This window comes from Symsagittifera roscoffensis, chromosome 8, assembly GCF_963678635.1.
Source record: "Symsagittifera roscoffensis chromosome 8, txSymRosc1.1, whole genome shotgun sequence".
In the NCBI taxonomy this organism is placed as follows: Eukaryota; Metazoa; Xenacoelomorpha; order Acoela; family Convolutidae; genus Symsagittifera; species Symsagittifera roscoffensis.
The window spans coordinates 21262583-21323530 of NC_087069.1; the positions used below are offsets into that span (position 1 = coordinate 21262583).

The following is a 60948-nucleotide window of genomic DNA, read 5'->3' on the forward strand; positions in this document are numbered from 1 at the left end:
CTGGTAAAATTGAGGAAAAAATGCCAACTCATCCGACAAAATTTCTGAATTTGCTAAAATACTTGGATGCTCTACCAATTAGGCAACAGGTTTGAACTAGAGGTACATTTTTGATACTTTTTGAACATCTTGCATGGATGCCAGATGAGACTCGAAATTTAAAAAAGTCAAACAAAATCTGGTGTTTCTCTTATAAAAAAATGCACTTGAATTTTTTGAAGTATTTAGTGGTTTCCTAAAGTAAGGTCCTTTTTGAATGAACTGCGTGGCTTCACAGCCCAAGTACGGAGGTTTTAAGAAATCTGATCCCTTATATAATTCCTTGATACTAGGTTCGGGTGGTCGGTTTTTGAAAAAATAAGTGTTAAAAATACGTTCAAAAAATCAAAATTTTGATTGTTCTGAAGGCCATAATTTTTCCATGAGAAAGAGTGCAATAAGCCAACTATACAAGGGAGCTTTTCTCAACCTTTTCTTTTGGTTAAACAGTCTCACATTTAGGAGCGTAGTTTTTGAGACAGGTCAAACAGTTTAAAAAAAAAACGGTCAACAATTAAATATTTGATTACGAGGCTCTTATATTTGAGTGAAAACTTTTGATGGTAACGGCTTCTGCAGAGCAGCTTCACATAATTTGTACTTTCGATGGAAATCAAAATTTCAGACAACGGAATAAGTTATAAAAAACAGCGGAAAAATCACCAATGACTTTTTCGAGGACAATTAATTTTTTGTTATTTTTTGGGAGTAGCCGCTAATGCAGGGTAGCTTCCCGCAACCACGTTTTCTACATTGAAGTCAGAAGCTGAGATTTGAGTGGACAGTTTTCAGGAAAAAAATAAACGTTTTAATAAGCAGTCAAAAAATTGGTATTCTGAAGGCCATAATCATTTGTGAAAAAAATATGGACATAACCGCTCAGGCAGGGGAGCCTAACACAAACTGCATATTCAATTGAAACCAAAATTTAAGATTTGGGACGGTGGTTTTTGAGCAAAATCAAACAAGTTCAAAAAAACTTTAAAGAAGCGTAGTTTTTACCGAATATGATGAATATTTGTTTATAAAACTTAATGTGAATGTAGCCGCTCAGTCAACGGAAGTTCCCACACCCTGTTCTGTTCACTGAACTTAAAATCTTAGATTTCGGAAACTCGTTTTTGAGAAAAAGAAAAAAACCGGAACTATGGGTCAAACATTCCCCTCAACGAATTTCGAAGGCTGTAGAAAGTGGGGTACTGTATAAAGAGACTAAGCGTATATACAAGAACACAGAATTAAGCGAGAAATTCGGGAAATTCAATATGCACACAAACACAATTTTTCAAGTAATAATTTAAAGGCAACACACGAGTTTTGCATTTAATAAAATGGAAAGTCAATCCAAACTGTGTAAAAGAAATGCATTTCAAAATCTTCGCAAATTGATATCATAATGACAATGCAGTCTTTTGGTTTAAAACTGCCATCAAAAGTAGCATTCTTATTTGCGACTTTCGCTGGAAAATAACTTGCATCGCGAATATTTTTCATCGTTCTATCATATTAGGCTCTGCATGAGTAATTGATAGAGATTCGAACTACAGGTCTTTAGCCTGTCTAGACAATGCCAAATATCTGCTGCATCATGTTTGGTATTCTGAAGGCCATAATCATTTGTGAAAAAAATATGGACATAACCGCTCAGGCAGGGGAGCCTAACACAAACTGCATATTCAATTGAAACCAAAATTTAAGATTTGGGACGGTGGTTTTTGAGCAAAATCAAACAAGTTCAAAAAAACTTTAAAGAAGCGTAGTTTTTACCGAATATGATGAATATTTGTTTATAAAACTTAATGTGAATGTAGCCGCTCAGTCAACGGAAGTTCCCACACCCTGTTCTGTTCACTGAACTTAAAATCTTAGATTTCGGAAACTCGTTTTTGAGAAAAAGAAAAAAACCGGAACTATGGGTCAAACATTCCCCTCAACGAATTTCGAAGGCTGTAGAAAGTGGGGTACTGTATAAAGAGACTAAGCGTATATACAAGAACACAGAATTAAGCGAGAAATTGGCGAAAATTCGGGAAATTCAATATGCACACAAACACAATTTTTCAAGTAATAATTTAAAGGCAACACACGAGTTTTGCATTTAATAAAATGGAAAGTCAATCCAAACTGTGTAAAAGAAATGCATTTCAAAATCTTCGCAAATTGATATCATAATGACAATGCAGTCTTTTGGTTTAAAACTGCCATCAAAAGTAGCATTCTTATTTGCGACTTTCGCTGGAAAATAACTTGCATCGCGAATATTTTTCATCGTTCTATCATATTAGGCTCTGCATGAGTAATTGATAGAGATTCGAACTACAGGTCTTTAGCCTGTCTAGACAATGCCAAATATCTGCTGCATCATGTTTGTCAATACTTTCGCATTTTTTCCCAAATTTTTTTTTGTAATTTTCTGCTCCTTTTTTCATTTTAAGAGGTTCTCAATTCCGTAGTTCATTCGATACAGCAGACCAAGCCTGGAAACCAAAATTGGTTCGTTAATTGTGCCCTCATTGTTTCTGGCGTTTCATTTTTTGTCTTTGCATATTTACTATTAACAAACAGAAAAAATTCTTCTTCTAAGGGATATTTCAGGTCTTTTTGGACAGCTCAGATCTTTAAATGTTCTCATCTGTCAAAAATAGGATTTATTGGAAAAACCGCGCTAAAAGCCTAGATCTGACACTGATCTAATGCATATATTTCATGAAACTCATTGACACCAATTAACCTCACGTCAAAAACCAAATAGTTGACTAACAACGTCCTTCACTTGATATATATACAAACTATATTTCTAGTTTAGAATTAAACAGCAAGTTCTGTTTTTATTCTCGATTTCTTCAATAAATTATATCATTGCATCGTATGGGAACATTCAAGCTACAGCTGATTGCTTCTCTTCGTTTCTTGGCAATGCTTCAGATACCCGACCATGGTAGATTGTGTTCGAAGGTGATTTGTAGACCGGTGCGTTGATTGGCGGAAGAGGTTGTTTTCCAGCTATCGTATCTGACAACTTCTCGGCAGCCATGATTGTGGCGGCATTCAAGTTTCCACTCACCTACAATACGCCAGTCGGTTATTGTTCGGCTGAGGATGTTTGGCCTCGTAATGATCTTTTTGGGAATGGGATGCTCATAAAAAACATAGCTTCTTTGAGCCTGTTGGAGTACAAATCTCTTCCAGTTTCATCATTTTGTGCGTCGTCCAAAATGCATACCTTTAAATTTCATCCTTCTCTTTCAGAAAGATTTTTTATTTTATTTTTAGAGCTCTTAACGCCGAGTAGTGCACTAAAATAAAACCCAAAAACACTTACATACTTTCTGATCCACACTGCCGTATCAAATTTATCCTCTAAACTGCCAAATAGCAATCAATCAAATCATCCGCAAAAAAATAGCAAGCATTCAACAAGTTATGGCCTATGGCTCTTTCAAACGTAAATTATTATTAACATGCTCAATTAGGATACAAGAGAAATTTGAAGTTGCTAGGATCAGGAGACAATATGACTTCAAGCTCAGAAGTTCGCATAAAATAAAACAAGCACGGATAACTTAGATACTTGATAACACTTTCATCTTCTGGATTCAAGAAAGTGCCCTCTGAAATGTGAAAATGAAAAATCGAAACAATTCGATGACTATTGCTAAAACACAGCATGAAACACATATCACCCTGAAAAACAAATTATATGATTAAATCCTGCCTCTAACTCTTGAAACGCTTTCAACACTGGTTGCACAAAAATATGTCAACTTAACATATGCAGAGCGTTTTAGCGTGGCATATTTTGACTCATTGTACTAATTTGCCAATTTATCATCGGGGGTGATAGTTCAATTTGTTAGGTTAGGGGAAAATTTGTTCACATGGGCCCGTTAATTTATATTTGAGACCATTTGAATCAATTTGAGAGACAAGAAACCACACGTTACTCACAAAAGTTTATCTGAATATGCTCGGCTCATGGGTGAAAGAATTTAATAGAGTATAGAACTAACTGGGAAAATAAAAACAAGTAATGCGATTCATACCATGCTGGGGAATATGCTGGAATCGACCACTCTCAGTCCCTGCACTCCCCACACCTTCCCCTCCCCACTCACTACAGCTGCCTCGTGGGGGGACATATCAGCCCCCTCCCCCACAGCAGTGTGTTCCGGTCCCATTCTACATGTGCACGAGTGGTGGTAGGCTGTGTCACTCTTCTGCCGGATGAACTGTTCCAGTTGGTCACGTGATTGGTACTCGGAGCCAGGCGACATTTCATCACCTACCATTTCAACAAAAAAGGTCAACTTCGAGGTTTATGAAACCTTTGCTTTTAGGCCAAAACAACCTACTCCAGGATAAGTAGTAGGAAGAAAAAGTTTTTGTGACAAAAAAATCTGCTAAATTTGCTGAAAACTGAACATAGCTAATCGAAGATTGGAAAAGATTAATGAACGCAAGTAAGCATAAAAAACACTGACTTTCTTGAAAAATCTCAACTTTCGATTTTCAAAGAAAAAAATAGATGCCCTTTAAGCTCTTTGAATTTCTAGAACAATTTATGATTGGCGCTTTTTTGATAACATGAACATGAACTGGATCAAAAGGTAAAGTTCTTATTCCGCTGGAAAATCTTTAAAATAAATTCCACTTTCGAAACTAGAAATCGTTCATGTTTTTTTTTCGCGCCATTTCTACATTGATTCAAATCAACCGGATAAAATAAACAACACTCGAATTTTCAAACCTTTTCTCAAATTGTCTTAAGATAAGACAAAAAATGAAGAGAACAAAAGTTGCTTAAAATTTCACCAGGGCTCTTTTCCAGTTTCCCCCTTTCAAAATACCAAGTTTTAAGTTTGTCTTACGTGTTATTACGGCTAAATGCGTGATGTTACCTTGTAATGTATGAAGAACAAATCTGTTCAGAATTGTCGATTTGTTCTCCACGCCAAATTTCATTGCATTATGACAACGTTAAAAAAGTTTTTCAAAGTTGAATTTAAAAGGGGGGAACTGGAAAAGAGCCTTCACCAGAATTAATATGGTGCAATTTTTTCTCCAAAATTCTCAACCAAAATTTTACCCCAAAAAAGGTCATTTTTGCTTTTTTCAATTAATCAAGAATTACGCTGAAATTACTTTGTTAATTGATGAGAAATATATATCGCAAGAAGCCTCCTACACAGCCCAACAAAGTTCTAGAAGGGTTAAAACTACAAAAACCTGTATAAGAGAAAATATTTTTGCCTTATAGTCAAGAAGCATGATTTTTACTGTATAAAACCCAAAATCTTTGCTTAAAAACAAATTTTAAACAATTTACTCAAATTTTTGGAGATTCAACCTTTGTGGAACTTTGTTGGGCTGTGTAAGAGGCCTCTTGCGATATATATTTCCAATCAATTAACAAAAAAATTTCAGCGTAATTCTTGATTAAATGAAAAAAGCCAAAATGACCCATTTTTGGGTAACATTTTGGCTGAGATTTTTGGAGAAAAAAATTGCACCATATTAATTCTGATGAAATTCTAAGCAATTTTTATTCTCTTCGTTTTTTGTCTAATCTCACCCCAATTTGAGAAAAATGCGTTTGAAAATTCGAGTGTTGTTTATTTTGTCCGGTTAATTTAAGTCAGCACTGTATTTACGTCACTTTCAACAAATGAATTTCAATTGAACTCAAAAAGTGCATTATACCTCAGTGCATCAATATTTTAAGACTTTTTCCTGAAAAAAAAAAACAAAAATCAGCAAGACCTATATAAAAGTCTGCACTACGTTCATTACTCTTAATAAAAGTCTGTGTTAACATCCTTAGCATTGCCTGTACTTAATATCATTGGCTGTACTTAATTACAATTTAACATATCAGACGTTATTAGTAGGCTGCGTTGATTTTGAAGCTTAACATTCTGGCTGAAATTTTTTGACGGTACCGTTCATGCAATCTTAACGTTCAGTGAATTTTTCGATATAGATTTACTCAAATTGCTGTTCATTACCAAATAATTTGAATTACAGAACTATAGGATTAATTAAGCGAACTCAATTGACCTCTGTAAGGGTCAAATGCCGGCTGTCTGAATATCTCCCTGGTGATCTCAATAGCATCTATGAACTCCTCCATGTCCTCCCTCTCTGAGAAGTAGTTGGGATCTATCTGGGGGGAGTCTCTGGGATTGGAAGAGGATAGTTTGAGGGTTCCTCGGCTCTTCGGACGCAGGGTGCCTACATGGGCCTGTAAAGGAAGATGAAACACTTAATATTTCGACATTACAAACATGAGCTTTTTTATTTATCAGTTGAACCAGTTAATACTTAAACACAGCCAACAGATAGCTGGAAAAGTGTAGACGAACAGAGAATCCGAAAACAAATTGATATATTTTTTCTAATTTTGCGACTTTCCAGTTTCGAATCAAAAAAATCAATCATGTTAAAGCTTTTTGAATGTCAAGCAACGTTTATGATTGCCACTTTTTCACTAAGTCTATTGATTAACATTCATTGGAGTTGAAATTTTTCTCAAAGCAGTGACTGGCAATCAGTTTTTACTCAATGTTTTAAGGTTTTGAATAACCTTAATCTAGAATTTGGCAAAACAGTAACAAAATTACTATAGAGTATCTTCTTTGATAGATATTCTGCAGTTAGAGTGGACAAAATTGTATTAAACTGATTGCAGTATTTAATCGTCTAATGAAATCCTTCACCCCCCCCCCCTTTTAAAGACACCTGGTGTAACCTGGAAGCACTCGTATGGTGGTGGCACCCTGCCATGTTCAATGACGGAGGAGGGCAGGAAGTGGTACTGGACATTGGGGTGTGGAATGGAAGTGTTGGTCCTGATGAATCCACCAGACTCCATGTGACTACTAGCACACTGACCTGGAGGGCAACATGCTGCTAGGTGACACATATTTAGAAAAAATTATCAGATAATAATTCAAGCCATATTTTTTGTTCGTACGTTAGAGAGTCAATTAAGACGCTTTAACCTAAATGGAAAGGACCAACAAATGATCTCTTTTCGGCTCATTACGGAGAACCGCTGCGTTACAGTGTTTGCAATTTTTGGTTATTTTTCTGGGCTGGGTAATGTTACCTCACTGCGTAATGTCATTAAATGTAACAAGTTCAAAACAACATATATAAGACATTACTTGGCGAAATTTTAAGACGCAATTTTAATCTCAAGGTCACCTGCAAATTCAAATTTTTCTTACCAATTTATTGAAAATTGGCAGATGGCTCTTTAGATTTTATAGTCTGTGCAATATTTTTCTGAAATCTTATTAAATTTGTGAATCACAACTATGCATAGAATGGGAAAAAGTACCTTTCTGAAACAAGAACCACTGTGCGCCGACTAGTGCCTTGTTTGGATATCTCTGCACTCCGTAGAGAGAGATGTGCTGAGTGCACTTGTGTTGCAAGTAGATCTCCAGATGGTCTTGCAAATTCATTCCCACGCCTACAACGAGTTTAAAAACTAATCAATCCACATCCGCATAGACATTTCAGCCAGTGCACAAGCTTATTAGACACCCCATAATTGTACGAAAGTAATTACATGCCTGAGACAGTTTTTTTTGCAGAAACTTGTAGATAGATCAAGAACAAGTATCTAACGCAAAAATATTGATGTGAAGCTTAAGCTTAGCATTTTTGTGCGGTTATCAGATTCCAATGCAACTTCTAGATATTAATCGAACTACTATCTCTTTAAAGGTCAACAAGGTCGATTACTTCGAAAAATCTTCTACGTGTCATCAAAATGAGGAAATATTGGAGTTAAATTGATAATATTTAACCAGGAAGATGTTGTTTCACTTCGATTCCATGTTGCTCCAAGTCCGTCTTGTTGCCAATGCCAGACAACATCAGAATGTGAGGTGACCCTATTGAACCCGCAGACAAAATAACCTCCTTGTGTGCTCTGATCTGAAACAAATTGCATTTTGGGTCGAATTGGATTTCCAAATGGTCATGAGTGAAAAAAAGCAGCAACAAAAACAACACATAGACGAGGGACGGTGAAGTGGTTGAGAGATCTGCCCGTGGGTCGGGAGATCTGTGGTTCGAGGCCCGCTTTGATGCGTTCTTGTTGCCTGAGTATGAGTGAACAGTTGTCAAATCCAAGGAACACAAGCAAAAAATGCATAAAGTTCAAAAGAACAAAGCGAACAACCGCGGTTCTCCTTGATGATCTGAAAAACTCGAATGCTTAAAATCTCCTAGTGGATAAATGGTCTAAACAGAAATTAATTTGCCAGAGATGAAAGGCTCGTTATTTAGGCTGAATCCAAAGTGCCGTCAATCAATAGAAGTTCTGGTACAGGTTAAGTTTAACCTTTTTTCGCCATTTCCGGCGTATAATTTACCATCAGGAGCCCGCTGTCGGATGAGGAAAAAAACAAACCGCATAAAAAAGATGTGGTTGTAAAAGGGTCCAACAAAATGAGAAAAAAATGGAAACTGACCTTGATTGGTTCTTTGCCCACAGGTTGTTCCACCTCCAAACCTACAGCCTTGTTGTTCTCGAACAGCACTTTGTTCACTGCCACTTTCGAAAGCGTCTCTGAAACGCATCGGGCAAAACTATCTGTTATAATAATCGACCTAAGAATAAGAAAGAATAATTATCGACCTAGCTATGAGTTGGTAGAGCAAACGAAAAATTAAGGAACCTACAAAATATGCCTCGCAAGTAAAACTGAACTTCAAAAAACAAACAAAAGTTACTTGATTTAGTTTGCATTGTTGCTTTTAAGGAAGATTAAATGGAAGATTAAATTAGTTTTTTAAAGTTAAAATCAGCTGACTAACTTAGCTTCGGTCGAGTCAATGCAGGTCTCAAGTAGGCATTAGCAGTGCTCCATCTGATTCCATTCTTGATAGTCATGTCCATCCAGCCCACCCCCTCCTGCTGGAACCCATTCTGGTCATCTGTGAAGGCGAAACCGGCCTCCACTCCCGCGTCAATCCACACTTGGTGTAGAGGGTTGCCGGATATCTGCCGGGAAACATGGAGGGGACCACTGTCACCTAAACGGGAAAAGTAATTCTAAATTATCAAAGTACCTTTTGTTAATTACTCAGTAATTCTCTCTTCGCTAGTTAAAGTTTGGCAACACTAAATTGTAATTGTTTTTATGCACATTGACGAACGGATTCAAATATAAGCGTGAAAGATTATCGACGAGGAAGTTACCGGGACCCTAATGGTGCTAAGTCAAAGACCTCTCCTTGCTCAGTTTCGTCAAAAAATGCGCGCGACCAAGAAGATTGTGCCGCCGAAAATCAAGCATGATCTTATATAAATTTTCTTATATCCATGACAATATGGAATTGTAAAAGTGAATATTCGAGCAAAAAAGTAAAAACAAGCTTTTGAAATTGGGTTTCAGTTCTCTGCTGAGAACTGGAAACTTCTTTGAGCTTGTTCACTTACTGCAGCCGCATGTGCTCAGCTGGGTCTCCATTATCCAAAAAAGCCTCCAACCAACTCTATTGGTGTTATGGAGTCTATTGAGAGCATGTCACAGTTAGAAAAAGAAGCAATATAAAAGCGAACAAATTCAAGAAATTTGTTAAAACCGTAATAAGGGGCCTACGATTAGCGAGTTTTAGGACCCAAAATAAAAACATTAGCTTTAACCTGATAAAAAGCAAATTTGTTGGTCTTAACTGAAAAATATCCTTCCGCATTGGTTCCCCCGTTCACTTAACTCAATCGAGATTGTTACACTAAATCACCAATTGTAAGTAATGTTCAATAATTAGGATTCTCTTTGTAATACGAATTTTCGATCTTATTTTTTATTAATGTGATTTATTATTTTAAACCTTGGCGATAACAAAATTTATTATTCTGGCAACTTGGAGCAGCATTTTAAGACCATATAGGGTCCATTTGCTGTCCTCTCGGGGTTAACTTACAGTGAATATTGTGTAAATACATGTTGAATTTTGGGGTGTAAACACATTGGGCGTTAAAACTGTCGTTTGTTTGTGACGAATTTGAGATGGCTTTGTGGTATGTTGAGGTATTATCGAAAGCTATCAAACAAAGTCGGAAATCACAAATCTGCCCCTGAGCGACACAATGATTGACTCTGCTGCAATGGAAGACGCAGTACGTGTTTTTGAAACCAATATTTATATGCTAACAATTAATTGGTTGTTTGAAGATGAATTTATATTACACCTTAATTTCACAATATTTTTATTAGGAAACTGACTAGGCGGAGCTGATTAATGCTGCGCAAAGTTTCCCCGCAGGTGGTTGGATAAAACCTACCCTCAACGAAAATGGAGTTAAAACCCAAATTTTTGTTGCATGTTTGCACTTTGAAGTCGGACACTCCTCTTACCAGAGCACAATGTGCAGAAATTTATGACGGAAAAAACAAAAACAGTTCACCAATTAATGCCATCGAGTTTGCTGATAGCAATGAATAAATATGTAAATAATTACATATTTGGAACAGAAAAATAAAAATAATGAACATTCTGAAAATTTTAATGAACTTGTTTGAACTAGTACTTGTTTTAACTAGTAAGAAACAAATTCTTTATTTAAGCAGGAAACTACGCTTTTCCAAAGAATGCGTTTTTTTAAGTAGGGTAGCGCAATACGGTTACTAATCAAAGCAAAACAAATAATCTTTATGAAATATTCGAAAAAAAGGTGTTCATTCATTTATCAAAATAATTTTAAACGGGTCAAGTTGAATACCACGGTTTGGTTGTCGAGCAAGAAAATTTGCGAATGAGCCAATTAAACAGAAAATAATAAAATTCTCAGCCTTTTCAATATTTTTCTGAAAAACATCAGGCTGTAGTTCCTTGAAGAAAAATTGTTATTGCTTTTAAATTTAAAGCAATATAAGGATTACAATTGAAATCATGAATTTTCGTACATGCGTTTCTTGAAAAACTTCTGAGAAAGAAACAAATTGTGTATTACAGTTCTATTATCAAATCGAAACCTTCCTGTGTGTCTTTTTACTCAACAAGGCCTCAATCGTTCCACTAAAGAATTTTCTGTTAAAAAACAGGTTGTATTTGTTCATGAATAATCTTAAACGAATTTCCCGCATTTGTGTGTAACTATCGTGTTCATGATTAAACAACCTAATCTGGATATCCCGCATTATGTGTAATTAGCATATTTTGACTATTTGTGAATCATTGATATGACACATGAGTGAAATTAAGTTGAACTTTTTGTAGAAAAAATATTGCTTCGATACTTTGATATACTTTCTTCTGGACGAGAGAAATCTTTAAAGTTTGTATTTTTTCAGGCGTTTTTAAAAATCATTCTATAGAAACAGGATGCGTATCACAAACAGGATGCGTATCACAAACAGGATGTGTATCACAAGGTATCACGAACATACCACGGCTTTTTAGCTCTCAAAGGCATCACTGAGAAGTTCATCACGCCTGCGGCCCCACACAATGGTGTCTCATGGGAGCGTCTCGTCAGGTCTTGTTGAAAAGTGTTCAACGCTAATCTTGATAATATAATATTATCGCGGTACCAGCATTACTTCGCTTTGGTTTAAAGAATTATTCGATCATCAAAAACCTTATGCTCGCTCGCAGAGTTATGCGTGTTGAAGCCTAAAAAAGACATCTCAGCTTTCTACTTGAACTAAATCTACGATTGAACTTATTTACTTATTTAAAACCGCATTTAACAAAAATCAATTGACTTCTATCTATAACTCATGAAATAATTTACACTCTTTGCGAATCACTAGTTTTATTCAGTCGGATTGGTGATTTTTCGTTTCCCAACTTTTGCTGCACAACATTTTTGGTGCAACGCGACTCACGAACGAACCAAAGATTAGAAAAAAAGAGGAAAGTTAAAAATGTCATCACCTGCTAGTGACATGAGCAACGTGACGCTTACTCTTCCTGCTTTGAAGCGATCAAGAAGTGCTAACATCGGTGTCATTACCCGATCGGAAAATGCCGTCTCAGCAATCTTCAACAAAGAGGCATCTGTTCTAACCTACAAGGAAATTGGAACTCTCAAGGCCAATCTCACGATGTGCGAACGAAAGAAAAAGGAACTGAAAGAGCTTAATCAGCAAATTTCAAATGTTCTAAACGATGATGAAGATGCACTTGAAGTTGAATTGGAAGAAGCTGAGAAAATCTACCTTCAAGTAGATTGTTTGATGGAAATGATCACAACTATGTTAGATGACCGAGGAAAACATTCAGCTGAATCGGTCAAAGATGACGACTGCGCAAGCGGAACAGGATCCTACAAATCCACTTCCCAACGTGGTGCTGGCCGAAACCAAGATACTTGCCTGAAGTTGCCGAAACTGAATTCGCCAACATTTAGCGGAAGGTATGATCAATGGCTACCTTTCTTAGATTCCTTTGATGGAGCAGTTCACTCAAATGCATCGCTGTCTGATGTTCAGCAACTGCAATACCTAAAGGGTGCCCTCAAGGATGAACCGTTTCGTTTGCTATCCCACTTGCCTACTACAAACGCGAACTACTCAGTCGCAAGGGAACTTCTAAAGGATCGATATGCTGATGTCAAGATGATCTCACACGCTCACTTGGAAGCAATTTTTGAATTCACTCCAATGAAGCATGAGTCATCCGCTGCAATACGTCGCTTGATTAACACCTACACGGAAAACACGATGGCACTGACAGGACTTGGACTAAAAATTGATCAATGCGATTTGATCTGGGTTCACGTTTTGGCCAAGAAATTAGATCCTGAAACTAGAAGACAATGGGAACTTTCCTGCGCGGGAAGTGACGTGCCAAAAATCAAACAGATGAAGAAGTTCTTGGAGGAACGATCTCGCGCCCTAGAAGCTATGAAGGACCTTCAGTTACCTCCAATTCATAGAAAAAATCATCAACGAAATTCAGACCAATCTGGAAACTCCAAAAAAGATGAAAAGGTACAGACATACCACACGAACTCCGCTAAGACGATCATCTGCCCATGCTGCAGTGGTGATCACCGAGTGTATCAATGCACAAAATTTCAGGAAATGTCTATTTCCAATAGAAGACAAGCAGCCAAATCAAAGCGATTATGCTTCAATTGCCTGTCCCTTGGACACCAAAATCATGAGTGCAGGCGGAGGAGTGCAGGCGGAGGAGCAAAAACTGTGAAATCTGGTTCTGTCAATCTGGAAACAAAGGATTCTCAGAATCAATCTCTACATATTGAAGCCTTCACTCTTCAAAAACTTTCTGGCAACCTGCCGAGAGAACGGGTGAATATACCGAACAGTTTGGATATCACACGTCTTAAGCTCTCGGACCCAGACTTTGTGTAACCAAAGGAAATCGATATAATCCTAGGCTGTGATGTCTACAACGACATTGTTGGCTGCGGAAAGATTAAGCTTACAGACAAGCTTTATGCACATGACACTCTATTTGGTTGGATGATTAGCGGCAGAACACCCGGTCCTCCAACAACCTTCTTCAAGTCATTTCATGTGTCTATTGACGATAGTCTAAGGAAATTTTGGGAATTAGAAGAAATTCCTGATTTAAAAAAACAACAACAGAAGAAGATCGATGTGAATCTCACTTTAAGGAAACAACCATACTACAAAATGGACGATTCACCGTGCAGCTGCCTTTCAAGCCCAATAGTCAACTTGGCGACAGTTTAGCACAAGCAAAACGCAGATTCAATTATCTCGAGCGACGACTGGAACATAATCCAGAACTAAAAGATCGCTATACCGCATTCATAGACGAATTTTTCGATATGGGGCATATGGAGTACATACCGCCTGGAGAAATCGAAAAGCCAGTTGATAGCGTATATTATCTGCCACATCACTGCGTTTTCAAGGAAGATTCTACTACCACAAAGCTACGTGTAGTTTTCGACGGATCTGCAACAACATCAACCGGACAATCACTCAACGACACTTTGATGGTTGGTCCCACGGTACAAGACGACCTCTACTCGATAATCATGCGCTTCAGGTTCTACCCAATTGCTTTATCAGCAGATATCGCAAAAATGTACCGACAAGTTGTTCTAGAGGTCAAATCGAAGGATTTCCATCGCATACTTTGGAGATCAAATAAATCGGATGAAATCAAGCATCTCAGGATGACACGTGTTACATATGGAATAGCTTCGTCAGCTTTCCACTCAACAAGATGCCTCAATGAAGTAGCAGATCAATCTAAGAACCCAATGATCAAAGAAAGTCTCAAAAATTGTTTCTATGTAGACGACTTTCTTGGTGGCGCTAATGATGAGCATGAAGCAGAAAGACTTATCTCTGATTCATGCGAAGAGCTGAACTCTCATGAATTCCCTCTACGAAAATGGACTTCAAGCAATGCTAAAATAATTGAAGGATTGCCAGAACATCTCCGCGAAAAATCGGATGTGCTGGAACTTTTCTCTGACGAATACAAAATCAAGGCGCTAGGAGTCAGTTGGAAGCCCAATAAGGACATCTTTTGTTTTTCAACTGCCTTACCAGAGCTGAAACTGCTTACAAAGAGGACTCTTCTGTCCTTAATTTCAAAATTGTTTGATCCGATGGTATGGCTAGCTCCATTCATCATCAATTTCAAATGTCTCATGCAACAGCTATGGGTCCAAGGTTTTGATTGGGATTCTGAAGTCAATCAGAAAACCAAGGAAAAATGGTATGAGCTCACCGGAACATTGCCTCAACTACTGGAACTACAGATAATAAGATCTATGAGCTCACATCCAATAAAGGAGGTTCAACTTCACGTATTCTTTGATGCTTCCGAAAAAGCATAGGCAGCCGCAATCTATGGAAGAATTACCAATGATGATGGCAAAACTTTTGCGTATCTACTGACCTCCAAAACAAAGGTTGCTCCGGTCAAAGCAATCTCTGTTCCCAAATTAGAGCTCTGCGGTGCAAGTTTGGCTACCAAACTTCTTAAATCAGTTCATTCAATTTTGAGGAAAACAAATCTCAAGATAACTTCACACGCCTGGACTGATTTAACAATTGTTATGCAATGGCTTGCTCAACTTTCAAGAACGTGGAACACTTTTGTTGCAAACAGAGTTTCACAAATACAAGAGACCCTACCCAGAAGTGATTGGAAACACTGCCAACAGCAGTAAATCCAGCTGATTTAGCCTCTCGTGGTGTATTAGCTGACACATTAATATCTTCCTCACTCTGGTGGAATGGACCAGATTGGCTGACCAAGGATGAACGGCACTGGCCCAACCTACAACCATCTCTAGTTGAAGCACCTGAAAAACGAACCGTCAAAGCCAAGACTAATGCAGAAAGTGAACAAATTCGAACTGTTCTCGCAAATCATGCTCAAAACGAAGAAATGACGGATGAAATTTTTCGTTTAAAGGACTACAGCACTTGGAACAAGACAGTACGCATCGCATGCTATGTACTATCATTTGTTCAACATCTTAAGCATAGAATATCGACAAACTATCGGAAGCGGCTCAGATCTAAGCGGACATCTGATGTACAACTTGAAGAAGATTGTCTTAGTCCTAAAAATAGAATCATGGCAAAAATGCTAAGTCTTCGTTTAGACCAAGAAATAAACTTCAAATCAGAGCTAAATTATCTGAAGGTGAAAAGGGAGCTGAGTAAAACATCGAAACTACTCAATCTCAGTCCGTTTTTCGACAAGGATTACGATCTACTAAGAGTTGGAGGCAGACTTTCACAACCGAACTACCCAACAGACAAGAAGTTTCCAATACTCGTTTTAAAAAAATCTGATTTAGTATCCCTACTTATGCGCAAATATCATGAAGATACTCTCCATGGCGGGGGGCATTTAGTACTGAACACAATGAGAGAGGAAATTTGGATAATCGGAGGCCGTGATCTAGTTCGACAGTTCATTAGAAGATGCATGAGATGTGTCCGATTTAGTCAGCAACCTACTTCTGAATTCATGGCTGATCTTCCTACAGAAAGAATAACACCCGCAAAACCATTTGCTCAATGTGGAATAGACTTTGCTGGTCCCTTTGAAAGTAAGGAAGCAGAGGTCTCAAAAATTTATGTTGCCGTCTTTGTTTGTCTCGCGACAAAAGCTATTCATTTGGAAATGGTTACTCGTCTAACCAAAGAAGCATGCATCCTTTCATTGAAACGATTTACTGCACGCCGTGGCAAACCTGAGAAGATCTTTAGTGACAATGGAAGCAATTTTATCGGGGCTCGAAATGATCTGATCAAAATCAAGGAACTGCTCGACAAAAATGGAACGGACAAATCAGTTGTTAGTTTCGTCAATAGCCAAGGAACTGAAAGGGTTAACATCCCTCCTCGTGCTCCTGACTTCGGAAGACTCTGGGAAGCAGCTGTAAAAAGTATGAAGAGACATATGCGAAAATTTATAGGACTGCAACGTCTCAGTTTTGAAGAATTTCTTACAATTCTTTATCAAATTGAAGCTGTCTTAAACTCACGACCACTGTATCCAATGTCAAGTGATCCTAACGACCCAACTCCGCTGACACCCGCTCATTTTCTGATAGGGGAATCATTGCTAACTCTTCCTCTCCTTCGTCTCATACACTGTAAATGGGTAGTCATATCCAGACATAACGATCTGAAAATTGAAGACACTTCAAGGGAGGCGGAAAGTTGAAGCCTAAAAAAAACATCTCAGCTTTCTACTTGAACTAAATCTACGATTGAACTGATTTACTTATTTAAAACCGCATTTAACAAAAGTCAATTGACTTCTATCTATAACTCATGAAATAATTTACACTCTTTGCGAATCACTAGTTTTATTCAGTCGGATTGGTGAGGTTTCGTTTCCCAACTTTTGCTGCACAACAATGCGAACGCAATTTGGCTCATTGGTCGGATAATTATGACCCCACTCTCAAGAAACCTGCTAAGTGGCATTCGAGCTACAAGTTACTCTTAAGACAGACGACTTAGTCTGAGTACTAGATGAGCGAAGCCCTAGAGGACACTGCACTTCAGCACGAGTTAATTCCTTGAGTCACTGCAAAGACCGAACTGCACGCTCCGCAACCGCAACGCAAATACTGCTGATTGGAGCAATTTGTACCAATTTGTAAGCAGTAAACCACACTTTTCCAAAGAATGCGTTTATTTTGGAGTAGGGGAACGAAATACGGTTAGTAATCAAAGCAAAATAAAGAATCTTTATGAAGTATTCGAAAACATAGGTGTTCATTCATTTGATAAAATAATTTTAAACGGGTCAACTTGTATACCACAGTTTGGTTGTCGAGCAAGTTAATGTGCGAATGAGCCAACCCGCACTCAGTAAAAAGAGAAAATAATCGATTATATTACAATTATAATTGTACTTTTATCGAAATTCTAATTAAATATAAGCGGAAAAAATAGACGTTTAAACTATTTATAATCCATTATAATGGTGAAATTTTTCGTGACATTATTAGACATTATAATAAATTATAATCAATGATAAATGATTATAGTTTTCCTAAAATCTCTTATAATTTCTTATTATCTCCAAAAATCTATTATAATAGATTATAACCCTTTTTTCTGTCAAAAATCTCTAAGAGTGAGATGCCATGTCACTCTTTGGTTCACCTGAACACTAAGTTTTACCACATAACAAAAAAGTTTCATAGGGATCCTTTCCTATTAGTTGAAAGAATCCCGCGGAAATATAACTCTTCTATATAAATCATGAAACTAAAGCAGTGTGCTGATGTTTTGAAGGTCAAAAAAGTTTAAATGTGCATAATGAAACAACCAAAATCAAGAATAAATAAAAAAAAACTTATAATTCTGAATTGATTTGAAAACTGTTTGAACAATTTTTGCCATTTTTCACATAAACCAACGTCTACGAAAAGCATAAAATATAAGCAATTCAGGTGGAAGGTTGAAGACAAAATGGGCAAACAAAATGGATTATAACCGATTATAATCGATTATAATGGATTTTTTCTGCAAAACAGATAAGTTAGAAATTTGGATTAAAATAATCGATTATAATATATTATAACTGATTATATTTGATTTCAAAAAGAAAGATTATAATCGATTATTAATTGATTAAAATCATTTTTTTTCTCAATTTTTGTAAGACTGGTACTAAAATCATATTATAATCAATTATTAACACTTAAAACTGGATGCGGGAACTAAACAGAAAATAATAAAGTAGCCTCTGACAAACATGGTGTCACAAAGATTGCGACACCTTAAAACACAATTTTTGATGTAACTGAAACTGATAACGGCTTTGTACTTGTGTTTGAACTACAAAAAAAACATCATTGGTTAAACAATGCAAACCTGGCGTTCTCATTGGTCAAACAAATGCAAATTTAGCTGACGAATTGATGAAAAGAAATTCAACAAAAAAGAATTGAAATATATTGACCAGTTTTCAGCCTTGGGCAACGGGATTTTTCTTCTGAGGTTTCATGAGTAGAGAAGAATGAATTCTTTCATACAGAAAATGAATGGGCGTCAAAATTGTCGTTTGTTTGTGACGAATTTGAGATGGCTTTGTGGTATGTTGAGGTATTATCGAAAGCTATCAAACAAAGTCGGAAATCACAAATCTGCGCCTGAGCGACACAATGATTGACTCTACTGCAATGGAAGATGCAGTACGTGTTTTTGAAACCAATATTTATATGCTAACAATTAATTGGTTGTTTAAAGATGAATTTATATTACACCTTAATTTCACAATACTTTTATTAGGAAACTGACTAGGCGGAGCTGATTAATGCTGCGCAAAGTTTCCCCGCAGGTGGTTGGATAAAACCTACCCTCAACGAAAATGGAGTTAAAACCCTAATTTTTGTTGCATGTTTGCACTTTGAAGTCGGACACTCCTCTTACCAGAGCACAATGTGCAGAAATTTATGACGGAAAAAAACAAAAACAGTTCACCAATTAATGCCATCGAGTTTGCTGATACCAATGAATAAATATGTAAATAATTACATATTTGGATACAAGAACAGAAAAAGAAAAATAATGAACATTGTGAAAATTTTAATGAACTTGTTTGAACTAGTACTTGTTTTAACTAGTAAGAAAAAAATTCTTTATTTAAGCAATAACCCAGGCTTTTCCAAAGAATGCGTTTTTTTTGGAGTAGGGGAACGAAATACGGTTACTAATCAAAGCAAAAGAAATAATCTCTATGAAATATTCGAAAAAAAGGTGTTCATTCATTTATCAAAATAATTTTAAACGGGTCAAGTTGTATACCACGGTTTGGTTGTCGAGCAAGAAAAATTGGGAATGAGCCAATTAAACAGAAAATAATAAAATTCTCAACCTTTTCAATGTTTTTCTGAAAAACATCAGGCTGTAGTTCCTTGAACAAAAAATGTTATTGCTTTTAAATTTAAAATAATATAAAGATTACAATTGAAATCATGAATTTTCGTACATGCGTTTCTTGAAAAACTTCTGAGAAAGAAACAAATTGTGTATTACAGTTCTATTATCAAATCGAAACCTTTCTGTGTGTCTTTTTACTCAACAAGGCCTCAATCGTTCCACTAAAGAATTTTCTGTTAAAAAACAGGCTGTATTTGTTCATGAATAATCTTGAACGAATTTCCCGTATTTGTGTGTAACTATCGTGTTCATGATTAAACAACCTAATCTGGATATCCCGCATTGTGTAATTAATGGGCGTTAAAATTGTCGTTTGTTTGTGACGAATTTGAGATGGCTTTGAGGTATGTTGAGGTATTATCGAAAGCTATCAAACAATGTCGGAAATCACAAATCTGCGCCTGAGCGACACAATGATTGACTCTACTGCAATGGAAGATGCAGTACGTGTTTTTGAAACCAATATTTATATGCTAACAATTAATTGGTTGTTCAAAGATGAATTTATATTACACCTTAATTTCACAATATTTTTATTAGGAAACTGACTAGGCGGAGCTGATTAATGCTGCGCAAAGTTTCCCCGCAGTTGGTTGGATAAAACCTACCCTCAACGAAAATGGAGTTAAAACCCTAATTTTTGTTGCATGTTTGCACTTTGAAGTCGGACACTCCTCTTACCTGAGCACAATGTGCAGAAATTTATGACGGAAAAAAAACAAAAACAGTTCACCAATTAATGCCATCGAGTTTGCTGATAGCAATGAATAAATATGTAAATAATCAATATTTTGATACAAGAACAGAAAAAGAAAAATAATGAACATTGAGAAAATTTTAATGAACTTGTTTGAACTAGTACTTGTTTTAACTAGTAAGAAACAAATTCTTTATTTAAGCAATCACCCAGGCTTTTCCAAAGAATGCGTTTTTTTTGGAGTAGGGGAACGAAATACGGTTACTAATCAAAGCAAAAGAAATAATCTTTATGAAATATTCGAAAAAAAGGTGTTCATTCATTTATCAAAATAATTTTAAACGGGTCAAGTTGTATAACACGGTTTGGTTGTCGAGCAAGAAAAATTGCGAATGAGCCAATTAAACAGAAAATAATAAAATTCTCAACCTTTTCAATGTTTTTCTGAAAAACATCAGGCTGTAGTCCCTTGAACAAAAATTGTTATTGCTTTTAAATTTAAAGCAATATAAGGATTACAATTGAAATCATGAATTTTCGTACATGCGTTTCTTGAAAAACTTCTGAGAAAGAAACAAATTGTGTATAAAAGTTCTATTATCAAATCGAAACCTTTCTGTGTGTCTTTTTACTCAACAAGGCCTCAATCGTTCCAGTAAAGAATTTTGTGTTAAAAAACAGGCTGTATTTGTTCATGAATAATCTTAAACGAATTTCCCGCATTTGTGAGTAACTATCGTGTTCATGATTAAACAACCTAATCTGGATATCCCGCATTGTGTAATTAATGGGCGTTAAAATTGTCGTTTGTTTGTGACGAATTTGAGATGGCTTTGTGGTATGTTGAGGTATTATCGAAAGCTATCAAACAAAGTCGGAAATCACAAATCTGCCCCTGAGCGACACAATGATTGACTCTACTGCAATGGAAGATGCAGTACGTGTTTTTGAAACCAATATTTATATGCTAACAATAAATTGGTTGTTTAAAGATGAATTTATATTACACCTTAATTTCACAATATTTTTATTAGGAAACTGACTAGGCGGAGCTGATTAATGCTGCGCAAAGTTTCCCCGCAGGTGGTTGGATAAAACCTACCCTCAACGAAAATGGAGTTAAAACCCTAATTTTTGTTGCATGTTTGCACTTTGAAGTCGGACACTCCTCTTACCAGAGCACAATGTGCAGAAATTTATGACGGAAGAAACAAAAACAGTTCACCAATTAATGCCATCGAGTTTGCTGATAGCAATGAATAAACATGTAAATAATTACATATTTGGATACAAGAACAGAAAAATAAAAATAATGAACATTGTGAAAATTTTAATGAACTTGTTTGAACTAGTACTTAGTTTAACTAGTAAGAAACAAATTCTTTATTTAAGCAGCAAGCCACGCTTTTCCAAAAAATGCGTTTTTTTTTGGAGTAGGGGAACGAAATACGGTTACTAATCAAAGCAAAATAAATAATCTTTATGAAATATTCGAAAAAAGGTGTTCATTCATTTATCAAAATAATTTTAAACGGGTCAAGTTGTATACCACGGTTTGGTTGTCAAGCAAGAAAATTTGCGAATGAGCCAATTAAACAGAAAATAATAAAATTCTCAACCTTTTCAAAGTTTTTCTGAAAAACATCAGGCTGTAGTTCCTTGAACAAAAATTGTTATTGCTCTTAAATTTAAAGCAATCGAAGGATTACAACTGAAATCATGAATTTTCGTACATGCATTTCTTGAAAACTTCTGAGAAAGAAACAAATTGTGTATTACAGTTCTATTATCAAATCGAAACCTTTCTGTGTGTCTTTTTACTCAACAAGGCCTCAATCGTTCTGTTAGAATTTTCTGTTAAAAAACAGGTTGTATTTGTTCATGAATAATCTCAAACGAATTTCACGCATTTGTGTGTAACTATCGTGTTCATGATTAAACAACCTAATCTGGATATCCCCCATTGTGTAATTAGCATATTTTGACTATTTGTGAATCATTGATATGACACATGAGTGAAATTAAGTTGAACTTTTTCTGTTGAAAAAATATTGCTTCGATATTTTGATATACTTTCTTCTGGACGAGAGAAATCTTTAAAGTTTAAGTATTTTTTCAGGCGTTTTTAAAAATTATTCTATAGAAACAGGATGCGTATCACAAACAGGATGCGTATCACAAACAGGATGCGTATCACAAAAAGGATGCGTATCACAAACAGGATGTGTATCACAAGGTATCACGAACATACCCCGGCTTTTTAGCTCTCAAAGGCATCACTGAGAAGTTCATCAAGCCTGCGTCCCCATACAATGATGTCTCATGGGAGCGTCTCGTCAGGTCTTAGTGAAAAGTGTTCAACGCTAATCTTGATAATATAATATTATCGCGGTACCAGCATTACTTCGCTTTGGTTTAAAGAAATATTCGATCATCAAAAACCTTATGCTCGCTCGCAGAGTTATGCGAACGCAATTTGGCTCATTGGTCGGATAATTAGCCCACTCTCAAGAAACGTGCTAAGTGGCATTCGAGCTACAAGTTACTCTTAAGACAGACGACTTAGTCTGAGTACTAGATGAGCGAAGCCCTAGAGGACACTGCAATTCAGCACTAGTTAATTCCTTGATTCACTGCAAAGACCGAACTGCACGCTCCGCAACCGCAACCCAAATACTGCTGATTGAGACAATTTGTACCGAGAGTGATTACCGTTTCGGCTTTTTATTATCAAAAAGCAATAAGTCTGAATTTAAATTTTAGCCGAGTGTTACCGACCCGCGTGGACTAGCAGCTCAGAATAACAATACAGCAATAGCAAACGGAATGTTTTCACATTGGAAAAAAATATGCCAAGAAAGTCGCCAGGATTCATATACGAATTCAAAGGTAACCCATAAAGAAGAACACAATTTCCGCTGGCTGATTAATAGTGAGGCACTAACTTTCCAAACATTGATAGGCGATACCTTTCCTAAACTTGCAACAGCACAATCTCACGGGGAAAACAAATACTGTGGCTAAAATTGCAGATTTACGTAATAATTAGTCGGATTAAGTACCAACGAGATCGTTGGAAACAAAACAGCAACTTGCGATTCAGTATGCAATTTAGAAAGTTTTATCAAAAAAATCTATTCCGGCAGAGCTATTTTTTGAAACTTTCAAGTCCCCTCCAAATAGCCTTGATGGAAAAAATGAACATACAAATATATACTTATATTTTGAACAGTTCACCAATAAACGCCATCGAGTTTGCTGATAGAAAGGAATAAATATGTAAATAATTACATATTTGGATGCAAGAACAGAAAAATAAAAACTTAATTGATCTAGTACTTGTTCTAACTATAAAGAAACAAATTCTATCTTTATTTAAGCAGTAAACCACACTTTTCCAAAGAATGCGTTTATTTTGGAGTAGGGGAACGAAATACGGTTAGTAATCAAAGCAAAATAAAGAATCTTTATGAAGTATTCGAAAACATAGGTGTTCATTCATTTATTAAAATATTTTTAGACGGGTCAACTTGTATACCACAGTTTGGTTGTCGAGCAAGTTAATGTGCGAATGAGCCAACCCGCACTCAGTAAAAAGAGAAAATAATCGATTATATTACAATTATAATTGTACTTTTATCGAAATTCTAATTAAATATAAGCGCCAAAAATAGACGTTTAAACTATTTATAATCCATTGTAATGATGAAATTTTCATGACATTATAATAAATTATAATCAATGATAAATGATTATAGTTTTCCTAAATCTCTTAAAATCTCTTATAATTTCTTATTATCTCCAAAAATCTATCATAATAGATTATAACCCTTTTTTCTGTCAAAAATCTCTAAGAGTGAGATGCCATGTCACTCTTTGGTTCACCTGAACACTAAGTTTTACCACATAACAAAAAAGTTTCATAGAGATCCTTTCCTATTAGTTGAAAGAATCCCGCGGAAATATAACTCTTCTATATAAATCATGAAACTAAAGCAGTGTGCTGATGTTTTGAAGGCCAAAAAAGTTTAAATGTGCATAATGAAACAACCAAAATCAAGAATAAATAAAAAAAACCTTATAATTCTGAATTGATTTGAAAACTGTTTGAACAATTTTTGCCATTTTCACATTAACCAACGTCTACGAAAAGCATAAAATATAAGCAATTCAGGTGGAAGGTTGAAGACAAAATGAGCAAACAAAATGGATTATAACCAATTATAATCGATTATAATGGATTTTTTCTGCAAAACAGATAAGTTAGAAATTTGGATTAAAATAATCGATTATTATATATTATAACTGATTATATTTGATTTCAAAAAGAAAGATTATAATCGATTATTAATTGATTAAAATCATTTTTTTCTCAATTTTTGTAAGACTGGTACTAAAATCATATTATAATCAATTATTAACACTTAAAACTGGATGCGGGAACTAAACAGAAAATAATAAAGTAGCCTCTGACAAACATGGTGTCACAAAGATTGCAACACCTTAAAACACACAATTTTTGATGTAACTGAAACTGATAACGGCTTTGTACTTGTGTTTGTAAGTTTGAGCTACAAAAAAAAACATCATTGGTTAAACAATGCAAACTTGGCGTTCTCATTGGTCAAACAAATGCAAATTTAGCTGACGAATTGATGAAACGAAATTCAACAAAAAAGAATTGAAATACATTGACCAGTTTGCAGCCTTGGGCAACGGGATTTTTCTTCTGAGGTTTCATGAGTAGAGAAGAATGAATTCTTTCATACAGAAAATGGAAAACATATAATCAAAGCAATGAGTGCTACCATGAATGACTACTTAATGCCTTGAAGCGTGCACCTGGGAACTGAGAGATATGGATATGAAACAAATAGTTTGTGGATCGATTGCGAATATTACTTGAATGATCAGACCTGAAATCAGCGGTGTTGTCTGGAGACAATTGTTGGTTCGGTCAGTCGAAAAATGTTACCGTGTCCATTCAGGTCTAAAAGCTGAAATCTTAAGTGAAGACCATCTGATTGGAATTATGCAACGGCAGCTTGATCTTACTAAAAGTAGGATCGGCGGGAATGATGTGTTACTTTATGACAAAAAGCACTTTCTTAAAATAAAATCAATAAAAAACATATCATTGCAAAATTTAGTTCCGTCTTAGTCTTTTGAAAAGACAGAATCCGACATGATGGCCGGCGTGATACAACAAAAATCAGGGGTTGCTGCAATTGATCAATTGCATGAAACACTGTACTTATCGCTAGATAACATGATAGATTTTTGCAGGCAGATACACAAAATTATTAGTTACGCCGGCCATAAGTAATCAAAGTATCCGAGACTAAATTTAGATGAAATGTCATATCGTCAAGTGTTCCAAAAAAATCATCAGCGTGTTTCAAGTAAGATTTCAATCTATCTAGTATTTGATCAAAAGTAAATATATCAAGGTAGTTTTTAAAAAATAACTGCTTCCTATCCAGGTCTAAAAGCTGAAAAAAATTGGCCAAACTTTTGGAAGTGTGCATACATCACTCCAATTCACAAGAAGGAATCAAAGGCGTTAATTAAAAACTACCGTCCCATTTCGTTGTTGCCAAGATTATCTCTCATTGTTGACTCGACTAGCTATACTAAAGTCTAGATCACGGTGAAAAATCGGAATCGTGTATCTCGATTTTAGCAAAGCCATCGACTTAGTAGAGCATTCCATTCTTATTGAGAAACTGATAACTTTCAGATTTGACAATGATTTTATTGACTGATTATCATCTTATTTAGCTAATCGCTACCAACGAGTGAATATTGATGGAACTCTTTCTAGTTTTTTGCCAGTGACTAGTGATGTACCCCAAGGAAGCGTTTTGGTGCCGTTATTATTCCTAATTTTTGTCGAGGACATGCTTGAACCACCCTCCTTATCCTGTTGTTACTGTTGCGCTGATGATACAAAACTAGTAGCTCAAGGAGAATCCCTCAACAGATTTCTTCAAGATGATTTAGATTCTTCGAAGTTGTGGGTCATGGGATAATTAGCTGTCTTTCAATTCCGTCAAATGCTGTTATCTTCATATCAATAGCTCAAACGATTTTAAACTGTTTCTTGGTAACGCTGATATTGTAAAGCATAGCTCTGTAGCTGATCTTGGAATCCAAATAAATTCAAACATGAAGTGAAACGCAATTATCTCAGCGAAAATACTAAAAGCGCGGCGAATATTCACTTATCTTCGACATACTATTCCCCAAAATGTGTCGTCAGGTGTGAAGTTCAATTTATTTATAACGTGTCTTATCAGTAGTTCTTTACGGTTACCCCTCCTGGTTTCCGAGTCTTTGTTCATTGCGAAAGCTGAAGCAGCTGAATCAACAAGGTTTTCAGTGATCTTTGTTCAGTCTTTTACATTACACAGAGCTACTAAAGAAATCAACTCTATGCCGATCTCTTATCAGCTTATTGAAAAAGATCTACGATTTTTCACGGCGATCAATATCATTTTAAATTTCATACCATTTGAGTTAGGTCTGAAAAAAACCTACGAAAACAACGCTAAGCTAGCCTTAACCTTAAAAATGATCCCAGCTTTAAGCTTTGTTCCGCTCTCAGATGTCGAATCTGCGTTTACTCTTGTCATAGACAAAATTTGCCAAACTGCTGATCAGTTTGACATTCCAACTGATATCTTCGAGAAAATTGACAAGCTCGCATCATATTTCCAGAAGACTTATATAAAAAAAAGAAACAATTGGTCGACAACAGTGTGATCCTTTGTTCCCCCCAGCTCTATGGAATCATTACGACAACGCGGCGGCCGGTCTCATTTTTGTGCTTTATAGCCATCGTAGAGGTACCATTTTTTGAGAGGTGATAAAGGCCACTATGACAAAAATTTTGCCTTTTCCCTCGCCACGCCCTCCTATACCGGTTACCTAGTACAGGGGGGATTTAGGGGTTTTGGGGACAATTTTTATCGACTTCGAATTAAAACGGTTGATCCGCCGTGAATCGATCGTTTGATCTTTTGACCGAGAGTCATATTCTTTAACCATAATGCCAAGTGAGCTTAGAAAGTCATATCTTTATGCTTTGATAGTTCAAAAGATTGGTAGAATTAAAACGTGCATTGAAATTTTCACGCTTCGAACTGAATTTGATTTCACGCGCTTTTTCAAACGTTAGCATTGCTTTGATCGGTTTGTTCAATTTCGGCATCTTGGTTTCAATTCCTTTGATTATTCTATTGCGATATTTTAATTGTTTCGATTCCTCAGATGGGATATTTCAATTAGCGTGGGCTACATCGTCCTGGGCTATTTTTACTTCTGGGATATTTTTGACTGGGATAACTTCGCCTGGGATAAAAACATCATCGACACATATTGACCAACAGTGACATATTGACTTCACACATTGACCAACAGTGACATTATCTTCTTCGGAATAACAACTGATAATACAAGCAATGTGTTCAAATTGTCAACAATTTAATGAAATTACGACAGGAAAGAGCCTTAACATATTTCCGTGCATCAAAACGCAATCAATTGTCAACGCAGTTATCAATTACCAGATGAAGGGCCTATTTTCATCAGCATACCGACTTTTTTACATCAGAAGCAGCACAGACTTTCAATAGCAACATAAGAAAGCCTCTTCCAAAACCAAAAAAAGACGACTTAGAAAACTTCGCATACAAGATAACCAAATGGAATGGAATCAATCGAAACATAATCGACCACCATTTTAACCGTAGTACTGCAACAAGAGTGTCAAATAAGTAGTAAGCCTCTGGAAACTCAACACCCTGCAAAACGAAAACAGATCGGAACAACAGAATTATCTTAAATCCAAATCAAAGGCAAACGCCTTTCATCGAAAATTTACCTCAAGCAAGCGGTTTCAAAAACAGATCTAGATAAAGCTGAGCTATTCAATTACTATTTTCCTCTTCTCCAAAAACTAGTACATAGTCCAAAATATACCATCATACGGAGCAACAACAATCCTTATTTTAAAAATGAGTAAGACTAAAACCCCGCCTACATCAGCAACGCTCTCTTCAAAAATCTAGCCGATTCGCTACCAAAGTCAATGCACGTGATTTTCAATCTAAGCGCAAACAGCTGTATTTCCAATTAAATAGAAAATTAGTGTTAAAAACACAATTTTTAGTGAAGGTGACACACAAGACGTGTCAAACTACAGACCAATAAGTCTAATATGTGTGATCTCCAAGTTGTTATGAATTGACTGTCTTCTATGTCGAGTTTCAAAAAATTTTCAACAAAAAGTAACCTCAACTTCTTCTGGAAAAACTCTCAAATTTTTAAACTGGTCACAATTTCTTCAATCTCGAATGGAGGTACTTAGGAAACCGAAAACAAGCGGTCAGAATCAGTGAACAAATATCAAGTGAACTATCTGTATAAAGTCGAAAACTACAGGTACCGCTACTGGTGCCCCTCTTCTCCTGGTGTAAATGAACGATTTACCTGAGAACATCATGTCACCAGACTTGGGCTATGTGAACGATTTCAAAATCAACGGCAGCAACCCTATTACACTGAACATAGACTTGAGAAGATTACAAAGACTAGCGGCCCTTTGCAGCTAAAGCTCATCCTGAAAAACGACAGCATTTACCAATGACTAGATAAAACAATGGATGACTGGGCAAAAAGGTGGATGCATATTTGACTGAACTGATGGTTGGACTAATGGATGGGTAGATGGATTAACCGATTCATTGCTGGATATACGAATGGATGAACAGAGGGTTAGATAGATGGCTGGTTGCATTGACAAAAGATGGGTGGCTAGATGTATAGTGGCCGCATGGATTGCTAGTTGCATGGATAGATGATATCGCCTTAATAAGATATGGTTGGGTTGATAGACAGTGGATTCATGGCTGGGATCGAGATAAAGCAGGGATCGACAAAAAGCAGGCTGGTTGGATGGATGGACTGACGATGTATGGCTAGAGAGTTTGATGGCTTGGTGGATGGACAGACGGCTGAATGTAAGAACTGATTGCTCGAAGGTTGAATGCATGGCTTGGTGGATTGCTGTTTGGTTGGAAGAACTGATGAAGGGGATGGATAGAATAATGAATGGATGGACGGGTAGAAGAGTATCTGGGTACCAGATAAGATGGATGGCTGGACAGATAATGGAGGGATGGACGATTGGTGGAGGATGAATGGTGTAATGTATTGAGGATGAATGGCGTAATGTATGCGAGGTTGGGTGAATATATGGCCTACGGGCTAGCTGGAGGATAGATTGCTGGAGGAATGGATACATCGCTTGATAGAAGACTGGTCTGATTGATAGACGATGGTTGGCTTGAGCGATTGCTTGCATCAATTATGAATGGCTAGATAGCTTGATACATAGACGGATGGCTGGATGAATAATTGGAAAAATGGAAAGATTGTTAGAGGGATGGATGATTGTATGGATGACATGATATATTGCTGGTTGGATAGATGAACAGAAGATGATGGCTAGATAGATGGATGGATGGCTGGAAGAACTGACAAATAAGGTTTGTGTAGATGGCAGACTCGATGGTTGATGGATGCATTGTATGCATGATTAAATAAATAGAAAGATGGCTGAATAGTTGGAAGAACAGATACATGGTTAATGGAAAAGATGGTTGGATGTATTGCTAGATTTATTGCTGATTGGATTGATGATTGGATGTTAAATGGCTAGATAGGCAAATGGCTTGATATGTTGCTGGTTGGATGAATGAATGGATGATGGTGGATGAGGATGATGGACGTGCCCCTCCTCATCCTAGTCCTGCCCTGTCATGCACTCCCTACCCTGCCTTGCCTTTCTTAGCTCTATTCTCCCTTGCGCTGCCATAAGCTGCCTTGCCCCTACTCGACCTGCCCTGGATTGTCCTTCTCGTCCTACCCTGCGCGCCCTACCTTGCCTTGACGCGCCTCGCCATGCCTTGCCCATCCTCGCCCTGCTTGGCCTTGCCTTGTACTTGAATGTTTCTTAAGCACTGCAAAATACGATACAGCTTGAACGTGCAAAATTTCGTTCCTTTCTGAAATCATAACCATGAGATATATGGTTATCTTCAACATGGGGAGATAGATAGTCGCATTTAAATAGATAATAGATCGATAGATGGTGCGCAGACAATTTCATGATTTATTTTGTAATAAGTGTTGTCGCAGCATTCGGTACCATTTGCACAGCAACTGGCGATCCCTCTTACAATTGCATTTATTACACCTGTATGAATCGTCATTCTCACCTCGGTACATAGATGGTCCGTTTGGATGTGTCTGTGCCCGTTTGAAGTAGGGCAGACAGTGGAAGTAGTCCCACTCTGTTCCCAGTTTCCCCTCATGTCCCGCCCACCTGTCGTAGTCTGCCGCGTGTCCTCTCACATAGGCCATGCCGTTGATAGACGAGGAGCCACCCCAGCCTATAAACATCATAAAAAGATAATAGTGACGATTCAACTGCCAATTAGGTTACAGATGGCAAGGCAGCTTGCGTTTCATTAAAAGCTCCCATATCATTGTGAACAAATTAACTATTGTGAACAGACTTGTTCTTCTTCATATCGTACATCTAACACCACGCGTTTAGCCATAATCACAAGTAAAACAACTAAGAAAACTGAAAACTTGAAACTTGGGGGTAAAAAGGAAAAGAGCCTCAAATGTTTGATGTTCAAAGTTTGATGCTAATTATTAGGATCTCTTTAACTACCCCCTTTTGGAGAAAAGTGGGGATTCGTTACTATAAACAAAATTCGCAAATGATTAACCGTTGAATTATTTCGTTAAAAGGGGTAGAAATAGTTAACCAGATCCAGTTTTGATAGTTTCCTATCAAAATATGAGTGCGTACCTTTTCCCCTGGGACAGTAAATTGTTCTGTTGTTCATGTGTTTCTGTGGGACTGAGTTGAAATTCCAGTTGAACTTGGTCGAACCCTCTCCCAGATTATACATGAGTGCCACTGGCATGTGCACTGTCCACGACCAGTCTCTAGGACCTGCCTCTGGATAAATAAAGATAAGTTTGGCAATAATAAGACAAGCACAGTTGACTCTTACTAAAGATTTGCTCCACGATCGCTTGTAATTTTACTAACATTAGCCACAAATAAAGCAGCTACAGGTGCTATCAAATTGCCAATGCTAAGCTGCAACAATTCGGCTAGGTAAAAAATAAAACTAATTCAATTGTTTCAAATTTGACTCTCCGACCTGTGGACTAGGAGTCTCACAACCTCGCATCTGCACCACGGTCGCTTGGAAGTAAACTAGTGTTCCAGCTAATACAGAATGCTCCTGTTTCACAAAGAGGCGAAGTGAAAATTCGCACCACTTCCGATACAACATTAAAATAGCAGTACAAGCAACACTGGTGGACAAAAATAAACGCAAATTCACGTTTTTATTCTCTTAACAGCCTATCTTTACAGACCATTTTGGACAACTTCACTTCAAATTTAACCACAACTTCTACATCGACCGTCAGCAAATGACCTGAACTACCCTCTCTGAAAGCCTCAATTTTTATTTTGAAGCACTTACCAGTTTTTTCCGGGTGTAAAAATGCCAGCTGTTATCATGCGCACTAAATTTTTCCCAAAAGGCGTGAAACTGTAAATAATAGCCGAGTTTAGTAAAGTTGTCACATTTATTTTTTTTTCAATTTTTTCGCTATCTTTCACATCGCATGAACAACTTTTTTACTCCGCTTATTCGAGAAAGAGTCCACTGGGTTGCAAATCTAGAGCAGACGGTAGAAACTGTCATTACAGACCCGGAAATAACTGGTCTTGAGGTTAAGTATTTTAAAATTAAACACCTAAATTTGCGCTCAATTTTGTCCATTCGTGTATTAGACACGAAAAGAAAGCCACTAAATCCCAAAAAAAAACTTAAAAACTCAAAATGTTATCTGGAATCATGTTCATTTTGCGGAACACACCTCCAAAAACAAAATCGACAACAATTAAGGAAAATTCAAAAAAATCAACAAGTGGCAACTGAGCCGACGAAACTTAAATTATTTCCCGTAGAACCGAAAACATAAATGTTGTCATGAAAATATCTTGAACCATAAAATCTATTCTAAGAATTTTAGCATTCTGTGCGATGATACAACTCATGCTTCTTGTGGCTTTGAAATGGCCCCAAAATAGATCACTAAGCCGATAAAACATAAGCCGAAATCAATTAAACCAAATAGAGTTTTAAGGCAAAATAAAACCAGCAAAAACATACGAAGTCAAGGCTAGTAACAATAAAAATTGCAGAAGTAATTCAAAACTCTGAAAGCAACAACATTGAAAATTGCGTACTAAAAATCAATTTTACGATGTGTCAGATTCGAACCCACGACCTTGCCTTTCCAGGGGTGTTCTTCAGCTCCAGGTTAATTACTGGACACGTATAGAAGTTTGAATTCACTATGAACCAAGATACAAGTGATTCTGTTAAACAAGTTGTTAACCAGAAAAAGTCTATATTCGGGTTTAATAACGCTTGCTAATATATTGTACTGATATCAAAATGCGTAATTTTCAAAAAAAAAAACGGGACATTACTGAACACCATATTTATTCCGTAGATTAAGAGGGGGATTAGCCGCTTATTTATGAGATAAATACTTGAACTTCCAATTGAAATCTTTATCTCAGGTTTAGCTGCGCCGAAAAAAGTGAAAAAGTTGGTAAACAACAATCAAAATTCCAGAAATTTGACTTTTCTTAAACCGATAAACTTATCTCTAAGTACCAAATTTTGGCACCATGTTTGAATCAACCATCAACCTTAGAATGATTCGGTTAGTTTCTGAGGAAAGGAAAATTTTTTCAAAACGGGCAAAATTTCAAAAACTGAACGTTTTCTATAGCCATATATTTTCCAAAATCTATAGTACAGCCGCTTGCGCAAGAAAAAAAATGCATAACTAAATTTTTGTGGTCCCTAATCTCAGATTTGACCGTGTAATTTTTTCAAAAATTAATCAGAATGTCAAAAAATGGGCTTTTTTCAGGCCATACTTTTTTCTACCAAACTTAGGGAGTAGTCACTTATGAAGGGGAATTTTTCATAATTTGGCCTTTTGATTGAAATCTTAGTCTATTATTTGTGCTGGTAATATCTGACACAACGAAAAAACTCAAAACAAACAGGTCAAAAGTCCCCCTGCTGAAACACAGTAATTTTTGAGAACTGAAAATTCCGCGAAAAATGCAAAATTTTCAAACGCGTCGCAAAAAAAAAAAACAATAAAAAAATCCTATACATTTTCATAACACCTGTTTTTTTTCAAACATGAACTAACATTAGCCAAAAATACAGCAGCAACATATGCTATTAAATTACCTATGCAAAATCTCAGCACGTTTATTTGCGACTTGGGTTGGAAAAAAAACATTCTTCATAGTAATTCAATACGCTTCGTTTGTGTAATTCTCTGCATTAGGTTTGCCCACATAGTCAATTCTTTCTCAAATCAACGAAGTAAAATTTTGCTCATACGATTAAAAATCGATATTCGGCTCCTCATAAGTTGACGCCTTTGTGAAACTTAATGCAGATGGTGAAAACAGGCGTTTCTAGAACCGAAAAGCTATCAAGTTTTGAAACCAAACATTGATACTTTAAACTAATGCTCTCGAAAATAGTCCGTAAAATAGACTTTACAAACCATGGAGCTGCAAAACAGAAAAAGAGTGTTTACCAAGAAGGAGTACTGAATTGTCCGTGTATTCCGTCAGTCTGTTCGCTAGCACGCACCCTGCCGACCCCGCCCCCACTATGACGTAATCAGCTTCATATTTCCACGAATTGTCGAACAACCGTGGGTTTTGTGATCGTGTAGTGGTAGTTTTGGTTGGTGCTTCAGTTTTAGTTGGTTCTGATTTTTTGGTTCCGGGTGTTCCAGATGAGGATGATAAACTTCTAAACAAGTGGTTTCCATCTTTTGATCGTTCACTCTAGCCAAGACGATTTTTTAATGTTTATAATCAGTGCCAATTTGTCGTTTTTAAGAATGTTTGTACTTTTTAACAGCTTTATTCGTGCAAGAGATACCGTATATTGCGATAAGACCTTAATTTTGCTTTACAATGTGGGCATGTGAACAAAATTAAGTCTGAATGAAATCACGCTCAAAGTCAGAAAATCAAACTAACAGCAAAGAAAACATTTGATATCAAAAACATCAGAGATTTATTGTCAACCAAAAAGAAAAGAGAAAATATCAATTCAAGCAGCAAATTAAATCAGCAAAAAAAATTTATTAGACATTGTTGCAATTTCACCTTTTTTTAGGTCGACCAAATTGATTTTCTGAGATCTCCCAAATCACTTTAAGACCATATTTTGACACAAATTTCTGCGCAGCAGACAGATTTTTGAAAAAACAGGCCGAGGCGTTTTTAGGCACTTTTAAAAAAATTTTGACCAAAAAATTGCGTTTTTCCCTTCAGCGCTTTCCCCCCTCAAAATTAGTATATTTTGCCACCGAAGGCGCCTTTGGAAAAATTTTAGGGCCAGTCAGCCGATAATGGATTTCTCAATATCTCAAAACTTTACAAAGGGGGGATCCTTTGGGTCGGCATGGAGTCAAACTCCTGAGAGGGGCACCTCCCCCCCCCCCCACCCCAACTTAATCCGCTGATGGGTTTGAGGACGTACAAAAGCCAAAAGCACACATGAAGTAGTTACTATCTGGCAAATTTTCGAAAAAAATCTACCTTTTTCTGATTTGACTAATATTGTGTATTGACTCCAGATATCTCCTTGGAGGTGCTCCACTGGAATGTGACAGTGTGTGGAATAATCTGGACTCTGATCCAAACATGGATTTACCCACTATCTTTCCAGCTTGCAGCAGTTCATCTCTAAGAGCGGCCATGGAGCTAGCATGCTTTAAAGCCGTATTTCTAAAACATCGAACACAATTTCAAGGTGAAGCGAAACTTCGAACTTCGAATTATTATGGATCAATAGTTATCAAATAGGGATGATTAATTATACAAAATTTTGTGGCTTTTTTACCCTTGCCTCAACGTTTCAATTTTTCCGTTTTCATAGTAATTTTACATGTGAGAAACATGGGTTTAAAAAATTTATTTTTTTTCACCATGCACATTTTCATTACATTATGGTTACGCTAAAAACAGTTTTTCACCATGAAAAGTCGGAAGGGGAGTGGTATAGAGCAACTTATTTAGTCAACTTCATTAAATAATTGGGGGACACTGAAAAGGAGGCACAGGACTCTTGCAATAGGAGTGGCATTGCGAGGCCTAGGAGTGTCATTTTTGCACAGCAACTTTTGTGCTTAAAGGTATACGGATTCTGTTGAAAATCTTTATTACATATAGTAAGCGTCGATTTTACGTGCATCTTCAATTGACTGTTGTCATTGCTACTGCTTCCCTTTACACTTTTATTTACAGCTTTACATTACATGCAAAAGCTTTATTACATGGGATAGGGTGGGGAGGATCCTCATTCTGACCTGGACATGTCGTCAGTGTGTAGTCTTCCGGGGAGTACAATATCTAACACATCGTGTATGTCATCCACCACGTAGTCACTCTCCTTCAACAGAGTCCCAGTGTCACACACGCCACTCTGCACACCTAGAAAAACAACAGAGCCAGAATTTTCTCAATGCCACAAAAAAGTTTTCAAAAGTGGATCTTTATAGTGTTTTGGGAGAGTAAAGGAAGGATCTGCATGAGCACTTTTCATACAAGATCAAAGGTAAAGGTGTAACATGAACACTTGCAAGAGGATTCAGAGAGTGGCCTGATTCGAGCCCATCTACCAAGCACAGGCAATGAGCAAGGAAGATGGAAAAGGAACAACAAGCATAAAGATAAAGCAGAACCCTGGAATGCGGCCTCTCATGGAGTGGGATCAAAAGGCTAGAGGATCAAAAAGTTCGTAATCAAAGAAATGCTATACGCTGACGATACAAGCTTAATGAGCGATTTGGAAGCGTTAAAACAAGGCAAAGAAGTTGTGAAGGAAGCTCTGGCAGAACGAATAAAAAAGTTAGCAGGGAGCAGAAGAGAATAAAGAATTTGATACGGAAAAACAGAAAATAGCCACGCGGATAGGAAAGAAGTGAAAGTCAGACCACAGAGAGGATAAAACGCTCGGAGTAAGATCTCGAAGGTTTTGGCGACTAAAATTGAGCAGGAGAACAAAAGCAATAGTAGCACAAGTAGTTATCGAGTTTTCATTAACCTTTGACTGTACCGTAACACCATGAAGCCAGAGGGATGTCAAGTTAACAAAAAGCATGGTCGATAAATGTGACCACTCGTCTGGATCAATGGAAAAGGACTCCTCCTAGTATCACCGCAGGTAGAGGGGTTAAATCTTGCGGTCTTCGAAGAGAGCTCCATGTCCCAGAACCCGAGGTTTGAAACAGAAACGAGAACAATGTAGGATATCTAATGAAAGAGTTGTGAACGTCAAACCAAAAAGAGCTGTAAAAAGAGTGTGGTGTTAGGACACTGGAACGAGGAGGTAACAGCGGAAGGTAAACTGAAGGAAGGACAATGGTTTAGTGGAGGCGATTTGTCTGACAGGCCGGAGAAGATGATACCAACCTAGAAAAGGCGAACAAAATTAAGAAATTGTCCATCAAGAGAACAGTCAGATTATTCAAATATTGGGAAGAGAAGATGAGTCTCATAAGAAAGAGCGACACGGATCCCATTAGAATACAGACATCTAAAGTTGATAAGACAAACTTTAGGTGTAGATGAGAAGGCTAGGAGAGGCTTTTTAGGACGGCCACAGGAAGGTAACAGCATGAGATGACAGTCCATGAGGTCTCCGACATGAAGTTCGCATACATAAAGTGTCAGAACGGCTTCAGAGAACAGATTCAGTTGACAAACCACGAGACAGCTTGTTCAAGACAGAAACCTAAAGTGGACTGCCCCATATGTAGCAAAAACATACTAAAGACCAGCCTAAAGAAACACCAAGACAATAACTGCCACGGAACAGTAGAAATAAGAGAAAAACCAGTTGAAAAAAAAACACCCAAGAGAACGCCGCCCAATATGCCACCTATGGAGATAGATGACCAAAATTTTAAGGCACCGAAGACGTGTACACAAAGAATTCGAAACAGCCAAGCCCGACAGGGCGTAAAGGCACGAACAAAAGAAAACTGGCCATCAATGTAACAACTCTAATTGAAATCATAAATAATTAAAATATTTTCCATGGGCTCCTTCTTTCAAAACGGGAAAAGCGAAGGTATCAAAAGGCAGCACCAACAAGGGGAGACTGGGCTCGGTAGTATGATTAGCCTAGGCAATACTGTCGGATCAGCCACTTGCGTTTAATTTTGTCCTTCAGTGTAGGAGGAATATCATGATTGATACAAACATGTTCCTGGTCCCTTGACCTTTAAAGTTCGATGTAATCGCACTCGCGTTAAGTAGACTCACCAATCACAGTTCCCAGCCCAGCAGATTTTCCCATCCCCGTATCTGACGGCGTATCCCCAACAACTGCGATCTTCTCAGCCGGACAGTTGAACAACTTCCCCAAGTAGTGAGCATTATGAGGGTCTAGGAAACAGAAAAAATATCATGAGTTCATCGCAGACTTAAGCCACAATCCAGCTTAAAATCATCTTAATTGGTTTGTTAAACAGCTTTGATTCGTTCTCCTTTATGGTATTAAACTGAGTTCGGATTCCGTATGCATTCTCATCGCGCCGTGTTTTTTTTGTCATTTTCATCATCAGGTACTCTTCTGTTGAAGTCTTCCACTTAAAAACATTATTGATATGTACTACCATATAAAGTTTTATATTACATTTATCAACGATTATCGACTGAAACTTCAAATAGAAATTTAAAATATGAAGACCTGGTTTGGGTTTCGAGAATGCGTCATCTCCACATACCAGTGCCTCGACATCCGGCAGAAGTCCCATGTCTTGCAGTGCCTGAGTAGTGCACTCTCTGTTATCTGCAGTACACACAGCTATCTAAAAACACTATTTTCATCTCTTTGGTCAATGCGTGATCTCAGGACACTTCTTGCGTTTCTTGGCCTTTTAAACAGTCATTTTTTGCTTAAAATTAGCCCAATATGAGATAAACGGGTTGTAAGTTTTATATTTTATTAGTTTTGCCCGGATAATTTGATTCAGCAATCTTTTTGTTTACGAAACCTTGAATTAACCAATCAGGAACGACCTTTCAGTTTTCATCAAATCATTTAGTTTTTTCGCCATGGATTTTTTCTCAGTCATTTCTGTCCTACAACAAGCTGTTCGAATTCAAATATTTTAATTATATTCATTGGCGGAACAGGAAATAGACACGCACTTTGATGTTGAACTTCTTGAGCAGCTTGAACAGAAGAAGTACATCTCCAATTGGAGAGACGCTGGAGGATGAGGCCCCATCATGTACTTTCATTCCACCCACCCAGTTGTCGATTACAATCTAGAAACACAAACAAACGAAAATAAGTCAAGGGTAACCAGTTGCAATGCTAGTTCAACAAAAATAGCTGATCATCTGTAGGTCTGTAATCGTGCTACTCGCTATGTACTGTTTTTGCTGCTGACTGGAGCAAAAATGGATCTATAAAATTGTCCCATTATTTCTAGGTGAACGATTTAAAGCTAACTGAATAATTGAAAAAAATGATGATTATTTTATTCCTGATTTTGCGTAAAAAGTGAACACTGTGAGATTTCCCTCAGTTTGAGTAGGGAAAAAGATGTTATAAAATCCAGATATTGAATTAGATATGATAAATAAATAGATAGAATAAAGTAACGAATAAATGATTATCGAATCCAGAATTGAATGTATAGTTTTAAAGGTATAATGTTTTCTGACTTGAATTCACACTTAAGGCTCTCGCAAGTGACCGCTTCCAAAACTCAAGTGACAAACGAATTGGCTGGTGAGATTTGTCCTTGAATCAATTTACTGCACTATAAGTAAATAAATAAGATATAGTTGGATAAGACAATACATAAGTAAATAGAATATAATGAGGTACCGAAGGTCGCCTCATGACACTTCCCCCTCTAGAAAAAAATTTATCTTAGTATAAATTTTGGATCAGGCAGGAAGATGAGAGAAAAATAAGCACCGGAATGGGTAAGAGATAACCTAATCAATAGGCTAGTATGGCAGAGTTTACAAAGTTTTTAAAGTTTATCATGCTCTTCGGTTCTCGTTTTCTTAAACGGAGTAGTTTGCTCCTTAGTCCTAGGAAACGGCACTTTCCGAACAATGGGGGTGAATGGCGTAGTAACTTGGTTGGCGAGTGGCGTAGCAGTTTGATCAGCGTTGTGTCGTTGTGACGAAAGCTCCGCAGGGTCCGATTCAGTTACACTCTTAACTGAATGGCGAAGAGGATCTCCGTAAAACCTCGTTGGTTTCTTAGACCGATTAGATGACCGAAACTGGCTTGAAGATTGAGAGGTATGATTGTCAACCTCCGTGTTGCCAGTATTTGCAGAATCCTCTGTCGCAGTCTGAGGGACCTTGTCTGAAGTCTGTGGCAGATCCTGGGGTGGTGTTACCGCCCCTGAAGTAGATGTTAAGCCAGGGTGAGTTGAAGGATCGACAATCGGAGTGGTTGAAGTAGCGATCACGGGAGCCAATCCTTGAGGCGTTGAAACCGGTGCCTCCACTAATTCGAGCTGGGGGCCAGTGATCAATGAGTCCTCGCTCGACGACTCTGCTGTTAAGTCAATCACCTTACCCTTCGAAGGTTCAATTGACTGCCTTGTAGCTGAAGTGGTAGCTGGTTGAGATTGAGGCCGAGGAGCAATTCGTCGTTGCAAACGTTCTCCCACTGTGCCAGGCGTAGCTGAAATCTTAGGGAGATTAAAATTATGTCTTAGGCTTATGTGATTTTTTCGATAAACTTTTCCTTTGTCGGTAATGTAAGTATGATCCGTAACACGAGTAATCTTGATTTTTGCTAATTTGAACAGAGGCTTTCCCGAATTTCGATCAAGGACTTTCCGAAAGATTTTGACTCTTAGAGGATCTTGTAAAACTAATTTTTCTAATTTACGTGTTTTTGAGAGTCTTTTAGGCCTCGAAGAGGACGACACGTTCAATCTCTGTGAATGCGAGAGTGCTGGAGCTGACGTATCACGGGCGTTGTCGTAGAAGCGTAGGGTTCCCTTTGTGATCCCTGTCTTGAGCGAGTTTGCGAGGTCGCTATTACGAGCCGCCAATTCACGGAGAAGATTCTGGCCTTGCTGTGGGGGCACATTTCGTTTCCACTGCTTCCAGGTGTTAGCTGCTTTTGCAAGGTTCTCCAGGGCTTTATACGGTTGACTATCCGCGATACGCTCACCCACGCCAAAGAGTGGCTTGAACTTAAACGGGATTTCTGGGCTGTGTGAGGATCCTCTGGGTACCACTTTAGCCCTATCGCGGCTGTAATCCTGGCTTGACCGTTGCTCCGGAGTTAGGAGGTTCCTTTCAAGTCCTTGCGCTGAAGTAGGAGAATGAACAACATTATCACGTGCTAATGAAAACTCAGTATTAGGTTTCCTCCCAAAGTGTAACTCAAACGGAGATACTTTTAACGTAGAATGCTTAGTTTTTCGAATATCGTCGATAATTTGTTGTAAAGTTGACTTCAGATTAGTAAAATTAGGATCTAAATTTTCTGTTCCTAACTTCCGTTTTATGGTCTGGATCGATCTCTCCACCAGCCCACAACTCCGATGATCCCCCACCGCTGTGAGGATGTGTTTAATACCTCTCATTTTGCAAAATTCTTTAACGACGTCAGAATGAAAACCAGATCCGTGATCCGTCCTAATGCTTTCTGGTATGCCATGATTACGAATATATGATCGCAAAAATTTGACAATTTTTTTCGCACTGGTTGATTTAGTTAACATCACCAAGGGAAATTTAGAAAAACGATCTATAGCGACTAAAATGTAGATTTTCCCCTTCTTATCATCTACCAACGGACCCGCGAAATCAAGTTGCAATTCTTGATTTGGAGCTGACAAAGTTGGTAACGGCTTAGCTGAGTTATAGGTCGCAGAAGTTTTGATGTTCTTACCAAAAAGAGTACACTCCGGGCACTTTTCGCAAACGTTGACAATTTGGCGGTTAAGAAATGGCCACCAAATATATTCCGAGGCGTCCATCATGGCTGCTTGGCCTGGGTGCGATCGATGCAGTCGGGTCAGGATAGCACTACGTAACTGTTCGGGAATGGCTAGTTTGTTGTCTATCAGTACACAGTTGTTCACTACCGCCGCTTTTGTCCAGAATTGGGCCATGTAGGTCCCCAGTTTGTTAAAGGATTGTACATCCTTATTAATGATTGCAGTCCTCATCGGTCCGAGGAACGGGTCTTCCCCTGTCAGCTCTCCCAGCAGATCCACATCAAATAGTCCTGGCAATCCGACCACCTTCTTCTTGTCCTGAGTAACTAGCGGTTTGTGGTTGTTGATAGCATTAACCCCCATTCGAAGTACATCTCCTCTTCTGGCCCGCCTTGTCAACCGCTGCCTCTTATCCAGGAACTGAGTGAGGGCCTTTTGCGTAGTCTGTCCTCTAGTGACCACGAATCGTTCTCGAGAATGTCTCTGTCGGGCAATGTTCCGGGAACGTATTTGATCAATACGGCTCGGGCGATCCAGAGGGCGAATTGTAGACATCTTAGGTCTTATTTGACTGGAGGTGCGAAAATTAGGGGAACTTGTAGAAAAGTTCTCGACAAAATTAAGGAGATTTGTTTGTTCGATCGTAGTATTTACAAAGTCAACAGTATTAGTAGAGTTATTTAGAGTAGAGTTAAGAGTAGTATTTTGAGAGAGATTATTTGAAGTATCCATATCGTAACTGATTTCTAAGTTGTAAGGTCGGGGACAATGAGTTTGAGCCAAAACTTTTGGTTTAGCGTATCTCATTTGCATACTGTGCTGTGATTGGTCGAGAGTACCAGAGCATGAAACGTCGACCTCTCGCGGCGATGTTAAATGCTCACGTTTTTGCATACGAGCATATGATTGGCTGGTTGACTGAGAGCATGAACTGACGCCCTCTAGTGGCGAGAAGTAACGATGATTAATTTGCATATCCTTTTGGGATTGGTTGACAGATTGAGTACAGTTTGTGACGCCCTCGTGCGGCGACGAACTGAACTGTTTGCAACAGTATGATTGGTCAGATGAATCGAACGTTGATTGGTCTGTTGTATGAGTTAAGAGGTAGCTAATGTTGCCTCCAATTTCACCAAGCGATCTGATTGGTCGGAACTCGTTATACTGTGAAATATGCCCCACCGGCACTATTTGAGGTTTAGACCGAGTACTAATCGAATTTAAAGCATTATGAAAAGCTTGAATAGATTTAATGACGAATAATTCGTCATGCGACGATGGCAACGGTGCTTCAAAAGTCGGGTATCTAGACAAATAGTCGACGATGCCTAGAGAAGAACCGGGTATATGTTCAATGTGATAATCGAACGGAATGAGGCGGTCCGCCCAGCGAGAGAGTCGTGACTGATAAGATTTTTTACCATACGTTTCATTAAGGGCGGAAATGATGGCCTTATGATCGGTCAGAATAACAAATCGTGTACCAAGTAAATAGGTACGGAAATGCTCGCACGACCATACAATAGCCAGAAGCTCTAACTCATTGGTACTATACTTGATTTCCGCGGAGTTTAGAAACCTAGAAGCAAACGCAATCGGGGCCCAAACATTTGGCTCGACTTCTTGTTCCAAACAGGCCCCCAGCCCGCTATGACTGGCATCGCATTTAACACGCGAAGCTTTCGAAGCATCGTAGTGAAACAAGTTAGGGATGTTTGCGATGAGGTTTAAGATCTTTTGAAACGCAATAGTTTGCTCTTCCCCCCACAGAAAGGATTTCTTATTCTCCGCTTTTAGCGAAGCTCTAAATGCGACTGTGTATTTGTGCAAATCCGGGATGAAGCGTTGGAGATGATTGAGTGTACCCATAAACGATCTTAACTGTTTAAGAGTTTTGGGTGGCAACACGGATTTGATTGCCTCTATTTTTGAGAATTTCGGGGCGTAACCGTTTTCATCGATTTCGTACCCTAACCAGACTAGTTTATTAACTGAAAACTCACATTTACTAAGTTTCAACGCCCATCCTTCTTCATCCAATCGACTCATGACTCTTTCGACTAGTACATTATGGTCTTCAACTCTTCCTTTAGTGACAACCAGTATATCATCAAGGTAACATATGACACCCTCTAATCCTTGTAACGTACAGTCCATCGCTTTCTGAAATTCCGTAGGCATGTCCGTCAGTCCGTAGAAACCAGTCTTGAATCGATATGTGCCTGTTGCCTCTCCGCACAAAATACTAAAGTTACAATGACTACTGGTTAGTTCCGATAAAGGTAATTGACTGAAAGCGTATTTAAGGTCAAGAGAAGTAAACCACACCTCCCCAGGTGTGTCTTTAGTTATAATTTGAGCCGCCGAGTCAATCAATTCATGCATATTAGGCATTTGATATTTGTTTTGCCAGATTTGGGCATTCATAGGTTTAGCATTCAGTGCGAGTTTTATAGACCCATCTTTCTTTGCTGTTAGGACTATGGGTGCAATGAAATGATCCGTTGTACACTTTTCTAACTTTTCAATGTGCTTGTCTTTAATCAACTTTTTGATCTCAGCCGTGACCCGATCTTGCAAATGTATAGGGACTTTTCGGCCTTTAACTTGTCTGGGCACCAACGGGTCTTTAAAATTTGTGAATACTTTATGGTTTTTAGACCTCCCCAGTCTGCTGAATACATTAGGGTACCTGTTGACAAAGTGGTTCCTCCAGAATTTTGAGGTCGGATCCAATTCCTCATCTTCCTCGGCGTAGCTAACTTCTGCCGGTCTGCGTTGCACCGTTTCAATTCCTAACTTCTCATGAAGGTTCAAACCAAGTAAGTTTCGGGTACGATTTTCGGAAACCAAGAAACACGCCTTATCAATCTTCCATCCCTTCGATGCAATAGGGATTTCCAGAGAACCAAACAGTTTAATTGGTTTCTTGTTATAATCGACATAAGTAACGTCTAAAGGATGTCTCGCGATGTCCTTAAATTTAATGTTGGGGATCCGCTTCATGAGTATATCCGCCGTTTTCTTGTTTAAAAAGGATACGGGACTTCCAGTGTCCACCGTGGAATAGAAAAAGGAGTTGCCGGATCGTAACTGAATGCTGAGGCTCCTTGGTTGTCCTCCCGCTGTCTTTAGAAGCTCCACATTGTTAATCTGCACAACGTCTACTGCCATGACCCCATATTCCGGCTCGCTGTCACCGTTTACGTCAATTAGATTACACTCTTGATCTGTAGGCGTCTCGTCTTTTTGTATCATGTTAACGCGTCGTCTCGTAGTGTTACACACCTTAGCAAAATGACCCTTCTTTTTGCAAGCATTACAAGTAGCTTCTCGAGCCGGGCATGACCGGCGATGTTCCAAAGAAAACGGGTTGCCACAAAAATAGCATGGTTTGTTTTGATTTTGTCGTTGGTTAGGACGAGATACACCACCTCCCCGGCTGCTATTTCCTTGATTCTTAAATTGTTGTACTGACGAAGTTGGTTCCTGTTTGACTCGAATAGAGTTTGTAGAATTGAAAGTAGCGTTATTATGCGGGAGCAATTTCTGAAATTGTTCTGATGTTTTAGCCCCTTTCTCGTTTTCCAAAGCCAGTTGTAGAGTATCATCAAGATTAGCTTTTGCTCTGATTAGTTGCCTCTGAACTTCCACATCGCGAATGCGGCCAATGAACAAATCTTTCAATGTTGCTCTTTCCTGATCGATCGGCCAGTTACATAACGCGGTTTGAGCGCTAAGTCGGGCATAGAATGACGAGAATGAGTCATTATCCTGCATGAATATAGTATTGTATAGCTTAATCCTTTCGACTGTGTAGTCACGCTCTGCCTTGAAGACATCCTCACAACACTTATGAAAATCTCTGAACGAGCTAGTATTGAGTTCCAAATGAGGGTAGGAATCCAAAAATCGTTCTTCCCCTCGTTTCCCAGAGCAAAGAAAAGTCGCGATTTCAACCGCGCCTCTGCCTCATGGTAACACCAGTTATTTCCAATGCGAGGTCCTTTTCGTCTCCTGTCTTGATTGTACTCGTCGATTCTTCTATTAGCTGCTGCAATTCGGAGGTTCCTATTGGCCAACTCTGCGGCATTTTCATCTGCACTCGGTGCTTCGGGCTTTGGGTAAGGTTCATCCACTAACTCTGCTGGGGCAACTAGTAACTCCCCCGGTGAGATGTTGTCTTTGAAACTCACCGCCAAAAAAAATTGTCCCACCCACGTCTCCCAAATGAAAGGTGGGTTAACCGATGTTCTTGCCCAAAAGGGTGGTATTCCGAGTAGGTTAGTCCTGTCTTCATTCACAGGAACTGCTGGCTGCGCCATGAGATTTCCCTCAGTTTGAGTAGGGAAAAAGATGTTATAAAATCCAGATATTGAATTAGATATGATAAATATATAGATAGAATAAAGTAACGAATAAATGATTATCGAATCCAGAATTGAATGTATAGTTTTAAAGGTATAATGTTTTCTGACTTGAATTCACACTTAAGGCTCTCGCAAGTGACCGCTTCCAAAACTCAAGTGACAAACGAATTGGCTGGTGAGATTTGTCCTTGAATCAATTTACAGCACTATAAGTAAATAAATAAGATATAGTTAGATAAGACAATACATAAGTAAATAGAATATAATGAGGTACCGAAGGTCGCCTCATGACACACTGGCAAAAGCAGTTGCAAAAGTGTCAATGAATGCACAGAAGCCCAAAAATGATTGACTTTTACTTAGCCAAAAATGCTTATACAAAATCTGAAGAAGAAAATTTTGACATAATTTGAAAATATTAAAAAGCTGCAAAAGATTTCGGAACTCAATTACTTGTAAATAACCGGAATAAACTGAAAAATTTTTCAAACTAAGCAAAAAATGCTTAAGCCATAGGTACATTCTGTGCTGTGTCAAGGTCTAAAATTGTGCTTCGTAAGTTGTTCTAAGTTTTTGAAACTGTTATTTTCTTGCGTTGAAATGTGTAAGAATTTAGTCTCTGACTTGAATTTTTCGACAACTGAAATTAAGGAGGAGCTTTATTTTCCGGTTTGTTTCTTCAAGCGTCAAGGAACATAGTGAAGACACTTATATAGGTCGAAATGATTTTTTAAGTTTTTTCAGGAAAAAGTTGTTCGGGCCAAATTTGATATTTGAATTTTTTTTTTCAAAAATTCAATTCAAATTCATTTTAAAAATTCTGTGCTGTATTTTTTCAAAAATCAAATCAAAGATCAAATTTGGCGTGAACAACTTTTTCCTGAAAAAAATTAACTCAAAATTAAATCATTTCGACCTATATAAGTGTCTTCACTATGTTCCTTGACACTTGAAGAAACAAACAGGAAGATAAAGCTCCTCCTTAATTTCAGTTGTCGAAAAATTCAAGTCAGAAACTGAATTTTTACACATTTCAACGCAAGAAAACAATTCCACAAAACTTAAAACAACCTACGAAGCACAATTTTGGACAGATCAAGGATCTCAAAGTATACCAGCATTTTGACATTAACTCAAATAGTCACTAACCTCATGCGCTTCAGTCTCACTGTATGCATACTGGGTCACTAACATCCTCTCCAATGCACGCTTGCACATAGTCATTGTATCTTCAGCTGAAGCACAACAAACAACATGTTATTTAGAGGCCAAGAAAGGTCATCATCGGTACCGCGTAGCGTGCCAGGGGGGGGGGGGGTGAGCTCCCATCTCTCTTCAATTCTGATAGCCAAATTCTCCCATAGCGTCCTTAATTTGATAGCATTTTAAAATCCTCATTTCTGTCTGACTGACCAACCCTCAAATTTGGCGCCCTATATATATACTTTTTTGCGGCTGGACTTCGCGTCAAAAAAACGCTCAAAAATGCTAAGACAAGATTTCTGATCAAAAATTAGCAAATTGCTTGACATTCTAAAGTTAATGCAGAGCTCGAATGGCTGAGACCAAAATTTTTCAAAAAAAAAACCATCAAAAAAACTCCTGCGCATGCCAATGGCCGCCATATTAAAAACAATTATTACATGCAACATAATTTTATCTTTACCACGCTATTTTAGAACCCATACTGGCAATTTATACTGAAAATTATAGATTAAAGTACTTACATTAATGCAAATGAAAAAAAAAAACAAGGCTCTTGGAACAGTGGACTGAAAAACCGAGTCAAAGAAATAGCTCAACCATAAATCATTGTTTGTTTACACGGCGGGGTGGGCAGTAATGATGAATGCGCACGCAATTCCATAAATTTCCTTTTCGTTCAAGCAAAAAAATTAGCGATGGAATACTTGTGAGACTTGTAGTTGGGAACAACATGTGACAGTTATTAATTTGAAATCTGCAGATGTCAAAACTGTTAATTGATAATAACTAACTTAAATTGAATCTGATAGCCACAGTGATATCCAAATAAAAACAATTGTTTTTACAAAAAACGGTTTGTTAAAATGATTTAACTCAGAATTAACTACCCAACTAGGTTACAGACAGGCGTTATTTAACCAATAAATCTCGGTTCATTAAAAGCTTTGTAGCAAATTGTTGAGTAAAACCAAGCAATCATGGAAAGGATTTTTCTCACTCAGCCAAGTTCACAGACCCTACATTACCGTAGACTAACGCAACCGAAATAAAACTCCATAACATGCTTCATTTAGAAATTATCCAAGATTTGATAATTGCAATCATCGTTGTTCAAGACCAAAATCGGTTAAAGTAGATGATTGGTTTTAAGCATTTTAATTGTTTAAAGGTTAAAAAAATGGCTGATTTTTTTTAAGCAGACATCACTGATACAAACACAACTCAGCCATAAACTGTTCCAGGTTCAAAAACAGGTGAGGTTAGATACAACTAATCCTTTAAGAGAGGAAAGAACTTTTGTCTTTGATGAAGAAAAAAAAAGTTACCACAAAAATCAAATAACAAAGCTCCTCTGTTCATTAAAAAACGTCATTTCACAGGAGTTCAATTAAGTCTAAAAATATTTTTATAAAAATCTTTATGCTTCGGTTGATACACAAGGTTAAAATCATTCAATATTTTCGTAACAAGCAAACTTGGAGTTTTATAGAACGATTTATAACAATTGACATTTTTGTATGAATGTGAGAACCCATTTTGAGATTTGAGAACCCATTATGAATGTGAGGACCCATTTTGAGATTTAAACTTTTCTATCGACTACAAACTCTAAACACAGAGTGGAGGCAGAGCTACAATATGCGGAAACAAAAGCCAATTCGATTTTTTTGAAATATCGAGAAAAGCTGGATTTACGTTAAAATGCGTACAAAAATTTAAAGACAAATTTGCATCGAAACCAAAGTAACTAAGCAAAAACAAAGCGTACAACTATTGAGCAGACCCCCTTCAGCCAAAAAAAATCCTAGAATTACACCCTCAAGGAACAAAAATTACACTTTTAAACCGATCAGGTATAACCAGTAAAACTTTTAAGCCTAGTAAGCTAAAAAAGGAAAAAAAGGAAATTATACAGGACCGGACCAATGCCGGATAATCGCGAGCGTGATATTCGTATGCTTCACACGAGCGTAATATTCGCATACATCACACATTGAACAGAACGGTTGCAAACACTAACGAGAACAGGAAAAAAGCAGCTCTATAAAGTGCAATAAAAAAGTATAAAAAGCCTAGAATTATTTTAAAAAATCGGCTATGTCCCAGATTTGATCTGGGACCTTATGTTACAGAATTGCAAACACTAACGAAAACACAAAAAAAGAAGCTCTATAAAGTGCAATAACAAAAAGTAGAAAGAGCCTCGAATTAGTAAAAATTCGGCTATGTCCCAAACTCGATCTGGGACCTAATGTGACCTAAAGATAATGAGTCTCACACACTAACCAGTAAGCCACAGACGCTAAATGAATCACAAACACTAGCTACAATTAAAGCAGAGAACAGATGCTATGGAATTTCCACTGCTACAGATAGTGATTATAGCAAAAGTGCCACCAAATAAGTGAACACTTTAAATTGACACTTTTATTTGCGAATTAGATTAGAAAAACATGAAGGCTCGTAAAAATACACTACGAGGATTGCTAGTCTAATAATTCCGTGCACCCTGAACGACGGAGTTTAAAGAATTACAACAAATTTATTTTTTTAAAAAGTCCGTAAAATTTAAAAAAAAACTTTTTTTTTGAATTTTTTTTAATTAAAACTTAAAAAACTAAACAGAATCAAAATATATTGCAAGAATTACTTCACCAATGGGTTTTAAAATTGACATTCAGACAAACATAAACAGACCAATTGATAATCAATTGACAATCAGACAAAAATATACAGACGGATGATACAGACGGGAAGTTTCAAATTTACAAAAAAAAGGTCCCAGCTGGATTCGAACTACAAACCTTTGTCGACTTAAACTGGTGTGTTATTATCGTGCAAAATCTTGTGAACAAATCTCTTTACGGGAAAAAGTACATTAGTGTAGTACCCGGCTGCAACACCCTTGCTAACCGCAAGGGTTAACAGTATCAGTTGTTGACACCAAAGATCACACTTAAATGAATCAATTTAAGTGTGATCTTTTTCTTAAATTAAATTTCAATTATCAAATTAAAATTTTAACAAAAAAAAATTACCAGAAAAACAAGGCAGACTAAATTTTATTTTGATTCTCAAGTTGATGTGAACGTTATAAATTTTGATGATATAGGCGATAGTAAACAGACAATGACTTTTCTGCGCTTTTATTCAGTTACTATGGGATAGTCAGCCGAAAATTTGAGCCCTAAACGCTGAACTTCAACCTAGATTTATCACTTCATAGAGCTGAGTAACTGTACGAAAAACTGGAGGTATAATAATATACATGAAGACGGTTTATACTTTAAGCCGTGGAGGTGAAGTTTAAATCCCGTTTTTTTTTTGCTTTAACTCGTAGACGCTTAAACTCGATAATGCAGGGTCTGGGAACACGGCAGAGTGAATAACTTGGCTTAACGAAAGAGTAATTGTACAAACGGTTAAAAAGCAAGAAAATAAAAACATAATAACCAAAGACTATTTTAAAATCAAAAGGCTCTACGCAATTTGAGTATGGGCCTTTCGCTCAGTCAAAACCCTTCAAAATTAATATATATCGACTTTACACTTTGATAGGCAGCAAAGAATGCGCTTTAATTTAAGGTATATCGCAAGATCATATTAACCCAGTAAGTTTGCCTAATTGATTTACACTTTTTCAAAAAAGCAGGCAAATTTGATGGGAAAATGTGAACTGATTTTATTACTTGCAAGCTCGGTTCAAAATCGAAAGACTCCCAATTTTCTAGCCATATTTACTTTAAATTCAACTGAAATGATAGGCATAAGATAATGATCAGGGAGGAAAATACTCATTAAACAGCAACGCAAAACCCCAATTCCTAAGCAAGTAGCACAATGTTGGAACCAAAATCATATCTTCACGACAAAATCCACACATGCGAAGCTTCGCTTCGTCACCACCAGCTAGAAAAAAAAACGGCGAAAAAGCTCTTTAGAGCAAAAAAAATTGGTCGAAAATAGAAAACTGCCGTTACTTGAACTACAGAGAAGCAAATTGCGATAGAACACAAACATAAAAATTAAGTCGAAAAAAATAAAATTGCTGAAAAAACAAGGTGAACATAATTTATCGTATGTCTCGATTAAATACAACTAGAGCCCAGCTAAAGCTGGAGGAACGTGTTTGATATTTTTTAAAATTATCCTGATGCAGGACGAAATGCGGAAATTACAGAAATATCGACTTCGCCCAAAACCTCAGTTGTTTCTCTAAAATAAGTAAGAAGTGAAAAGTTTTGAGATATTGGAATTTAACTTAATATTTTTCTTAATTAAGACTTAATATTTCTCTTCCAAAAAATGAAGGAGTTGCTGCTTCTAAAGAAAAAATTCTCGCAACAGGTTATTTCGATTGAACTTTACAGCACAAGAAAAATCCAAGATATTGCGACTAAGCTAACAAAACTTCAGCAGATACATGAAATTCAGACAAATCAATTTTTACCGGACAAATGTTTTAAATTGCATACATAATGAAAAACAAGGTCGACCCGGGATTCTAACCCCGGATCCTAAGGCGAAAAGGCGACGGCGTTTCCCTTCGGCCAAGTGCAAAGGAATCTGGAAGTTGGCAAGATTCAATAACAAAGCAAATTTAAAATTTTTAAGAAGTTGTTGACGGGATTTTCAAGAAAAGTTGACGGGATTTTTAAGAAAAGTCGTTCCCGATTACAAGAAAATTTCGCCAGTGTAATAAGCATTCAAACAAGATTTTCCGTATTTTACAATGTAGGAGAGCGTGAAATTTAGCTTCCCAGAACGAATACCAACATCAACTCTTTGCTTCTTGAAAAAAGTAAATAAACAGGCACTTTTTTACAGACTGATGATTGCATTTTTTACACAAATCAAGCGCAAGATTTTAATGCGTTTCCAATTAAGTGGGACATTCGACCAGAATGGACCAAAATGCAGATTCAACAGATTCGAAATTTTAGCAGCTAACCTTCCGAATTGACGGTTTTAAGAGATTAACAACGCTATTGGGACGATTGGTCAAACGGTGAAGGCTAAAATATTCTGGTATTTTGAAATTTTAAAAATTCGAAGTATGACGTCATATTTCTGAGAAACGTCAGACACGGCCATTTTGGCAGAAAACCGAAATAAAACACAACATTAGTTGCGATAGCGATAACAACGAGAATTGTGATTGAAAAACAACAACAGATAGCAGAAGTAGCAGAGACCATTCCGAGTTGCAACTATTGTGTCGCAACAATAGTTGCAAGGCCGTTGCGTACAACGGTGAAGGGTGGAAGACAGCCTTCCGGAAGGAAGATAAGGATCTTATTTCCCCGGATTCAAGAATCCGGAGGGGTCTCGGGACTGGAACTTTTATCATCTTATATAAGCTTTTAGCTTCCCTATTATGTCCTGAATTGAATTTAATTAACATCTGAATTCATTCTGCTAAGATGAGAAGCTAGGAGTTGGGGGAAGGGGTTGATCCATCTTCGATGGAGATGATGATTTTTATCTACTGAACAAAAACAATAATAATTCAATAAATAGTAGTAGCCCTGATTTTAGGAGTGATCTCGTGGTCTGGGAATACTGAGACCCAGCCATGAGCTCACTATTTCTGCATGTAATCTAGTTAATTTGAGTGCTTTGACCGAAGCCGAAAGCAGTAACGTTTTTGTCGACCTGATGTTAGAAAGACCACCGAAAGTACTGGCTTGGTAGAGACGGTGAAAAGCATGTAGAGCTCTGTTTAGACGTTGGCCAGTCGTCTTAGAACCTAGCTTTATTTTCCGTCGATATGTATCTTCCGGGCGAATGTTACAAAGACATTGCCTAGAAAAAGGACTTAAAAATCTACACACCATATATTGCTTTCGATTAAAATATTTTTATAAAAATCTTTATGCTTCGGTTGATACACAAGGTTAAAATCATTCAATATTTTCGTAACAAGCAAACTTGGAGTTTTATAGAACGATTTATAACAATTGACATTTTTGTATGAATGTGAGAACCCATTTTGAGATTTGAGAACCCATTATGAATGTGAGGACCCATTTTGAGATTTAAACTTTTCTATCGACTACAAATTTTAAACACAGAGTGGAGGCAGAGCTACAATATGCGGAAACAAAAGCCAATTCGATTTTTTTGAAATATCGAGAAAAGCTGGATTTACGTTAAAATGCGCACAAAAATTTAAAGACAAATTTGCATCGAAACCAAAGTAACTAGGCAAAAACAAAGCGTACAACTATTGAGCAGACCCCCTTCAGCCCCTTCTTGAAAAAAGTAAATAAACAGGCACTTTTTTACAGACTGATGATTGCATTTTTTACACAAATCAAGCGCAAGATTTTAATGCGTTTCCAATTAAGTGTGACATTCGACCAGAATGGACCAAAATGCAGATTCAACAGATTCGAAATTTTAGCAGCTAACCTTCCGAATTGACAGCCTTCCGGAAGGAAGATAAGGATCTTATTTCCCCGGATTCAAGAATCCGGAGGGGTCTCGGTACTGGAACTTTTATCATCTTATATAAACTTTTAGCTTCCCTATTATGTCCTGAATTGAATTTAATTAAAATCTGAATTCATTCTGCTAAGATGAGAAGCTAGGAGTTGGGGGAAGGGGTTGATCCATCTTCGATGGAGATGATGATTTTTATCTACTGAACAAAAACAATAATAATTCAATAAATAGTAGTAGCCCTGATTTTAGGAGTGATCTCGTGGTCTGGGGATACTGAGACCCAGCCATGAGCTCACTATTTCTGCATGTAATCTAGTTAATTTGAGTGTTTTGACCGAAGCCGAAAGCAGTAACGTTTTTGTCGACCCGATGTTAGAAAGACCACCGAAAGTACTGGCTTGGTAGAGACGGTGAAAAGCATGTAGAGCTCTGTTTAGACGTTAGCCAGTCGTCTTAGAACCTAGCTTTATTTTCCGTCGATATGTATCTTCCGGGCAAATGTTACAAAGACATTGCCTAGAAATAGGACTTAGAAATCTACACACCATGGATTGCTTTCGATTTGCTAGTAACTTGAGAGTAGACATTAAACTTTGAAGCCTATTCGTTGTAGCTTTAAGTAGACAGTGTAGCCGGTAAAATTAAATGGATAATACTTGGAGGACACTGGATTGAATTAAGTTGAGGCTTTTGATTGCATCGCATTTGAGTTGACCTGGCCTCACCGATTTGCCATGAAAGAAGTTAGCAATGTAAAATGTTTCATTCAAGGTCAGAAGATTAAATAGCCTTCAGAAGGATGCATCACTCATTTGGAGGCCAAAACAACACATACACAATCTAATTCAATCTTTTGAACTCTACGTTTCATCTAATTGATTATAGTAGCGGCACTATGTCTACTTGAAGCGACAACAAATTGGCTCCAAAATGAAAATCCCACTCTTAACAAACAAGCCATGCGAGCAATCCACGATCTGTAGATTTTTAAAGCCTAAGTCTAGACATTGTCAAAAATGGATATGCATTACAACCGTGCGCTCTACTTGATTGAAAAGAAAACAAACAGCAAAAAAAAACACTGCCGCAATTTAAAAAAAAACAGCAAATTAAGCAAAAAAAATTGGTCAATAAAAAACTAAAGCACAATAGGAACAAATGAGTATGCTCCCATAAAATTTGAAAAAAAAAATGACGATAGCCACGAACATTTTATACTAATTTAAGAAGTTAGTTGCATTTAAAGAAACAAAGAACTATTGAGTGATCTGATTTGTGCCTCACAGAAACAGCATGTAAGTAGTTGTGGTCATACGTTAGGTTATGATTAGCAAATGACGTACTAATATCCAAGGCACCTGAAAACTGAATTTGTTATCGCCAAATGAACTCCAAATTTGATACCCATTGGGCGCTAAACAAAATTGAACCCCACAATTTGAATGTCTAATTTGAAGACACAGTTTGCGTGGAGCCACAGATCAAAAAATTTTTACCAACAAGCGTATCGTTTATCTTTTAAATTTTGAATGAGTGATTTAGAAAAAAAGCTTTTTGAAGCTATCGTTTATCAGATACAAATTTAAGAATTCATAAATCTAGAAGTTATAAATGTTTCGGAGTTGTCAGTATGTCGTTGGAAATCTTTGTAGCAACGTGGACCGAATAACTTTAACAATTCCCTGCAATGATTCCTAGTCAAGAACAACCATCCACATGTGAACTTAATATGCGGGTTTTGACCTAGTAACAATATTCTTCTTTTACAGTAAGGAAAAATCGTTGGAGATATCAGTTGAAGCTTGTGCATAAAGATCAAAACACTAACTTAATCCAACTTAATTTTAAACAAACCTAGCATTGATCCCGGTACGAATTTGTCCTGTTTGGTGTCGAATCCCATCAAATCATGAATTGCATCACCACACACCTTGCGACCGGTAGATGTCTCAAAATTCTCCACCAGTTGCCACAGCCACGGAGACCACATGGAGTGGAAGTCAACTAAGGTGCCATCCTAAACAGAGGACAGAGGTTCGAGTCCCACTCATGATTATTAGAGAAAACTAGGACATTTTCTTGTGAAGACTACCAAACACCCCCCCCCCCCTCCCTACGGGAGGGGAAAGGAACTATGGCGTACCTCAAAGAAAACAGGTCAAGCGTGGTATCATCTTAGAGCTCTATTGGTCGTGATTCAGGAATCCCTCTTTTTTCTTTTTAAATTCCACCCGTGCCGGGTTTCGACCCCCTGCCGACCCAAGAGATCCCCCTATGTACTATTTTGAGATATCCATTTTGTCTGACCCTAAAATGTTTCTACAGGCGCCAATATATCTTAATTTTTTGGTCCAGTTTTTCACAAAGTGCCTAAAAACGCCTTTTGTGACCTGTTTTTTCAAAAATCTGCCTGCGGCGCAGAAATTTTTGTCAAAATAAGTCTTTATAGGGATTTAGCAGAGCTCAGAAAAACAATTTGGTCGACCAAAAATACTTTTTTTTGGAAAATCCGCCTCACCTTGAGAAAATCCTAGACCATCCCCTGCTTACAATTTTAACAGAGTATAAGCAAATTTTAACCCTTACACAAAGATTTTTGTACCTAATTCAATCGCCTTTCCAAGAAAAAATATGTATAGGAAAGATTGGAAAACAAAATTTTGATTTTTATTCTCTATTTTTGATTTTTCCCTAAATCCGTAGTAGGATCATTCTGTGCTACTTGAAAAGGGACCAGCAATCCTTCTTTACATAAGAAAACAAGTAAGGTTTTAGAAAAATTCGAAAACTTTAATAGCTTTCATTTCATGCAATTGGAAAGCATATTAACGATAACTTTGAAAATTTAACATGAACAGAAAAAATTACGCAGAGGCAAATCTAAAGCAGGAGCATATAAAACGGGCTGTGAACTGGTGTTCCGAGAGTTCTACATTGGCAATAGAAAAAATCAAGAAGATCAAATTAGTTTCATTAAAATAAAAGAGAATGTTCCTCTAACAGCCTACTTAGAACTATCTATCGTCACTTACTTTATCAAATATGACCAATTCAGGAGGGTTGTTCAATCTGTTCACGTGTCTGTCAACAGTAAAGAGACTTCCTGCATGTACCTTCTGCAACACTCGTGACGTCGTCAGACTCCTGGTGCTACTTTGAGAAGACTCCACTATTCTTCTCAATCCATTGCCATCAAAGTGGGATTTACCCACACGGGATAACACACCGGCACAAGATCTCATTCTACTTGATCAGAGCGTTCCCCCTCACAAGGGACTGAGGGGATAGAGTTAGAAAAAAAGAAAGTTTAGAAAATCAAGGAAGACGTTTCGGGTTAATACATGCTGATTGGTTCTGTTAATAGCTCACTTTCATGACGAACTGAAAAAAAAAATTTCATCATAAACTGAGAGAAATATGAGTACAGATAAAAAAAAGAATGAGCAGACACACTCGAGTATCTTGTGATGATTCTGGAACATGATTCTGGAACAAATGATTCTGGAACATTTATTTCAAGGATTAAACATCCCAATTCAAGCAAATATGATTCATAATAATTCAACTGCATAAAATTCGTAACAATTCAAGAGTAAAAGATTCATCACAATTCAGGGGTGTAATATTCATCACAATTCAAATGTATACAATTCATCACAATTCAAGTTATTAAACAACAACAAAATGTTTTTCGTTATGAGTTTCAAAGCGGCAAACTTCATATCCATTCATTCCAGATTTTTTATTGAAATTTGCAACACTCTAATGAAGGAAAAACAGCAGAAAGCTTCAATGTGATTCCTTCATGGGACTTTGAAATACTTGTAGCGAACGCATCGATTTAATTGGAGGAAACTTTCGAAGGGGTAGACCAAGTTACAGTAATATACTTCTCACAAAAAAACTAATAAAACTGATACAAGTAAAAACAGCTGGACAGGAAAATTCAGCCCAAAGAAAAAACGAACACAATGTCGTATCTAAACTATGTCCCTATTGACCGAACTTCGATCGGACCAGGCCAATCTTTCTCCAATTTTCCCATTTATATCGCTTGCTACATTTTGTTGAATCAAACTATAACTGGTTTACCTGAATTGATTGAGAATTTACGATGGTTATGAACTGAGCTGACAACACCAAAAAGGGCGGCATCGATGCGGGATGCAGTCAGGTGGGATCAAACCTCATTGTATTTGCATGACAAAAAATTAATTTCTATTAAAGCCTGACGAAGCAATCTCTGAACAATCAGCTCTCCGAATCAAAAACAAAGTAGGAACATAAAACCAGCAAGGGGTCCCAATTAAGCAACCACAGCTTGAACGTTTTCTGCTATTCAGTTCAATTCAGCTAGGTGTTCAATTTTCGCAAGAATTTTTGAAACCTCAAGAAACTCCCCTCAAATCATAAACTGAACAAAAACTCATCACCACTTATAGCTTCTTTTCCAAATGAAAAAAGCACCCTAATCTAACTTGCCTATCTTTAATCTATTTTCATTATCGATAGCACGCGTGCACTAATTCAACCAACATGCAGAAATGAATCAATCTCCTTGATAGTGTTGCAACAAATGTTCGAATTTTTTTAGCAGTAATTTTTTTTCCATAAAAAACTGGAAGCTGCGCAAAAAAAACAAGACTGCTCGTATCAGGGCGAAGCCCTGAATGTTCCGACTGCCTTTTAAGGCTTATGGAGCAGTAATAACATTATAAAATTAAATGTAAAAAAAAAAAATGAAAAATTTTTTTTCAAAAATTTGAAATTTTTTATGAAGCTCATCCCCCCACACGCCATATAAAGTACAAAAGGATAGATTTCGCTACTTGTAACAAATCAATTAGGGCAAATAAGCTTCGTTAAACCAATTTGGAACGATTTCTAAGACGGATTAACTCTCCGCTTACGCGTTAATAGCGCGAAATATATCGCACGTTAATTGTCCTAAATTGGCCAAAATGGCTATCTTTAAACCCCCATAACTTAACGAAAAATGATCACAGGTGAAATGGTGCATATACAAAACAGTCCCATACAAAACAGTCCCATACAAAAGAGTCCGAAACATCAAAAAAAGGTTCTAAAAAACAGTCCCATACAAAACAGTCCAAAACCAATTGAATTTCTTGACCTTGATCTTTTGGCGCCGACAGAATTGATCTACGCTTTGAAAAATCAAACAGGGGCAATTAAAGATCAAAGAGCCAAAGTTGGAACAATAATTCGGATGAAAATCAAAGGACTCGTGGTATAGTGGTTAGAGCGTTAATCTCAGACTCTAGAGATCAAAGGATCGAATCTCCGGCGGCACAAAAAATTTTCTAATTTTCCGAAAAAAGTTGATATTCGGGTAAATATGATAACGGGTATATCTAGGGTACAACAAAGGGTTCAACCTTAGAGGGTTGGGCGGAGGGAAAAGAAAAATCAACACCTTGTATGTAATCATTATTTTGCCGGTTTCAAATCGACTCTAGCTCAATTTTGAAAAATCAAGGAAATTAATAAACTTGGAAAAATTTTATTGCTGGGCAATATGGAATCAATGTGAAAATTAAATGAGAAAAGAAAAATCTGATTATAATTTAATATTATAACTACATCCTTTCAAAAACCCAACGATATCGTTGGGTTGATATGACTTAATAATAGTGATCGAGTTTTTGGTATTTAGTTTTTTTTGGGTCTGGCTACTTTTTGTCCTGCGCACATTTTTTCCAACAGTATTTTTTTTGCTCGTCCTGGAACTTCTCGATCAGTTTTGGGAATGATGGATGCTTACTATTGACCAGTTTCACAAAATTGCTGTTCCAACCTTCTACAGCGTTGTTGGTGCGGGGAAGGTCGTTTTTTACTCTTTAATGGCAACTCCATTGCTTCATATCAAATCTGGGCTTCTGTCGTCCTTGAGAAGTCAAAAATCAGTAACTCAGAATTTTTGTTTGTAAGTATGATTTCAATCGATAGATAGTGAATTTCGTTTGTATTGAGTGTTGTCAAATGTTTGCAAATGAAACAGATTGAACAACCTGTTTCTTTTTGCTGGATTAAAAAAGAGTCCATTTTTTTAAATTGCGTTAACTTTAATGTTTCGAATATTATTGCTTTTATTGAGTGGCCGCTGCTGTTATCTAGGTTGTTCTAATTTCTCTACTATACTACCTATTGTTATCCGGATTAGTTGGAATCAAAATGTGTTTAATATGAGATAAATTTACTTATCAGCTTCTAGAACAATTATCACTTCGATCAATGGGACTGTTTTTTGGACTATTTTTCGGACTATTATGGGGACTGTTTTGTATTGGACTGTTTTTTTGTACTTTTCTATGTTTTTGCGGACTGTTTTGTATTGGACTGTTTTGTATGGGACTGTTTTGTACAGACACGGGTGAAATATCTTTTCACATTTGAGCTCAGGACAACAATAATTTCGAATGATATAAAAAATTCCGTCAAAATGGCTAGTTAAAAAGTCGAAATTTGTCTGAAGAAAAAAAAACCCACCCCGAGCACAAATATTCCGTTACGTAAACAAATCCCACGTGAAGATTTGAATATCAACATACTCCCCAGATAACAAGCCAACCAATTAAGAGCAGCATGCGTGAATTGCAATTATTCACACTCACATGACAATTTTGTTCTAGAATAAATCTACATTCGAATGATGAAATTAGCATTCGAATGTCAATCTCGCGAATGAACGTTCGAACTATTGTTGCAACACTACTCCTTGATGAACTTTACTCAACAAAAGAATGCAAAACGATGCCACATTAAGAGAAATGGCGAATGATACGATCTTGGAAAAAAGGCCCGCAGTATCAAACACTGAGAGACCATCTGATTGGCCAATGTCTCAAGAACTTCACGATTGATAGATCGAAAAATTATCATTTTAGCTGTAATTCATTTTATTTATTAGACTTTATGGACATGCTCGCCGCTTTCAACCCAAAAAAAAGCACTGTACAATTGATTAATTCAACATTATCATATTTTTTTTTCGATTTACTTTAAATTAATTTATAGTTATTTACATAAATTTAAGCATTTAGAAAATGAATGAACCCAAGAATTAACCATTCAAATTCATGAAAATGAGAAACAACATAACAAAATATCCGTCGTTATCAATAGGTTTCATAAGAAGACTACAATTTTCATCTTCATTAATTAAAGGTTTGTAAAAAGAATTATCTCGATAGAGACAAAACTCAGGAAGCTGCAAACTTATTCTTTTATGGGGTTCCTAACTATTTTTACTGAACTCTTTGATATAAACCGAAGAAGCTTTCGCTTGAATGGACCAAGTTACCATTACATAGTCTTCATATATGAATGATAAAATGCAGTCAATGGTCTCCGTGTAGTTATGATACAATGGGTCGATGACCGAATCGTTTCCATCATACGCTAAAATTGTCTGATATTTCTGGTCATGAAAACAATGCCAATTGATACTAGTCACTGATTTATTGGAAGGTCTGGCCTGAAAACCTCCAATTATCTTCCAGATAGTTTCAAATGTTCCATTCCATAGACAGATTAGCTTTTGATTGGGATCCCAAATAATCCAATCAAAGTTTTCACCGCTGCTACAACAAGGACCCAGCACATCCAAACC

General features: G+C 37.2%; 1 protein-coding gene across 2 annotated transcripts; it reads right to left on the minus strand.

Moving 5' to 3' along the window:
* Nucleotides 1-2788: 2788 nt before the first annotated feature.
* Nucleotides 2789-56692, minus strand: LOC134852835 (choline dehydrogenase, mitochondrial-like). 2 transcript variants are annotated; one of them, XM_063868662.1, is made up of 20 exons: nucleotides 56348-56692; nucleotides 55170-55332; nucleotides 54659-54673; nucleotides 46812-46897; nucleotides 38513-38632; nucleotides 38049-38169; nucleotides 37622-37744; nucleotides 35662-35785; nucleotides 34892-35080; nucleotides 33874-34094; nucleotides 31022-31174; nucleotides 30417-30590; nucleotides 8872-9090; nucleotides 8526-8623; nucleotides 7857-7986; nucleotides 7382-7516; nucleotides 6788-6930; nucleotides 6097-6280; nucleotides 4083-4321; nucleotides 2789-3103 (listed from the first exon to the last, which is right to left on the minus strand). In XM_063868662.1, exons 1-20 carry the CDS (start codon nucleotides 56555-56557, stop codon nucleotides 2918-2920), a joined length of 3033 nt encoding a protein of 1010 aa, XP_063724732.1. In that variant the 5' UTR covers nucleotides 56558-56692; the 3' UTR covers nucleotides 2789-2917. The 2 variants fall into 2 exon arrangements, with proteins under 2 accessions (XP_063724732.1, XP_063724733.1); XM_063868663.1 differs by lacking the exon at nucleotides 54659-54673.
* Nucleotides 56693-60948: the final 4256 nt, after the last annotated feature.

Bases quoted from the DNA above. Each gene is read 5' to 3' on its own strand.
- LOC134852835 (XM_063868662.1), bottom strand. From the start codon at position 56,557: ATGAGATCTTGTGCCGGTGTGTTATCCCGTGTGGGTAAATCCCACTTT. The intron at 8,624-8,871 runs GTTAGTCAGCTG...GATGCGTTTCAG, and splicing joins ATTGACTCGACCGAAGCTAA to AGACGCTTTCGAAAGTGGCA. The intron at 6,281-6,787 runs GTTACACCAGGT...CTTCCTTTACAG, and splicing joins CACCATACGAGTGCTTCCAG to GCCCATGTAGGCACCCTGCG.